Below are 55,918 nucleotides of genomic sequence, written 5' to 3'. Positions count from 1 at the left end.
ACAGCTCATTTAAGTAAAGTGTGTAGGACTCTATCTCTTAACTAGTGTGATTATCATACTTGCATAATTAAAGAATTTGAAAAAAGTTCAACGACTAGTTCGATCCAGTATAATAATACAGATTAACACGTTAAAAATTAGATGTATCCAGTGCCAGTGCCGAGCCCAGATTTATGGAGGCTTAAAGCGAGATTGAAATTGAGAGTTTTTCAAAAACAAAATTTTAAATAAAATAAATGTATAAATCATTTTGAATCATATAAATTATTGAAAACAAAATAATAATCTAAAAAAAACTAAGGCATAGTTGTTCTTCTTATATTTAAATAAACGTTTTCACCAAATTTTCATAATGTTCTTACTTAGTTATTTTTTTATGTATATGATAGCAAACACTGACTGTGATTTCACAAACACACAAAAAAGAAGTATGAAAAAATGGAGGATATTTTGGGGGCTTGAGGCTAATACCTTTTTTTTTGCCCATAGGCACAGCTCAGGATGTATCTAACTAATCTAAGTATCTTGTATTCTTGTTACAAGAAATTAGCGCATTAAAATACACATTTGAGCTTAATTTATTACATTGCAATAGATGTATCCTGCAAATGCAATATGCCAACCTAAACCCTCATTAATACACATTTGAGCTTAATTTACTAGTCTAAAAACTCTAGATATAGTAATTTGCAATATTGTACGTATTGTTAAATCTCTTTATCTTTACGTTCGCCATTAACTTTGCGCCTAGTTGACCTGTAAATAGCAATACTGTACTTGTCGTTTTGTTTTGTTTTTGGAATAAAATTAGAAAGTTGCACATGCCAACTAACCTAGCCATTCGTTAATACTTACTCTTGAGCTTAATTTATTAGTATAGAAACTCTACGTACATGGCAAGCAATTTGCAATATTGTACTGTTAGAACTTTTATCTATACAAAAATCAATGACTTTGCGTCCGGACGACCTGTAATATTGCAATATTTATACTCGTATTGTTTTTCAATAAAATTTGAAAGTTTCACATGCCAACCCAATCCCTCATTAAATATACATGTTTAAGACTAAATTGTTAGTCTACGATAGAGTCTAGATTAGTTTGTAATATTGTAATGTTAGATTATTGACTTCACGTAATATATAAATAATGCGAGTGGAACACTCTCAATATTGACCATAATCTCTCACTTGAGAACCGCAAGCATATTGCATATATACAAATTGTCTTGAGCAGTAAGTTTCATATACTCTCTCATTACTTACAGAACCTCTCATACCACTCATTTACTCTCTTTCGGCAGCTCTATGGATTCAGATTCGGATTCTGAGTCAGAGCTCATGTTTGTCATTTCTCAATTGATGTATGTCTTATCACTTGAAAATGATACGAAGTGGGAGAAGAAGTCAAAGTTCGCACCATTCGTTATTCAACTATTCTCTCTGGTCACCTCAATGGATTTTGATTCACAGCCAAAGCCGGAGTCTCAATTCATGTCACTCATTAAACAAGCAATCTCTGTGGGCAACTCTAGCTCTGATTCTGATCCGCAGTGGTTGGTTCCACTAACGACTCAAATGATCTCTCTCATGAGTTCTGTAGCTGATTCGAAGCTGGAGTCGGAGCCGGAGTTCATGTTACTCATTGATGACATGTTATCTTATTACAATTTTCTGCATTCTGAAGATCCGGTCGATTCAGAGCTCAGGTCACTCATTACTCAAATAATCTCTCTCATCTCCGGAGCCGATGGAGTTGCAGCTCATATCACTCATCAAGGAAGTAATATCTCTCACCAACCCAACGTCACTCATCTGGCACCGGAGTGTAAAACTCGTATCAAACATTTTGGGTATAATCTATCTCGTCAACTTTGTGGACTTGGATTCGTTGCCGAAGCCAGAGTCGAAGCTGATGTCAGTCCTTACTCAAACAATCTCTGTCTTCAACTCAATAGATTTGGATTCCCAGCCGAAGCCGCTAAAGAAGCTCATATCACTTCTTTTCTCGATCATATACCTGTATCATCAACGACTCCGAATTTGATTCGGATTTGGATTCGGTTTTGGAAGGTCTGGACTTCATGTCACTCGCTAATGAAATATTGAGTTTGGACCCCGAGCCGGAGCTCATATCGCTCATCCTTCAAATAGCCTTCCTCGTCTTCTATATGGATACAAAGTGGGAGGAGCTAATTTCTATCTCCCCTCCAGTACAAGTTGAACTGAAACAAAGAAAATTTTGTGTGAGTACCAAATACAAGCGGGATGGGAAGCTGGAGTGTCTCCCTTCGAACTGGAAGAAGATCAGTTTAACAAAACGAGACGCTACCCATTTCCTCTGCCGTGGCTGCAAAGGCAAGAACCACAAAGAATATAAGCAGGCTCCTGTTGAGATCAAACACCCTCTTCATCCAAAACATTCTCTACATCTCGTCTCTTTGGAACTGTTTGGTCGAACGAGGAAATGCTATTGTTGTTATAAAGATCTCGACGAGGTATTTTATCATTGCTCGGCTTGCGATTTTGGTATTAGGTTTTCTTGTGTGCAGAAACAACCAGACTTGTCTGTTGACCATCCGAAGTGGCATAAGCATACTCTTGCTCTGTTTCCAACACAAACTCCTTTCACTTGCAGCGTTTGTGCCTTGATACATTTGAAAGGACCCCTCTACATATGTCCCCCTTGTGACTTTGCGGTCCATCAAAGGTGTTTCAACTTACCACAGGTGATAAGGATATCTCGTCATCCCCATCGTATCTCGTTTACAACTTCTTTTGGACAGGGAGATTGGTATTGTGGTGTTTGTCGTCGAAGGATAAACAATGATTATGGGGGCTATTCTTGCATCAAGGATGGTTGTTTGTATGCGACTCATTCAAAATGCGGTACACAAAGAAATGTGTGGGATGGTAAAGAACTTGAGGGAGAACCAGAAGAAGTTGAAGAAGAAGTTGAGCCGTTTGTGAGGATAAGCGATGGGGTCATACAACATTTCAGTCACGAACATCATCATTTGAGGCTTGATGAGAACACGGACAGAGATTACGACGAGAATAAGTTGTGTCAAGCATGCATCACACCGATCTATTTTGGTAACTTCTACTCTTGTATGCAGTGTGATTATATTCTCCACCAAACGTGTGCGAATTTTTCTCGCAAAATGCATCACCCAATACATCCACATCTGCTTACTTTAGTGAACTATGACGGTGTTGTGAAGGATACCGAAAGAGCATGTTCAGCTTGTCCTTGGTTTTGCACAGCTGGTTTTGTCTATGAGTGTAGTGAAGAAGGGTGTTATTTCCAACTACATGTGCAGTGTACCGCAATTACTGAGCCATTAGTCCGTGAAAATCATATGCATCCTTTATTCCTAACATCTAAACCAGGAGAGGACCGAGGATGTTACGTTTGCAGAGGTTCAAGACATTCGATCACAAGAGAAACGTTCAATTGTATTGAGGAGTGCCGCTTTTCTTTGTGCTTTGGATGTGCTACGTTACCTCAAACCGTGAGGTATAAGCATGATAAGCATATGCTCACTCTATCTTATGGAAATGAAACAAGTTTCTTGGCGTATTGGTGTGAAGCTTGCGAGGGAAAAATAAATCCGAAAGAAGGGTTTTATATGTGTGATGAGAATTGTTGTGTCACCCTACACATTACATGTATGCTTGGGAAGGACTTATACCTTAAGCCTGGTTCATCGATGATCTATGACGGTAAGGAGGTACATGTTTTGAGCAACAATCATCATATGTCTCGACCTATTTGCTCTAGGTGTAAGAAGCGTTGTCCACAAAAAATAGTTTTCAAGTACTCCGATTTAATAGCTTGTTCCATATCATGTATTCCTTGTAAGATCAAGAACCCACAAGTCCCTATTCCATTCTAAAATGGTGTAACTCTATTTTGATTTTTTTTTCTTTCTCAACTCATTATTCTGTTTTCCATTCCACAATTAAAAAGGGTCACATTTTACAAAGACTTCTGCTTCGAGAAAACTACTAAAACATCCATCATAGAGATGGACGAAAGGCTTTCTTTTTGACACGTCAGATTGAGCATATTTGTAGTCACACGAGTAAAATTTGGGTCTAGAAAGATGAGAGTCGATTATAGGTTTGATATGTTTCAAAAAAATTAAACACAAAACCAAGATTCAGATCAAACACAAAACCAACTTGACTAATGAACAGGACTTGACTAAACTTCAGTTGAATGCAATCTGACATGTAGGTGAACGCCTCGAAAACAATGACAACACCTTGAGCATCTCAAATTATTCGTCGCGGTCAATGGATTCAGAGGAGATAGTTACCTTCTTTAAACAGCGCCCATTTCTCAAGATGAATGCCGCTAGTTCTTTCTCTTCTTCTGTTCCTTCATATTTTACCCATTCGAGAGTTTCAAGACTTGTCAACAGACATTTATGAACTGCACTCGGTTCATTCCAGCACGGCCGTGGTTCAGAAGGACGAAGGGGATGGTCCTGAGATAGAAGTAAAAGTATCATCATACTGCTATCGTACTGAAAGAATATATGCGGATTAAAGAAACTGAAATAAATTCATGTTCAGATCTGCAGACCTGAATAAGTTTTAGAGCTCCTAGTTTAGGGGAATCTCTGAGCATACACATAAGTAGATTTAGCCACTCTGTCTCACATGTGCATATAGTTAAACGTACAAGAGAGTGGAAGACACTACCAACAGGATATGAATTCTGCATAAGTAAGATCACAAGAGAACCCGCCATTCACAGCAGACAAGTGATGATTGATTCAATTATTGTCGTTCATTAATTTGTTCTAAGAGAAGCCTGTAATTTATTTATATATGCAGATAGCAGAACTATAGAGGAATAAGTAGTTCAAGAACATATTACCTTTGAGGAGGATGATAGACATAAAAAGAGACGCTTGACTGAATAAAGTGAAATTATGAGCTTCTTAGTATGGGCATAAGAAAAGCAAACATTTGCCTTCAGAATCTTAGTCATATTATTCTTAACGAGACAAAGCACACCCATATTATCAAAAATTTCCAAGCACTCCAAAGAAGGAGTATCTATCACAAACCCGACATCTACACCGGCTTCTTCTTTATTGTGCAAGACTAAACACTTTAGAGACGGCACTCTAACAGGGAAAATAAACAAATTGTCATCTAGGCATCGTTTCACAACCAAGTCTTCAAGAACAGGACAACTTGATAGAAACGTCTCGATCAGCTCATGACCTGGATACTTCATGGATACTAGACTCAACTTCTTGAGGGATGGAAACGAAAACGAGGATGTAACATCCACAAGAACCGCGTTCTTTAGCTTCAAAGTAACAAGCATTCTAAAACAGGTATACCACTGAAGACTTATTACTATCAATCTTAATGATCAGCTCGCGCAAACAACGCTTATGTGCTGTTTTAAGCCACACTCGAATGTCTCCAGTACCACATGAGGTTTTACCGAGTTTTAAATGCAAAGTATCTAGAACTGGTGCCTCGTGCAGAGTCAATGACCTGTCTACAAACCGTGAAAATCTTCCATACTCAATATCTTGATAGCTATCATCATCATACACAAGCTTTGGCACCAACATCCAAAGAAACTGCCACTGTTTCGACAAAACCATTGTCGCCACAACATCTTTCGCAGGCAGTAAAGACAAAATTGTCAAGAGTAACGCTTCAGGCAACTGACTTAACCTATCCATTCAAGCTATATATATAACACTTTCTATTCCCAAACTTCAGCTTCTACAGATTTAGCTGTCAAAGAACAGAACACAAAACCAAAACAGGAAAGCCTGCGCAATAGCCAAGAAAAACTACAGCAATAAGTCGTGTGTGTTGTACTGAAGAAGTATATCACAAGAAACGATGCAAGGTCAGAGCAAACCCTAATGAAATACACAAACCATAAATAGAAAGAGAAGAAGCAAACGAAATCGCTTCTTCCAAATCAAATAAGTAAAAGGGAATCAGGAAAAAAATTCACATTAAAAGTAAAAGTATTACCTCAAACGTCACCGGAATTTCTCATCACCGGAGAAGATGAACGTCTTCTTTGTTACTGACACGAATTCGTCTTAAAATCGGAACCCTAATTGAAATGTGAAATGTGACCATTGCTCTTATACCCCTCAAGAATTCTTATTTTAAAAATAACACTTTAAAAAATAATCATTATAAATTAATAATATATCATGGTACCAACATAACAACCTACCAAATTCTATGTTTTCTTTCTTACTTAATTACACTGAAAATAATATTAATAAAAAAATAAAATGGCGTCTCTCTTTGAGGGCGATCCTGAGGGCGATCCTGAGGGCGATCCTGAGGGCGATCCCTCTGGAATTTGCTTCCGTTTCTTTTCTTCGATTTGGAGTTTGTTTCCGACCGATAAACTCTGTTTTTTTCATCTTTGGGGTTTTGTCGGCGGTTTAAGTCTGTCAGTTTCTTATGACAGTTATCTGTCTCCTTCTTTTATGGGAGATAACCGTTTCCTAAAACCGCCATGGATCAAAACCTATAAATGTAACCTTCTCCCCCGCCTTTTTCAGATCTCTTTACCCGTTTCTGTTACAGTGTTCTCTTCTAAGCGACTCACAATGAGTGATTTCCTGAGAAAATCTGTCCAAGATTTGGATCTGGGAATTGATGATGCTCCGATTTCCTTCCCCACTGAATTCAGTTCTCGTGCCGCTTCGGTGAATCGATTCTCGATAGTCGTTACTCCGGTGAACCCCCGCAAGCAAAACCTTCGGGCTTTAATTGGCCAAATGCCTCGAATTTGGGGCTTTCCCGATGCCTGCGTTGGACGGTTAATTGACGGTGGTAGAGTATTGTTTCGCTTTCAATCGGAGGAATCCATGGACTTGGTTTTGCGACGCGGTCCTTGGTCCTTCAATGACTGGATGATCACGACACATCGCTGGTACCCTAACATTGGCGAGAACGATATGAAGATCATTCCCTTCTGGGTACAAATCCAAGGTATTCCCACTCTCTATTTAACGAATGTTACGGCTAGGTGGGTTGGCTATAGAATTGGATATGTTACGGATGTAGATTATGATGAGAATGTCAACCAAGTGGGGGCGGTAAGGGTTAGGATAGCCTGGAATATTGATGATCCTTTACGTTTTCAGAAGAACATAAACTTTGTTCTTGATGAAAACACTGTGATCAAGTATAGATATGAGCGCCTTATGAATTTCTGTACTAAGTGTGGATCACTTAAACACGATGCAAAAGAATGTACTTTAACCTTCGATAACAATGACCCACCGGGGTCTGATGATGAGGATGATGATGATCATCAATTCGACATACAAGACAACATGTCTGAATCTGATACTCTGCCATCAGTGGACCCTGCGACCCTTATCCCTGGCCTCCAAATGCCACCACCAAAAACTGTTGGTCATGGACAAGTTACACACACCATGTCTTCATCTTCCATTCCAAGCGTTTTTGAAGATACAGAACTCACAGCAGAGAGGATTCGCTATCTCCATGCTAAGTACTTGAGGAAGACTGAGGGTACAACCGCAGCGGGAGGGCTTCTAGACAAGACTTCCAGTGATGCTCAATCGGAGTTTGCATTCTTGAAGCGCAAGAGGGTCAGGTTTGAAACAGCTTTTAACAGAGCCGAGGCTGCAGATGAGTTGACGGTCCTGTGTCAACTCAGGAAGAAAGGAAAACGGGAGGTTTCTGTGGACTCGTGTTCAGTTAACAAGGGATTCGACGGAGGCGCGGGGGGCCCGGTACCCCCAGATCCAATATGAGAGTCGTCTCCTGGAACTGTCAGGGCTTGGCTCAGTCGCTGACTTCTTCTCGTTTATCTAAACTATGTTTTTCTTCTAAGTGTGATATTCTCTTTCTTTCTGAAACTCTTAATAACTCTGGATTTGTAACTAAAGTAAAGGATGATCTAGGATTTGATGATGTTTTAATTCAGCCCCCTCAAGGAAGGAGTGGTGGCTTAGCGTTAATGTGGAAGAAGAATGTGTCTTTGTCCTTGGTTTCTAAGGATGAACGACTCATTGATGTTGTTGTAACTATTAATAATACTCTTTTCCACTTGTCTTGTGTGTATGGCCATCCTACACAAAGTGAGAGACATTTCCTTTGGGAAAGATTTGAACAGATAGCTCTAGATCGTAATGCACCATGGATCTTAATTGGTGATTTTAATGAAATTACATCAAATGCGGAAAAACTAGGTGGACCTGAAAGAGCTGAATGGACTTTTCGAGATTTTCGCCATATGATATCTATGTGTGACCTACAAGATATCAGATCTAGGGGGAATAGATTTTCTTGGGTAGGAGAAAGGTATTCTCACACTGTGCAATGCTGTATAGACAGAGCGATGATGAACACTGCGGGAGCAGCTTCTTTTCGAAATGCGGAAGCACATTTTTTGGAGTATGCGGGTTCAGATCACAAACCGATACTATTACATTTGAACAACAACAATAATCAACGAAGAAGAACTTTTTATTTTGATAAGAGACTATGTAATGTTCCTGAGTTTCAAGAGGTTGTTCATCAAGGTTGGTCTGGCGGGAATGAAAATGAAGACATATCTATCAACACCAGGATTTCTAACTGCAGAAAGGCAATGGCTGATCTAAAAAAACGCTCCCAGCTTAATGCTGATGAAAGGATTAAATCTTTACAGTCACAACTGAATAAAGCTATGGAAAGTGGTTTACGTGTGGATCGTATACGCATTCCTCAGTTACATGTGGATTTGACTAAGGCCTACAAAGACGAGGAGATACATTGGAAACAAAAAAGTCGTAACCAGTGGATGCATGAAGGGGACAGAAACACGAGTTTTTTCCATGCCTGTGCCCAAACGAGAGCTGCAAAAAACAATCTCATGTCGATTTTTGATGAGGGAGGAAATATAATCCGGGGTGATAAGAACATTGGCGACCATGCCCAAAAGTTCTTTTCGAATCTATACTCAACAAATGGAAATTTTGTTTCACCTCGGGAATTTGCAGATTTTGAATCACAGGTAACAGCAGAGATTAATGACGATCTGACTAGAGAGTTTAGTGATGAAGAGATATACAAAGCGGTTAGTCTTATTGGGGATGACAAAGCTCCAGGACCCGACGGCTTAACCGCACGTTTCTATAAAACATGTTGGGATAAGGTCGGCAAGGATGTTATACAAGAAGTGAAAAACTTCTTTGATACCTCTGTAATGAAACAGAGTATCAACCAGACGAATATTTACATGATTCCGAAGATAGACAACCCTATTACTCTTTCAGATTTTCGACCAATCGCACTATGTAACGTTTTATATAAGATAGTCTCGAAGTGTTTAGTTCACAGGCTCAAACCTCACCTTGATAATATTGTTTCCGAGGCCCAGGCAGCCTTTATTCCAGGCCGTTTAATACAAGACAACGTGATGATAGCACATGAACTAATGCATAGTTTAAAGGTTCGTAAGCGTGTTTCTCAGTCCTATATGGCAGTGAAAACAGATGTGAGCAAAGCTTACGACAGGGTAGAGTGGAACTCGAAACAACACTAAGACTTTTTGGTTTCTGTGATAAATGGATTGGCTGGATCATGGCTACCGTAAGATCTGTTAACTATTCAGTACTGATTAATGGAGCTCCGTATGGAAACATCATACCTCAGCGTGGAATCAGACAAGGGGATCCTTTATCCCCGTATCTCTTTATTCTCTGTTCAGATATTCTAAGTCATTTGATAAAATCTAAAGTATCTGATAAGGAAATCAAAGGGATTCAAATCGGACTTGGGGTTCCTCGAATCACACATTTACAGTTTGCAGACGATTCACTCTTTTTCTGCCAAGCAAACAGAAAGAACTGCCAGGCTCTACGAGATGTTTTTGACGTTTATGAGTATTACTCGGGTCAGAAGATAAATACGTCAAAATCAATGATCACATTTGGATCCCGGGTCTATGGCTCAACACAAGATCGACTTAAACAAATTTTAAACATTGCTAACCATGGAGGAGGCGGTAAATATTTGGGATTACCAGAGCAATTTGGACGCAAGAAAGGAGAAATGTTCAACTTCATTATAGATAGAGTCAAGAAACGAACATCTAGTTGGACAGCAAAACGATTATCCCCTGCAGGAAAAGAGATTATGTTAAAATCAGTAGCTGTATCCATGCCAGTGTATGCGATGTCGTGTTTTAAACTACCAAAAGGCATCACTACTGAGATAGAGTCTCTTCTTATGAACTTCTGGTGGGAAAAGAATTCAAATAAAAGAGGTATACCATGGATTGCATGGAACAAGCTCAAACTATCAAAAAAAGAAGGAGGATTAGGTTTTCGAGATTTGGAAATGTTCAATAATGCTCTACTAGCCAAACAGGCATGGCGGCTAATTCAACATCCAGATTCCCTATTTGCAAAGGTGATGAAAGCTCGTTATTTAAAGATGACACGGTACTGGATGCAAAAGCTTGTAAGAATCAATCATATGGTTGGTCTTCATTATTAGTAGGGCTCAATCTCATCAAGAAAGGCACACGTTACATTGTTGGTAATGGAAAATCTATTCGGATTGGTGTTGACAATGTACTACCATCTCACCCACCGAGTCCTGTAACGCCTTTGTCACCAGTTCAAAATCTCACTTTAGATCATCTTATTGGTGAACTGCACCAACCTCGGGACTGGAATACCACAAAAATTGCATCAATGCTCAATCAAGAGGATGGTCAGCTTCTACAAAAACTCCATCTCTCTATTGTGGAGAAAGAGGATAAACTAATATGGAACTATTCTCCCTCCGGTGAATACACAGTGAAGTCGGGATACTGGTTATCAAGACATGATCCTCACGCAGTTGATATGAATCCATTACATATCCATGGTTCTAAGGATCTCAAACACAAGATATGGCGACTTCGTTTAATGCCAAAAATTAAGCATTTTCTATGGCGTGTACTCTCTCGGGCGCTTCCAACAACTACTCGTTTGAGAACAAGAGGTATGATAATAGAAGCTATCTGTCCTAGATGTCGACAAGAGGATGAAACAATACTTCATGCTCTCTTCACATGTCCTTTTGCGAAAATGGTGTGGCGTACATCCAATACACCTTTATTAGACATCCATAATCTAGAGCAAGATGCAGAGGAAAATCTATCAAACATCATCAATCAATCGCTTCAACAAAACTCAAACATTTTCGAGTCTTTGCTCCCCTTCTGGCTGCTTTGGAGGATTTGGAAGGCTAGAAATAACTCTATCTTTAACAATTATCGTGAAGGGGCTTCTAAAACAGTTTTGCTCTCGGTTGCTGAAACAAAGGAGTGGATAAACATTACAACAGACTCGGAACATCAACAAAACAGAAATTTGTCTGGTCAAAATTCAACAGCCTGGATCCCGCCAGTTTTTCCATTAAAGAAGTGTAATTTTGATGCAGGATTTGATATTGTAAATCATACGGTCATTGGAGGTTGGATCATTAGAGATCATCGGGGTCAGGAATTAGTTTGGGGCGCAAAGAAACTAACTGATGCAGAAAATTCACTGGAAGCGGAAGCAAAAGCTTTAGTTTTGGCTCTCGAACAAACATGGCACCAAGGATATGATGCAGTTATTTTTGAGGGTGATAATGAATCTCTGTACAAGCTAATTAGTGGCACTTTAAAGAATGCAGCTCTTTCAAATCTACTGCAGGACATACAATTGTGGGCATCAAAGTTTAATTTCTGTGATTTTAATTTTACTAAAAGGGAACACAACAATGTTGCTCATACATTAGCAAAGTTCGGTTGTAGAGATTCTGAATTCTATATTGAGTCTGTAATGGTCCCAAATTGGTTACGACCTCATTTTTGTAATGACATTTCCTAAAGCAATATAAATTCATTTGAGTAAAAAAAATAAAAAAAATAAATAGAAATTGTAATGGGCCGGCCAGTTGTGGCCCAATGGTTGACAAAAAAAAAATAATAAATAGAATGGGGTCATCATACATATTACTCTAAAACATGTCCATCGTCAGTTACATTTTATTTCAAATTGAATATAAAAATTACAATAAGAAAAATGCTCTAATTAGTAATGTATTCCTTAAAATAAAAACTAGGTTCGTATTCGTGCTACATCACAAAAATGGTATTTATAAAATAATTAATGTGATATTTGATCTTAAAAGTAGCTTGTTGTAACTTTAAGTGGTCAACGAAGTTGAGTAAAATATTTCATATTTAAATGCAATGTTAGAAATGGATGCATAAAAAGTCCACAAAATTAAATACTTTTCCACAAAATTACTTTTATTTTTAAAAAATTAACCTTAAAAAGATCCATTAAATGTAATTTCATGTTTAAGATAGTGTAACGTATTGTGTATAATCTACATATGTGTACGATTTGGAACTTGATTATGTAATATTTTTTATGTTAGACATCTTTTGCTCTTGAACGTACTCATCTAGAATTTGATATCCTTTTAATGTTATTGGTTAAAATAATTTCATGTTTAAAATAGTTTAGTTTCTTTTAACGAGTGAAATGTTGGATCGAAAATGAGACAGGGTACATGAATTATCCACAATATTTTATGTTTTGAACATAAGACATACGTTTATATAAAAATCTTACTATTTGTTGTTTTTATTTTGTTAACTGTAAAAGTTATAAATTAGTTGATATTAATTAGTATATTTACTTATTTTAAAATTAATATATTTACTATTATATTTTAGTTTTCGTGTTGAGTTTGTTGAATATTCTAAGTTCGACATGCAATGACCCATTAGACCAATAGGAGTAGATTAGATATATTTAGTATGTCATTGCAAACTAAACAAAAAACCAAACAAACTAAATTAGATAATGTTAAAGATTAACAAGAAACCAAACAAACTAAATTATGCCTTTGTAAATCATAATTTACTAAACAAAAAACCAAACAAACTAAATTAGATTAACAAATTCTTTAAGAGAAGATGAAAAATAATTGTACGTTTAAGATTTTTCGTAATGAAGTTTGCTAAGACATACTAAATATATTTGCAAATCTCAGTTTGATAAAATTAACTATACATATATATATATATATATAATTACTTATTACTATAGGCGATTATTTACATAAACTCAGAATTGTTGATGAAGTCTACAATTAATAGTGCTATATATATATATATATATATATAATTTAGTTGTTATAGTGCTGACTTTATAAATTAAGGTGCTATACATATAGATATATTTTTATATACATTTTTTTTGAATTTACTATGTGTATCTTCATTCATTTTTTAAAATTCAGAATTTAAGTTGTGTTGCTACGTACATAGTTTTAATGTTTTTTTTTTATAAATATTTAGATTGAACTATAATAAATAATAAAATTTGTTTTTATTGAATCTATGTAACATCCACAAACCGAATTCTCGGTTTAGGGGTGCATCGGTCGATGCAATAGATGCATCGGTCGATGAAAGTTCGGTTTTCTCGGTCGAGTTTTAAGTTAAACGCTGCGTTTTGGGTTTAGGAAAAACCCTTAAACTCGAGTTTTGTCTCTTTCAACGAGGTTGGTCGTTTTTGAGAGAAAACAAAAGAGAGAAAAGGTACTTGAGTGTTCTTGAGGATTTTTGGTGATTTGAGACTGTTCCTGTAGAGATCTGTAGCTGAGATCGTTGTAGGAGCTTTCTAGGAGCGTTGTTTTGCTTGTTTAAGGTTCATAATCTTCTTGGCAAAGGTAACTGCATGACCATGGCTTATCTAATCTAGAGATCTCTCTGATTTGCTTGTTATGTGTTGTTAGGCTTGTTAGATTGTTATTTGGGACATTAGGAAGCTTTGTTGTGGCTTGGGATCGAGTTTTGTGGTTGTAGGAACGAAGATCCAGCGAGAAGCTTTGGGGAAAACACGATGCTCGGCATTGCATCGATCGATACATTTTGTGTGTCGGTCGATGCAAGTGCGAGGACGGCTAAAACCTAGGGTTTTTGTGTTATGTTGAGCATGCGTCGGTCGATGTAGTGCGAGTGTCGATCGATGCAAGTGCATCTAGCATCGGTCGATGCAACCTTGTGTCGGTCGATGCATCCCCATCTGGTGTCGGTCGATACATGTTGGTGTCGGTCGATGCAGAGTCCTGGTTTGTTATTGTTGATTGTTGGTTGATGGTTAGAGATGTCTCTATTGCTTGTGTGTATAGCCCAGTAGATGGTAGGATTGCCTTATTGAGTGTTTATAAAATACTCATGCATTGCAATTTGTGTTTGTGGTGCAGGTAAAGGCAAAGTGTGATCGTGGAATCAAGGCAATGAAGAGGAGGATGGACTCGATTGGTTGTTGTCTGGCATTGCTAGGTTGCTAGAGTTGAGTCATTAGAAACATTGTTAGGTTTCTGGTTCTATGATTTGTGATGTTTAGTATTTGGATATTGATTATGTTATAATACTGGTTATTATTCTATTGGTTATTGGATTATTGGATATTTATTGGTATTGTTATTTTCGCTGTTGTTTGTGATTGTGGTTAGGTGGCTAGTGGGTATGAGACCACTAGTTGTAGTTTATTATTATTATTATTATTATTATTATTTTTTATTATGCAAAAAAAAACGAGTCGGGTCGTTTCAATCTAAATATATATATATTTAAAATTTTGTCCCCCATGTTGGTCGGGGATCTCTCGAAGCTTATCTTCAACATACAAGACATCAAAAGATCTTCAACCCTTTGCAAGCCTCTCAAAGTTGTGCATCTTGTTGGAAGACTCATGTAGTCTATTTTACCTTTTATGTTTCCGTGTGCTTTTAAGTTGTATGAACATTCCTATTTTGAGGCTCTAGTTATCATATACATAAAAATAAGGTTTCACTCTCTTCTTATTGGTCTATTTAGTATTTATTTTTTAAAAAATATTAATTATTTACAATTAAATAAAAATATAGTAATGTACATTAATCTATACTTTAAATCTACACTTTACTACTAAATCGTAACTGAAATTATATTAATTATGAATTGACTATTTTTCCATTTATTTCCATTCAGACACACTATAAATCATAATTATAAATCCTATAATTAATTTATTTTAGAAATATAATTTTCATCTCTTGAAATTATATAAATAACCATTCTCATATCATCATCCACCTCATTTACCTGGTTATAAAAATATTGAAAAATATATGAGCTTTTATATATGTCATGTGGTTGGGGTTTTTACCAAAACATGCAGCCTACGTTCGAACACATGGATATGTCATATGTCTTGACACGTTCACGTACAACTCGAAGTTAATTCTACATAAATTTGTTGGTTCTATTGTCACTTTCCTAGTTTCTGATAACTTATTACATACCTCAAAGATAAGTATGCATATCAATCAATCCACACACTTTTTAGATATACATCATATCGGTATCCCTATTTTTATTTTATTTTTGTCATTATGTTTATTGATATCGATCTTATACATTATTTTTTTTTTGTCAGGTGGATATCTACATAATTATACGGTACAAATATGTATATTATATATATACATGCATGTGTGCTACAAAATAATGCAAAAATGTATGTTTCTATATACAAATACTGTATTAAGACATAATAGTGATACGAATCCATTAAATATATGGGGACCGGCCCTGAATATACCTATGTAAGGATGCCATGCGTTTGCATGTGGTATCTTTGAGAAAAGGACATGCAGAACCAAAAAATATATATGAAAATATAGATTCTATATTTTAAGGTATCACTCATCGGATGAAATTTGGTTGATAAAACTAATTATCTTTTTTTCTTTCTTAGTTTAATAAAAGAAAAATGAAACTGATGTATTTGGTATCTATCTAGCTTAATATATTGTAAATTTTTGAATAGGGAAGAGAGAAACATACGAAGAATGACGATGGCAGCAACCCATTGGCCTGAGTTAGAACGAATAGAGGGACGACCATAGAAATCCACAGTCCCATCTCTTGTTTCTTCATCTCCTTCTTTCTTCTTCATCGTCTGCATTCTCATTTACATTTGATTTGATTAATTTCTACACACATGTCAACTGTTATACCTGTTTAATAATATTCTCTATTTGTATCTACCAACTTTTGTCCCTCTTGATACAAAGAGATTCTTACGTTCAATAGTTTTTGTGTTTGGAACTTGACTAAAAACGTTTTTCTTTTCTTCTCTTTTTCGAACTTGTTTGTGCATTGCCACGTATTCGTTTTGTAGACACAATTTTCAAGATTATTTGGATTTATTCTCGACTTTAAATTTGCAGTACAACCAAATATATATACTTATAAGAGTTAGAAAATAATATTCTTTTCTTTTCTTTTCCTAGAACTTAACTAAAAGCTAATATATTAGACCACCATATCTTAAATTTTAAATATTTTATTTATTTTGTCTATGTTCTTGTATGGGTTCAAAACTTATGGTATGAGTGTGCTTATATATTTTGTTAAATTTATCTTATATTTTGTTCAGTTTTTTAGTTTTTTAGTTTTTTTTTTTTTAGTTTTTTTTAATGCATTTCTTCCTTCCTTCTTTGTCTTCTTATTATTTTTAATTTTTAATTACATATGTATAATAAAAGTTTGGTGACTGTAAAAAACAATTATCGATGCAGATTCAATAATACTAATTTTTATCAAAGTCTAATGAAGGAATCAAGATAAAGAAATTATCTTCATTCATGTATGTTTATTTTATTTTATTTTAAAAGTATGCAATGTTTTAACAAAATAAATTATTATAATAGAATTATTAAATCACAATTTTTAACTCTCTCTTACCTCCAAAAAATTTGTAATACATTATTTTTGTATACTCATCATTATATTTAGTTCTTGTGATCCAAAATATAATTACATAAAGGTTATTATAATGTTTATTTAATTCAAAATTTGTAATTTAATGATTTTCTATATAAAAAAAAAAATTTGATATTCCATTTCCAAAATTTTACTACAAAGAGGACTTTATTAGAATTTAACCAAGCAATATAGCTTAAATTAAGGTGAATATAAAAGAGATTAAAAATTAAATTAATCTTTGAGATTTTTATTGTATTTCATATGTTTATAAGGTTCTCTCTTTATTGGTCCATTTAACATTTAATTTCTAAAAAAATAATATTCACTTTTAATTAAATAAAAATATAATAATATACATTAATCTATACTTTAAATCTACACTTTACTACTAAATTGTGATTGAAATTACATTAATTATGAATGAACTATTTTTTTCATTCATTTTCATTCAAACACACTATAAATTATAATTGTAACTCTTCTAATAAAATTATTTTAGAAATGTAACTTCCATCCCTGGAAATCCTATAAATAACCATTCTCACATCATCATCCATCATATATCAAATTTTAAATATTTTCTTTGTTTTGTTTATGTTTTTACATTGGTTCAAAACTCATGGTAAGAGCGTGATTATATATTTTGTTAGGGCATCCTTAATGGGAGAACTTTTTTTTTGTGTTCTTAGATTAAATATATAGTGAAAATAATCTAAGATCAGTTGTTAAGATCATAGGTAAAAAAAAATGGGAGAACTAATTTTAGTGTTCTTAGAATAAAAATATAGTGAAAAAACATTGTAAATAAAATGTAAAAAAAAAAACAAACATACAACTCAGTCAAAAACAAACACAAACGTTCAGGCCACAACTCAAAATCCCAAACCTTGGCGAAGTGAAAAAATCAAGATTTTTGCTCTTGTTGTTGTTGTTGTTGAGCCTTGAGTTTCTCGAGCTATTGGAGCCATGTAAAGGAGGAGATTCATGGAGTTCAGCTTTTCCCTTCAATACAAAATAGAATCGTTTCAGCAACACTCGCTAAGATATTCAAAACTATTGCTACATAGACCTTTTAACAATCACACTGGGACAATGTTACCCGTATCTTACCCTTCAGAAGAAAGTAAAATTCCTTGAAGCACTGATTTAAGTGCTCTCGCAGCTGTGGCTGCAATGCACATAAGGAATCCAAACAGGTGAAAGCTTGGCTCACCCTGAGACAACCAGAAATTAAGAAATGTCAAACAGAGAAAATCATACACCTATATAAATAAAAGGAAGCACTCAGAGAAATAAAGAAGATATCAGAGGACGCAAACACACCACACAGAGAAAGAACAAAACTTTCCGCTAATCAAACATTATGAGTAACAAATGATCATAAGGTGAAGAGAGGATGAGTGAAACACAGAATTCAACTAATCCAAGCATAAAACAATCCAAACAAATTCTAATGTAAAACGTAATTCAACAATGTCAGAGCTTAAGAGCTCTTATCATTGGCCATAAAATGAAACTGAACCAACCATATTAAGCTCATAATGATATCTAAGCTTCTTCCACCAAAATTACACCTATGATGGCAACATATGAATTGAATCAACAAGAGCAATTCAAACTCTAATTCATACTTCTACTTCACAAATATAACAACCTCTCTAAGAATCCATCAAAACCATCTCAATTCCATCAAAATGCAAATACTTTAAAAAGGATTCAACTTGAAGAGTGTTAGAGAGAATTACCTCACTAGCAATAACAACACCAGTGACAACAGGGACAAGAGTGAAGTAAGTCAACCAAGCCTCCCTCATTAGAGCCATGACCAAGCTCAGTTTGTGCATAACACCCAATAATCTGCATCTTATTCGCCAGCGACAACCACTTCTGCTGCTGCTCCTCAGTGCCCTGCCCTTTAATAACAGGCACAAACATTCCCTACAGAACAAAAAATTAAAAACATGAATCAAATAATCGATTGAGATTTGGTTTCGATTTGCCAAAAGCCGGACAAAGGAAACGACGGAGACAACGACGGAGAGAAGGATGGAATAGGATGAAACTAACTTCTCTCCTTTCGATTTTGGTGTTTCAATTGCCGGAAAACAAAGCTTCGGCGGCGACTATGGCGACAACGAAGCTGTCGCCGTTTTCGCAAGAGAAACAAACCCTACACGATTTCGTGCGAATGAAAGAAATGAAAAAATTTGCCTTCTCATTTTTTTTTCGACCAATCAGAAGAGAGGAAGAATATTAGAACAGCCTTTGGATCAGTTCTGAACCAAGATCAATATTTTTGATCTAAGCCCACTGTTACATTTTTTTTATTATTTAGTTGGGCTTAGAACAGGGGAAAAGTTATCCCGTTAAGGATGGCCTTAGATACTCCTCAGATATCAAATAGTGATCCAGCATCAATTTCTCAACCTCCAAGAATGGATACTCCTCCTCTTAATCCAGAGGAAATAGCGGCTGCTTCTCCTTACTTTCCAGATTTCAAAGCTGAAAATGTTCAATACTTTGCAATACCAATACCAAAACGGGCGTCAAATCTCAGAATACAATCCTCAAACTGCTCTAATGTGACTCCATCCGATGATCATTAAAGCACTTCAAAAAAAAGAGAGAGAATTTCGTGTTTTTTGGGTTTAAGAAACAAGTTTTTAGAGTTGACCATGTCCTCTCCCACTTATTAAACCTCGAGCCCAACACTTTCTCTTCTTTCACTTTTTTGTTTGGTGATGATTATTAAAATTAAATGACACCACTTAAAATCACTCTCACACGTTTAAAATTTTTAAAATTTTAAGTTTCTGACAGACGTAATACGTTGAAGCGACGTATTTGAAGCGTCATATTTTGTTTGATTTGTGTGAGGCAGTTTGTGGTCAAAAGCTGGCTCTTAAATGAGACTAAGGGTCTGAATGGTGACCACATATTTGGTTGTGCGGGGAAAACAGTTTTAGAGTACGGTACGGATCAACTGCAGTATATGCGGTTTGCGGTACAAGTGCGGTTTATACAAAATAAGCGGTACACAATAAAATTTGATTGGTGAAAAAAACTATTTGCAGTTTACAATAGAATGTTTGAATGGTAAAAATGCAAGAAACAATACAAATTACAAATTATAGATAAAATTATCAAAGTACATGGTGAAACCCTTTTTTTTTTTTTTGTAAAAATGGTGATATATTACATATTATATGTTTATATAGATAATTTTTTATAATAAATAACTATATATAGTTATATAATAAGTATATTTATCTATTTACAAATGAAATATATAACACAAATAACGCAAATTACGTAGTTGTTTTCTGAATGGTGTAAAATTCAGTTTTTCGAAAACCACACTTCCAATTACGCACTTGATATGTCACCATTCATGACCTAAGATTACCACATCCACGAAGACATTAAGAACGGTTGGATTATCAGAATGCAAAACAGTTAGAATAGTTAGGTGTTTTACTCTCTCCTTATTGGTCCAATTAGCTTTTAGTTTTTTTTAAAAATATTATTTATTTATAATTAAATAAAAATATAATAATGTACATTAATCTATACTTTAAATCTACACTTTATTACGAAATCGTAACTGAAATTATATTAATTATGAATTGACTATTTTCTATTTATTTTTACTCAAACACACTATAAATCATAATTGTAACTCCTCTAGCTAATTTATTTTAGAAATGTAAATTTCATCTCTTGAAATAATATAAATAACTATTCTCACATCATCATCCACCATATCTCAAATTTTAAATATTTTCTTTGTTTTGTTTATGTTCTTGCATGGGTTTAAAACTCATGGTAAGAGTGTGCTTATATATTTTGTTAGATTTATCTTATATTTTTTTCAATTTTTTTTAATGTATTTCTTCCTTCCTTCTTTGTCTACTTATTATTTTCTATTTTCAGTTTTGTATAATAAAATATTCTAGAAATGTAACTTTCATCCCTTGAAATCCTATAAATAATCATTCTCACATCATCATCCACCATATCTCAAATTCTAAATAATTTATTTGTTTTGTTTATGTTTTTGTATGGGTTCAAAACTCATGGTAAGAGTGTGATTATATATTTTATTAAATTTATCTTATATTTTGTTCAGTTTTTTTTTTTTTTTTTTTTTTTTTTTTTTTTTTTTTTTATATGCATTTCTTCATTCCTTTTTTGTCTTCTTATTATTTTTAATTTTCAATTACATATGTATAATAAAATATTGGTGACTGTAAAAAACAATTATCGATGCAGATTCAACAATACTAATTTCTATCAAAGCCTAATGAGGGAATCAAGATAAAGAAATCATCTTTATTCATGTATATTTATTATTATTATTTTTTTAAATATGCAATGTTTTAACAAAATATACTAATATAATAGAATTATTAAATCAAATTTTTTAACTCTCTCTTACCTCCAAAAAATTTGTAATACATATTTTTTGTATACTCATCATTATATTTAGTTCTTGTGATCCAAAATATAATTACATAAAGATTATTATAATGTTTATTAAATTCAAAATTTATAATTTAATGATTTTCTATATATATAAAAAACAATTTGATATTCCATTTCCAAAATTTTACTACAAAGAGGAATTCCTTAGAATTTAACCTAGCAATATAGTTTAAATTAAGGTGAATATAAAAGAGATTAAAAATTAAATTAATCTTTGGGATTTTTATTGCATTTCATATGATTATAAGGTTCTCTCTTTATTTGTCCATTTAGCATTAAATTTCTAAAAAAATAATATTTATTTTTAATTAAATAAAAATATAATAATGTACATTAATCTGTACTTTAAATCTACAGTTTACTATTATATTGTGACTGAAATTACATTAATTATGAATGGACTATTTTTTCCATTCATTTTCATTCAAACACACTATAAATTATAATTGTAACTCTTCTAATAAAATTATTTTAGAAATGTAACTTCCATCCCTTGAAATCCTATAAATAACCATTCTCACATCATCATTCATCATATTTCAAATTTAAAATATTTTCTTTGTTTTGTTTATGTTTTTACATTGGTTCAAAACTCATCATGGTAAGAGTGTGATTATATATTTTGTTAGATATTCCTCAGATATCAGATAGTGATCTAGCACCAATTTTTCAACCTCCAAGAGTGGATACTCCTCCTCTTAATCCAGAGGAAATAGCGGCTGCTTCTCCTTACTTTCCAGATTTCAAAGCTGAAAATGTTCAACACTTTGCAGTACCAATATGAAACGACCGACCTTTTTTTTTTTTTTTAATAAATAATAATAATAAATATAACTACAACTAGTGGTCCCATACCCACTAGCCACCTAACCACCACCACAAACATCAGCGGAAAATAACAACACCAACATAATATCCAATAATACTCCAATAAAAACCAATAACCATAATCATCAACAATAATCAATCCAAGCAACAAGAAACAAGGAACCAGCAACCTAGCAATGTCTCTAATGACCCAACTCTAGCAACCTAGCAATGCCAGACAACATCCAATCGAGTCCCTAGAACATCCTCCTCTTCATTGCCTTGATTCCACGATCACACTTTGCCTTTACCTGCACCACAAACACAAATTGAGATGCATGAGTATTTGATAAACACTCAGTGAGGCAATCCTCCCATCTACTGGGCTATACACACAAGCAATAAGATCTCTACATGCCACAAACAACAACCAATAAAAAAAACCAGGCAATATACAAAGCATGCGACGTCCATCGTAACTGAACAAGGGGTGTCGACCGACACCAGATGGTGTCGATCGATGCTGAACATCTGGTGTCGACCGACACCAAACTGGTGTCGACCGACACCCTGCCCGACACTCCCGGAAACCCTAGTTTGCATCGACCGACACCTCCACATGGCATCGTTCGACACTCGCTAAAGTCCCGAGCCGTCCTCGCGTTGGTGTCGACCGACACCCCAACTGGTGTCGACCGACACCGATGCCGAGCAGCGATTTCCCCTCGATCAGAAACTCCGAATCTCGCCTCCAAGCTTCTCCAATCCGCTCCTTGCACTCCCAGAAGCCAAACCCAGCCCAGACAGCAACAAAATATCATAGAGAACTCAAAGAAACAACCACATAAGCACCAAATCACATAGAATCTAGAGATCTTAGCTTAGATAAGCCATGGTCATGCACTCACCTCTTTGCAGGAAGTTTCTGACCAATAAGGACGAATTCCGTCACTCCTAGCAAGCTTTTAACACCTTCCCAGCCTTAGATCTCCCAAGAACAGCAAGAAAATCTCACAAAAACTCCCAGGAACTCAAGAACAAAGCTTTCCTCCTCTTTCTCTCTGTTTTTGACAAAAGCGGCCAAGAGAGGAGAAAAACTCGAGCTCCCTCCTTAAAAACCCGAGCTAGGGTTTCCCCTAAACCAACTCCGCAAACCGGACAATTAAAATTGAACCGACCAAACCGGGCACAACTGGTGTCGATCGATGCCTCACTAGAAGGTGTCGATCGACACCCTTACCAAAATACCAAAAATTGGTTTGCGGGTGTTACAATTCTCCCCCACCAAACTAGATTCGTCCTCGAATCTCAAACAACCATCAGTCAAGGACTCCCGTGCAACCGTCTCCACGGCCCGCACTCCTCCGACTGATCTACAGAAGGTCACCTCTAGGCGATAGACTCACGCTCCAGGCGTCATTTGCTCTTGACTTTTTGGACTTTCCTTACTCATAGGCCTAGACCTTGAGTTTCATCGGCTCATCATCAGACCTAAGTCTGCATGCCACTGTTGGCTCCTCATCAGGCCTAAGCCCGCATGCCATAATATATAAGGAAAAGCCCAAACTCGTCTCTCGGGTTGCCACCCTACAACGCGCCCCCGGATCGTCATCCGAAGTCGATATACCAACCATACTCCCGAGCCACAAAGTCTCTGAATATAGCAGTACTAGGAGAACCTAAGTCCCCCAAGAGTCGCGAGCAAACGATTCTGAACACGTCTGAGTCCTATCCCTACCCAGGTTTCCTTCCCGTGGCTCGCGTAGAAACATCTCAATGTCCTACCAACCACATATCCCCTCACCGGGATACCTCATGACCACACAAGGATCATACACACGCCACAAGGGCCGCCACAAAGGCCATCAAAATGTCCTAACGAGGACCGCCACCAAGGCCAAAACAAATGTCCTAAAGAGGACCGCCACCAAGGCCACTCGTCCCGAAGGACCGTCACAAAGACCATCTGTCCCGAAGGACCGTCACAAAGACCGTCTGTCCCGAAGGACCGTCACAAAGACCATCTGTCCCGAAGGACCGTCACAAAGACCATCTGTCCCGAAGGACCGTCACAAAGACCATCTGTCCCGAAGGACCGTCACAAAGACCATCTGTCCCGAAGGACCGTCACAAAGACCATCTGTCCCGAAGGACCGTCACAAAGACACTCTGGCTAAACAGCCCGCCACAAAGGCCAACAATTGGCTAAAAGCCCGCCACAAAGGCCACACAATTGGCTAAAAGCCCGCCACTAAGGCCACACACACTGTCTAAAAAGACCGCCACACACATGCACCCTGACTCGAAAGTCCGCCACAAAGGCCACAAAGCCCCTCCGAGGCTTCCCACCGCTAAAATGGACAAATTCTAACTCCCGTAAAACTTTCCATATTTAGCACTTTCCACTTTTGGAAACTCTTTTTCCAGGAAACTTAACTTTGCAACCCCGCCTCACGGAAACTTTGTACCCCAACACCACCTCATCTTGTTACTGAGTCGCACAACCAACCACCCCAAGCGACCGAGTAACAAGAGAGATGGGCTGGAATACTCCATTCCCGCTCCAGCCACGGATTACAGATGGGACCAGGCTAAACAAGCTCAAGTCGCGGCTTGCTTCTCATACCACTTCTTGAACCTTGCCTTCATCCTTGCCTCAGGCTCCCAAGTCTGCTCCTCAACACCATCACAGTCCCACAGGACTCTCATCAAAGGAATCTTCTTCTTCCGAAGTTCCTTGATCCTCCTCTCGAGAACCCTCACTGGTCTCGCCTCCAAAGTCATGTTAGGCTGAAGATCCTCAGGGATCTTAGCCAACACCTCCTCTCCCTCACGGAGACACTTCCGCAACATAGACACATGGAAAACCTTATGGAATGCACGCATCACCTCAGGTAACTCCAATCTATATGCCACTGGTCCAACCCGCTCAATCACTCTGAATGGACCCATATACCTCGGACTCAACTTAGTCTCTGACAATGACCTGTTCGGACCCCGCAACATGGCCATCTTGAGGTACACTCTGTCTCCTACCTGAAACTCAAGATCTCTCCTCCTCTTATCAGCATAACTCCTCTGCATATCCTGAGCCTCCTTCATGTTCAGCTTGAGAACTCGAATCTTCTCTGAGGTCTCCTGAACAAAACTAGCACCAAACATGCTCCTCTCCCCCACCTGAGTCCAGCATAATGGTGTACGACATGGTCTCCCATACAAAGCCTCATAAGGAGCCATCTTAATACTCCCCTGGTAACTGTTGTTGTAAGCAAACTCTACCAGGTTCAGGTGATCTGCCCAATGGCCACCCCAATCCAACACACACATCCTCAGCAAATCCTCCAGCGTCTGGATCGTCCTCTCAGACTGTCCATCTGTCTGGGGATGATAAGCTGTACTCATATGCATCTTAGTGCCCATCTCTGCCTGAAATGCCTTCCAGAACACCGAAGTGAACTTAGAATCCCTATCAGACACAATGCTCGCTGGCACCCCATGCAACCTGACAATCTCCCTCACATACTTCTTAGCCAAGACCGCTGCTCCATCAGTCTTCTTAATGGCCAGAAAATGTGCTGACTTAGTCAACCAGTCCACAATGACCCAAATAGCATCAAAGGTCCGTGACACTGGCAAACCCACCACAAAATCCATGGTGATCATATCCCACTTCCACTCAGGAATGGGTAAACTCTTCAGTAACCCGCCAGGAACCTGATGCTCAGCCTTCACTAGCTGACACACATCACACCTCGAAACCCAACTAGCCACATCCTTCTTCATCCCGACCCAATGATAGTACCTCTTGAGGTCACGGTACATCTTGGTCGCTCCTGGATGAATGGATAACTTGCTCGTATGAGCCTCTCTCAGAATCTCCTGTCTCAACTCCTCATCCTTGGGCACACACACACGACCGTGCACCAAGATAGTACCATTATCTGAGACCTGATACTCTGAATCCACATCCTTAGAGGCATTCACCAGCCCCAAATCCTTCTCCTGAGCCAACCGCACTCTACTCAGAAGATCTGCTCTATCTACTGCTTCCAAACCCAACGGTTCCTGTGAAACAGCACACAAGCTCAAAGCACTGATCTCCCCTACCAGTGACTCCATCTCCTGCTCCTGAGCCGAAGCTACCCTCTTCCGACTCAGAGCATCTGCAACCGTGTTAGCCTTACCAGGATGATAGGCTATCTCCAAATCATAATCCGCCACAAGCTCCATCCACCGCCTCTGCCTCAAATTCAACTCAGGCTGAGTGAATATATACTTCAGGCTCTTATGATCTGTGAACACCTGCACCTTTGCACCATAAAGATAAGATCTCCAAATCTTCAAGGCAAAAACTACAGCACCCATCTCCAAATCATGAGTAGGATAGTTGTCTTCATGCACCCGCAACTGCCGCGAAGCATAGGCAATCACCTTCCCATGCTGCATCAGAACACAACCCAACCCAACTCTAGATGCATCTGTATAAACCACATAGGGTTCTCCCTGCTTAGGCAAAGCCAACACTGGCGCAGTAGTCAACATCTCCTTCAGGCTTGCAAAGCCTTCCTCACACTCTTCTGACCAGACAAAAGGAACATCCTTCCCTGTCAACTTAGTCATAGGACGTGCTCTGCTTGCAAACCCCTGCACAAATCTCCTGTAATAACCTGCCAACCCAAGAAAACTTCTGATCTCTGTGGCATTCTGCGGTCTAGGCCAATCTCTGATAGCCTGAATCTTCTCTGGATCTACAGAAACCCCCTCTGCAGAAACAATGTGACCCAGAAAGCCCATCTCACGCTGCCAGAAACTACACTTGCTCAACTTGGCAAACAACTTCTGCTCCCGCAGCTTCTCCATAACCGCCCTCAAATGCACTGCATGCTCTTCAGGACTCTTAGAATAAACCAGGATATCGTCGATGAAAATGATGACAGATACATCCAGAAACTCCTGAAACACACTGTTCATCAATCTCATAAACGCTGCTGGCGCGTTAGTCAATCCAAAAGGCATCACCACAAACTCATAGTGCCCATATCTCGTCCTGAAAGCAGTCTTCCTCACATCTGCCTCATCTATCGGTATCTGATGATAACCCGACGCCAGATCTACCTTGGAGAACCAAGTAGCACCCCTCAACTGATCCAACAACTCATCGATCCTAGGAAGAGGATACTTGTTCTTCACAGTGACCCGGTTCAAACCCCGATAATCAATACACAACCTGAAACCCCCATCCTTCTTCTTCACAAACAACACCGGCGCTCCCCACGGTGATACACTAGGACGGATGAATCCCTTACTCAACAAATCTTCTAGCTGCTTCTTCAGCTCTGCCATCTCTGCTGGAGCCATTCTGTAAGGAGCCTTGGATAACGGTGTCGTCCCCGGTTCCAGTTCAATGGTAAAAGGATCTGACCGAGATGGTGGTAATCCCTGCAAAGACTGAAACACATCCTCAAACTCTTCCACTACTGGAATACCGCTAACCGTAGACTTCCCCACTGACTCTGGCATAGATATAGTAACCAGATAAGCCTCACGGCCCTTCTCGATCATCTTCCCAGCCTGAATGGCTGAGATCACGAGACTCCCTGAAGTCGGTCTAATACCCTGAAAAACCAACTTCCCTCCTGGACGCTCAAACTCCACTCTACCCCGATAGCAATCCAAATGCACCATATGCCGATGCAACCAATCCATCCCGAGAATAACATCATACAGCTCCACTGGACTGATAAGCAAATCCGCTGGCCACGACTCTCCTGCGATCTGAATATCAATTCCTCTAGCTCGACCAATCACTCTCAGGAACTCGCCTCCCGCAACTCTGACAACTCCTGCACGCTCACCAGGATCCCCGCTGATCCCCGCACACTCTGCACACTCTGGAGTAATGAAGCTATGCGAAGCTCCAGAATCAAACATAACGTGGGACTTAAACCCGCCCACCAACAAGGTCCCTACACAAACCTCATGTGTTGAGAACCTAACAATTTATCACAGGAACATAAAATCTGACCCTACAAAAATTCACAAAGATTAAGTACCAGAAATTATACCTGTGATCGCCCCGGCACTGGTTCCACCAGTCTCTACTGTCGAGTAAACACGTGGCGCCTGCTCAATCCGTGCCACCTGCTGACCTCCAGGCTGCACCTGCTGCAACGCTGCCACTGCTGCCGGCTGTAGCTTGGGACAAAAAGGCCTAATGTGCCCTGTCTCCCTACAGTGATAACATACCCGAGGCCCCGCAGTCGGAACACTCCTCTTGGGACAACTAGCAACCCTGTGATCCTTGCTCCCACACCCGAAGCAACCCGCACCACTCGGCTTCTGCGTAGCCTCCCACTTCCTCTTGGTTCCCTGAGCATGCCTACCGCCCCTGCTAGAACCACCCTGCTGCTGAGCCTTACTAGGCTGAACTGCTGGAGCAACCGGCACTGACTGTGCCCGGATATCCTCCTCAATCTCTGCTGCAGTCTCCACCAACTCTGCACGCGTAGCATAAAACCTCCCTCTACAGTGAACTCTCAACTCATCACGTAGAGCTCTCATAAACCTCCTAACCTGAGCCTCCTCAGGCTCCATAGCTCGACCCCCATAACACAGAAGCCGACTGAACTCCAAGTCTAGCTCCCGCACTGACCGTGTCCCCTGAGACAACTGAAGGAACTGCACCTCCAACCGATCCAATGCCTCTCTCGGAAAATACTTGCGGTTGAACTCCAAAACGAAGTCAGCCCAAGTCATCTCCCGCTGCACTCTCCTAGCAGCCACAGATCTCCACCACAACTCAGCATCTCCAGTCAAAAAGTAGACCCCTATGTCCACCCAGAACTCCTCAGGACATCTCAAGGTATGGAAGTTGCGTTCCACCCTCGTCCTCCACGCATCCGCAGCAGTAGGATCCACACCTCCCGGAAACTGCTCGGTACGTAACTTACCCATCTCTGACAACATGCTGAGATAACGAGCATGAACTCCCACATCCGCAGCCACTGGCTGCCGCTCCTCCGCCACCACTGGTGGCACTACCTGAGCCTGAGCCGGCACCACAGGTGGTAACCGCTCCAACAACTGTGCTAGCATAGCCACAACGTCAGTACCAAGGACTCCACCCGCTGGGACTCCCACACCCGGGACCCTAGCATCACCGGCCACTGGAGCATCAACACCGCCCCCTCCTGCCACACTCACGGAATCCCCTGGAACATCCTGTGACTCGCCAACACCCTCAGCTGTCACGCTCTGGTCTTCGGTCTCACTAACCACTGGGGCTCTACCCCTACCACGACCACGTCCGCGACCACGTCCGCGTCCACGACCTCGACCAGTCACAGCATCCTCTCTAACCATCTGCACTACCATGAACAGAAGGCTAAGCAAACAATTTCTAATATAACACAGAAACATAAACTCACCGTGGAATCACACACTCGGCTCGAAGAGGATGTTCTAGGACTCCATGCCACACACAATTGACTAACTCACATAATCAATCAAGACATGCAATCCCAAACATCTACAACAGAAACCTAGTGAACCCAAACCTAGAACCGTAAGGGCTCTGATACCAAAATGAAACGACCGACCTTTTTTTTTTTTTTTTTTTTTTAATAAATAATAATAATAAATATAACTACAACTAGTGGTCCCATACCCACTAGCCACTTAACCACCACCACAAACATCAGCGGAAAATAACAACACCAACATAATATCCAATAATACTCCAATAAAAACCAATAACCATAATCATCAACAATAATCAATCCAAGCAACAAGAAACAAGGAACCAGCAACCTAGCAATGTCTCTAATGACCCAACTCTAGCAACCTAGCAATGCCAGACAACATCCAATCGAGTCCCTAGAACATCCTCCTCTTCATTGCCTTGATTCCACGATCACACTTTGCCTTTACCTGCACCACAAACACAAATTGAGATGCATGAGTATTTGATAAACACTCAGTGAGGCAATCCTCCCATCTACTGGGCTATACACACAAGCAATAAGATCTCTACATGCCACAAACAACAACCAATAAAACAAACCAGGCAATATACAAAGCATGCGACGTCCATCGTAACTGAACAAGGGGTGTCGACCGACACCAGATGGTGTCGATCGATGCTGAACATCTGGTGTCGACCGACACCAAACTGGTGTCGACCGACACCCTGCCCGACACTCCCGGAAACCCTAGTTTGCATCGACCGACACCTCCACATGGCATCGTTCGACACTCGCTAAAGTCCCGAGCCGTCCTCGCGTTGGTGTCAACCGACACCCCAACTGGTGTCGACCGACACCGATGCTGAGCAACGATTTCCCCTCGATCAGAAACTCCGAATCTCGCCTCCAAGCTTCTCCAATCCGCTCCTTGCACTCCCAGAAGCCAAACCCAGCCCAGACAGCAACGAAATATCATAGAGAACTCAAAGAAACAACCACATAAGCACCAAATCACATAGAATCTAGAGATCTTAGCTTAGATAAGCCATGGTCATGCACTCACCTCTTTGCAGGAAGTTTCTGACCAATAAGGACGAATTCCCTCACTCCTAGCAAGCTTTTAACACCTTCCCAGCCTTAGATCTCCCAAGAACAGCAAGAAAATCTCACAAAAACTCCCAGGAACTCAAGAACAAAGCTTTCATCCTCTTTCTCTCTGTTTTTGACAAAAGCGGCCAAGAGAGGAGAAAAACTCGAGCTCCCTCCTTAAAAACCCGAGCTAGGGTTTCCCCTAAACCAACTCCACAAACCGGACAATTAAAATTGAACCGACCAAACCGGCCACAACTGGTGTCGATCGATGCCTCACTAGAAGGTGTCGATCGACACCCTTACCAAAATACCAAAAATTGGTTTGCGGGTATTACACAATACCATAACGGGTGTCAAGTCTCAGAATACAATCCTCAAACTGCTCTAATATGACTCCATCCGATGATCATGAAAGCACTTCAAAAAAAAAAAAAGAATTTTGAGTTTTTAGGTTTAACAAACAAGTTTTAGAGTTGACAATGTCCTCTCCCATTTATTAAACCTCAAGCCTAACACTTTCTCTTCTTTCATTTTTTTGTTCGGTGATGATTATTAAAATTAAATGACAGCACTTAACACCACTCTCACACGTTTAAATTTTTTAAAATTTTAAATTTTTGACAGACGTAATACGTTGAAGCGACGTATTAGAAGCGTCATATTTTGTTTGATTTGTGTGAGGCAGTTTGTGGTCACAAGCTGGCTCTTGAATAAGACTAAGGGTATGAATGGTGACCACGTATTTGGTTGTGCGGAGAAAGCGGTATTAGAGTGTGGTACAGACTGCGGTATATGCGGTTTGCGGTACAAGTGCGGTTTATACAAAATAAGTGGTACACAATAAAATTTGATTGGTGAAAAAAACTATTTACGGTTTATAATATAATTTTTGAATGGTAAAAATGCAAGAAACAATACAAATTACAAATTATAGATAAAATTATCAAAGTACATGGTGAAACCCGTTCTTTTTTTTTGTTGTAAAAATGGTGATATATTACATATTATATGTTTATATAGATAATTTTTATTATAATAAAATAACTATACATAGTTATATACTAAGTATATTTATCTATTGACAAATGAAATATATACCCTATTATTGTAAGAAAATCTTGAATTAAGAAAATATAAATTAATTCAACTATTAGTACATAAGAAAATAGTATAAGAAGATTTTTATGATCTCATTGTGTATGTGATTTCTTTTGAAAGATAAGTACAATATATATAGCAAATATTAGTGTATTAAAAAATAAAATGAAAGTTCAGTTGACTAACTTTTTTTTCTTTTCTTTAAACCTGTTTTTCATAAAAACTCATTATTTTATAACTTATGAAAAATTAATTGTAACATCCGCGAACCAATTTTTGTGGTTTTGGTGTGGGTGTCGATCGACACCCTTGGTGTATTGATCGACACCATGTGTTTCCGGTTTGGTCGGGATTATTTTAGTTGCTGTTTGGTTTGGTTTGGTTCAATTAAAATCCCTAATCTTGTTTATAAGTGTCTAAGACGAATTAAGGGTTTTGGAAAGTCTCTTTTGGTCACCGTTAAGTGAGAAAAAGAGAGAAAGGAGAGAAAACGTTCTGTGATTTTTTTTCTGGGCTTGTTCTTGGTGATTTGGGAGAGATCTGAGGCTGTAGGAGTGTTAGCTGTTGCTGGGAACGAAGGAGAAGCTTCTGGAGGTGTTGATTCCATCGTTTCTCAATCCAATCTTCCTGTTTTTGAGGTGAGTGCTTGACCATGGTTGATCTAAGCATGAGATCTCTCTTGTTGGGTGTTTTCTTTGTTGTTTGTGTTGTTTTGTTTCTTGGGTTCATTGTTTTCTTGATTCACAGAGGTTTCCGAGGTAATTGAGTGAGTTTGAGACGGTTTCGAGATGAATTGGAAGGAGAGATCGACGTTCGTGTTTGCGCAGATCGTGTCTGCAGAAGAGGCATCGATCGACACTATGAAGCATCGGTCGACACCATTTCGCGAGGCATCGGTCGACACTGTATAGCATCGGTCGACACCCGTGTTTGTAGCATCGATCGGCACCTCCCTTGTAGCATCGGTCGACACCAGTCTCATCCGAGACTTGTTTTTCCTGGTTTGATGTATTGCTTGTGTTTTGTTTGCTTGCTTAAACTTGAGGGTCTCATATGCTTGTGTGTATAACCTAGTAGATGGGAGGACGGCCTCACTAAGTATTTGTGATAGTACTTACGCATCTCAATTGTTGTTTGTGGAGTGCAGGTAAAGGAAAAGTGTGATCGTGGAATCAAAGGCGATGAGGAGGAGGATGTTCTAGAGGCTTGATTGATTGTGGTCTGGCTATTGTTAGGTTGCTAGTATTGAGATGATAGAGCATTGTAGGATGTTGGATCTCTGTTATTGCATTATTTGTTATTGGATTATTGTTGTTGGAATTCTTATTGGTTTAATAGAAATTGTTTTTCTTGGTTATCCGCGGTTATTGATTGTTGTTAGGATGTTAGTGGGTATGGGACCACTAGTAAATTATAGTATTAAAAAAAAAAAAACGGGAAGGGTTGTTTCATTTTGGTATCAGAGCCCTTACGGTTCTAGGTCTAGGGTTCATTGTGCTTTTGCTGTTGATGTTTAGGATTCCATGTTATGATTGATTGTGTGAGTTGGTCAATTGTGTGTGGCATGAAGTCCTAGAACATCCTCTTCGAGCCTGTTTTGTGATTCCACGGTAAGTTGTGTTCTTGTGTTATTAGAACTATTGTTTTCTTAGCCTTCTGTTCTCGGATGACACAGATGGTTAGAGGTGAGGATGCTGTTGGTCGCGGGCGTGGTCGTGGTCGGGGTCGTGGACGTGGTCGTGGACGTGGTCGTGGTTGTGGTTGTGGTCGGGGACGAGGTCAGGTTCCTGAGGCCAGTGAGAGTGTCACCCAGAGCATGGCCAGTTAGGAGGTAGCGGAGTCATAGGCTAATCCTAGTGTGTCTGGACACCAGGCTGGTTTGGGTGACGGTGTTGGTCACGGTGTTGCCCCGGGTGTGGGGGTTGCAGCAGTAGGTGCTCCAGGCAGGGAGGATGTCTTGATGGACTTGCTAGCTCAGGTTTTGCAGCGAGTTCCAGCAGTAGTGCCGCCAGTAGTTGGTGGGCAGGTTCCAGTAGTGCCGCCAGTGGTTGGTGGGCAGGTTCCAGTAGTGCCACCAGTGGTTGGTGGGCAGGTTCCAGCGGTGCAGCCTGGGGCGGGTTTGCAGGCAGGTGTGCAGCCGGGGGCCGAGGTAGTGGACGCTCAGTATGTGCAGATGATGGAGCAGCTGCGGCGAGTGGGAGCGGGGTATTTCTCAGGAGGTACCGATCCGAGTGTAGCGGATGAGTGGAGAGAGAGGATGGAGGATCTTTTCCTTTCGCTTAGGTGTCAAGACCAGTTCAGGGTGGATCTGGCAGTGTTTTACTTGTCAGGAGATGCACGTGTGTGGTGGAGGTCGGTGACAGCACGGAGGGTGCAGCGGGGTATGTCTTGGGGAGATTTTGCGAGGGAGTTTAACTCCAAGTATTTTTCTGAGGAGGCTATTGATCGTATGGAGGCACGGTTCTTGGGGTTGACTCAGGGGGACCGTACAGTGCGAGAGCTGGATGCAGAGTTCAGTCGGCTTGTGGGGTATGCAGGTCGGGCATGGGAGCCAGAGTTGGCTCAGGTGCGGAGGTTCTTGTCGGCTCTGCGGGATGATCTGAGGACTCGGTGCAGAGTGAGGAGCTATGCTACGAGAGCGGTGCTGGTTGAGGTTGCAGCTGGGATAGAGGATGACTTGAGGTCACATGTGGTTGTGGTCAATTCTTCGGTGCAGCCACAGCGGTCTCAGCCGCATTCTGTTCCTAGCAAGGGCGGCAAGCCTACGCAGGGGCAGAAGCGGAAGTTTGATGATATGCAGAGATCGAGGCACGGGGGTGCGAGATGCTTTGGGTGTGGTAGCAGGGACCACAAGGTGACTAACTGTCCATAGAGAGGTGAGCAGCGTGTAGTGACAGAGCAGCGGGCGGTGACGGAGCCGCGGACAGATACTCGAGTGTGTTACTACTGCAGAGACACGGGGCATATCAAGCCTCGTTGTCCCAAGTTGCATCAGATGGCAGTAGCAGCGGTGCAGGCTGGTGGTCAGGCAGGAGTGCAGCAGGGTATGCAGCACGGTGTGCAGCCGGTGGGTTGGATCGAGCCGACGTCTCAGGTGTACTCGACTAGGGAGACCGGTGGCACTAGTGCAGGAGCGATCATAGGGACCTTGTTGGTGGGCGGGTTTAAGTCCCATGTTATGTTTGATTCTGGAGCTTCTCATAGCTTCATTACTCCGGAGTGTGCCAGCGGATTTGCTTATCAGTCCAGTGGAGTTGTATGATGTTATTCTTGGGATGGATTGGTTGCATCGGCATAAGGTGCATTTGGATTGCTATCGGGGTAGAGTGGAGTTTGAGCGTCCAGAAGGGAAGTTGGTTTTTAGGGTATTAGACCGACTTCGGGGAGTCTCGTGATCTCAGCCGTTCAGGCTGGGATGATGATCGAGAAGGGCCGTGAGGCTTATCTGGTTACTATATCTATGCAAGAGTCAGTGGGGAAGTCTACGGTTAGCGGTATTCCGATAGTGGAGGACTTTGAGGATGTGTTTCAGTCATTGCAGGGATTACCACCATCTCGGTCGGATCCTTTTACAATTGAGCTGGAACCGGGGACGATGCCGTTATCCAAGGCTCCTTACAAGATGGCTCCAGCAGAGATGGCAGAGCTGAAGAAGCAGATGGAGGATTTGTTGAGTAAGGGTTTTATCCGTCCTAGTTGTTCACCGTGGGGAGCTCCGGTGCTGTTTGTTAAGAAGAAGGACGGGAGTTTTCGGTTGTGTATCGACTATCGGGGTTTGAACCGAGTTACTGTGAAGAACAAGTACCCTCTCCCGAGGATTGATGAGTTGTTGGATCAGTTGAGGGGTGCTACTTGGTTCTCCAAGATCGACTTGGCTTCAGGTTATCATCAGATTCCGATACATGAGGAAGAAGTGAGGAAGACGGCTTTTAGGACGAGGTATGGGCATTATGAGTTTGTGGTGATGCCTTTCGGGTTGACTAACGCGCCAGCTGCGTTTATAAGATTGATGAACAGCGTGTTCCAGGAGTTTCTGGACGAGTCAGTCATCATCTTCATCGACGACATTCTGGTATTTTCTAAGAGTTCTGAGGAGCATGCAGTACATCTGAGAGCAGTTCTGGGGAAGCTGCAGGAGCAGAAGTTGTTTGCTAAGCTGAGTAAGTGCAGTTTCTGGCAGCGTGAGATGGGGTTCTTGGGTCACATTGTTACAGCTGAGGGAGTTTCAGTGGATCCAGAGAAGATTCAGTCCATTAGGGAGTGGCCGAGGCTGCAGAGTGCCACTGAGATTCAGAGTTTCCTGGGGTTAGCAGGTTACTACAGGAGGTTTGTTTGGGGTTTTGCAAGTATGGCACAGCCGATGACTAGGTTTACAGGGAAGGAGGTTCCATTTGTGTGGTCACCGGAGTGTGAGGCGAGCTTTGCAAGCCTCAAGCAGATGTTGACTACCACGCCGGTGTTAGCACTGCCTGAGCAGAATGAGCCTTATGTTGTGTATACAGATGCTTCTGGAGTGGGGTTGGGTTGTGTGCTTACGCAGCAGGGGAAGGTTATAGCCTATAGTTCGCGGCAGTTGCGGAAACATGAAGCTAACTATCCTACTCATGATTTGGAGATGGAAGCAGTGATTTTTGCTCTGAAGATTTGGAGATCTTATCTGTATGGTGGGAAGGTACAGGTATTTACAGATCACAAGAGTCTGAAGTACATTTTTACTCAGCCTGAGCTAAATTTGAGGCAGAGGCGTTGGATGGAGTTAGTAGCGGATTATGATTTGGACATAGCTTACCATCCTGGTAAAGCTAACCTGGTTGCAGATGCCTTGAGTCGGAAGCAGGCGGCTTCGGCTCAGGAGCAAGATATGGAGGCGTTGGTAGGTGAGATTAGTGCATTGAGTTTGTGTGCTATCTCACAGGAGCCTTTGGGTTTGGAGGCAGCTGATCAAGCAGATTTGTTGAGCAGAGTACGGTTAGCTCAGGAGAGCGATGAGGGGCTAGTGAATGCCTCTAAGGCTACGGGTTTAGAGTATCAGGTTTCTGCTAATGGTACTATCCTTGTGCATGGTCGAGTTTGTGTGCCCAAGGGTGAGGAGTTGAGGCAGGAGATACTGAGAGAGGCTCATTCGAGCAAGTTCTCTATTCATCCAGGGGCGACCAAGATGTACCGTGACCTCAAGCGGTATTATCACTGGGTCGGGATGAAGAAGGACGTAGCTGACTGGGTGGCGAAGTGTGACACTTGCCAACTAGTGAAGGCGGAGCATCAGGTTCCTGGTGGATTATTACAGTGTTTGCCCATCCCAGAGTGGAAGTGGGATTTTATCACGATGGACTTCGTGGTGGGTTTGCCTATGTCGAGGACGTATGATTCGGTTTGGGTCATTGTGGACCATTTGACTAAGTCTGCGCATTTTCTGGCCATCAAGAAAACTGATGGAGCAGCGGTTTTGGCCAAGAAGTACGTGAGGGAGATAGTCAGATCGCATGGTGTGCCTGCTAGTATTGTGTCTGATAGAGATTCCAAGTTCACCTTGGTGTTCTGGAGAGAGTTTTAGGCAGAGATGGGCAGAGATAGAGATTCCATCCTCAGACGGACGGTCAGTCAGAGAGGACGATCCAGATTCTGGAGGATTTACTGAGGATGTGCGTGTTGGACTGGGGTGGTCATTGGACAGATCATTTGAGCTTGGTGGAGTTTGCTTACAACAACATCTATCAGGCTAGTATTGGGATGGCTCCTTATGAGGATTTGTATGGGAGGCCGTGTCATACACCATTATGTTGGACTCAGGTGGGGGAGAGGAGCATATATGGTGCGGATTTTGTTCACGAGACCTCGGAGAAGATTCGGGTTCTGAGGCTGAACATGAAGGAGGCTCAGGATCGGCAGAAGAGTTATGCTAATAGGAGGAGAAAGGATCTTGAGTTTCAGGTTGGTGATAGAGTGTATCTTAAGATGGCCATGTTGCAGGGTCCGAACAGGTCATTAACAGAGACTAAGTTGAGTCTGAGGTACATGGGTCCGTTCAGAGTGGTAGAGCGGGTGGGGCCAGTGGCATACCAGCTGGAGTTGCCTGAGGTTATGCGTGCGTTCCACAAGGTATTTCATGTGTCGATGCTGAGGAAGTGTCTTCACGAGGGTGATCAGTTGTTACCTAAGATTCCTGAGGATCTTCAACCCAACATGCCGTTGGAGGCGAGACCGTTGAGGGTACTAGGGAGGAGAGACAAGGAACTTCGGAAGAAGAAGATTCCTTTGATGAGAGTCATGTGGGACTGTGATGGAGTAGAGGAGCAGACTTGGGAGCCCGAGGCGAGGAAGAAGGCAAGGTTTAAGAAGTAGTTTGAGAAGCAGGTCGCGACTTGAGCTTGTCTAGCCGGGTCCGAGTTGTAGTCCGTGGCTGGAGCAGGTAAGGAGTATTGCAGCCCATCTCTCTTGATACTTGGTCGCTTAGGGGTGGTTGGTTGTGCGACTAAGTACCAAGATGAGGTGGTGCTCGGGATGCGGGTTGATGAATTGGATTATTGTATCTTATTTTTCTGTTGTATTTTCGTTAAGGTTGTAACGATTATGAAATTTTTGAGATTAATAAGATGAGTATTTTTTCTTTATGTTGACTGTTGTTGTCATGGGAAAAAGAGAAATAGCTCGGGTTACTATTTTTGGAAGTTTCCATAAATAGAAAGTTTCCACAAAAGGAAGGTTTCCAGAATTAGAAAGTTTCTAAAAGGGGAAAATTTTGTGGACAATGTTGAGGTAGATTTAGCCGGGAGATACTCGTTGGCATCAGATTTGTTTTGCTCAAGGCCGTGTGGGCCCAACTCATGTGATACCGATAGCTCGATGGACTTTGTGACTAGAGAGTTGGAGTGGTATGATGCTTCGGATTACGATCCGAGAGCGCGCTCGATGGTGACGACCCAAGAGCGAGATATTTAGGACTCCCTGGATACCGTAGCTGTGAGCCGAGGCTCGGCAGTGAGCCGGTATGTCTCGAGGGTTGCGACCCGAGAGCGGGGGGAGTGTGTGTGAGTGACTTCCTGGATGCCGTAGCTTAACGCGGTTGGCCTGATAGCGAGCCGGCATGATTCGTTGGTTGCGACCACGGACGGAGGAAGCACCGAGTTGTGAGCAAATAGTGTCTTTGATGCGAGTATATTGGCTAGAGGGAGACCTCATGGTTCAGTCGGAGGTGTGCGGGCTGTTGCGACAGGGCACGGGAAACCTTGGCTGACGGTGATTAGTCCGGTCGGAGGACGTGCAGGCCATGTTGACGGTGGCACGGAGGTCCTTGACGGATGGACGGTGTTGCGGGATTCGAGGACGAATCCTTATTGGTGGGGGAGAATTGTAACATCCGCGAACCAATTTTTGTGGTTTTGGTGTGGGTGTCGATCGACACCCTTGGTGTATCGATCGACACCATGTGTTTCCGGTTTGGTCGGGATTATTTTAATTGCTGTTTGGTTCGGTTTGGTTCAATTAAAATCCTTAATCGTGTTTATAAGTGTCTAAGACGAATTAAGGGTTTTGGAAAGTCTCTTTTGGTCGCCTTTAAGTGAGAAAAAGAGAGAAAGGAGAAAAAACGTTCTATGATTTTTGTTCTGGGCTTGTTCTTGGTGATTTGGGAGAGGTCTGAGGCTGTAGGAGTGTTAGCTGTTGCTGGGAACGAAGGAGAAGCTTCTGGAGGTGTTGATTCCATCGTTTCTCAATCCAATCTTCTTGTTTTCGAGGTGAGTGCTTGACCATGGTTGATCTAAGCATGAGATCTCTCTTGTTGGGTGTTTTCTTTGTTGTTTGTGTTGTTTTGTTGCTTGGGTTTGTTGTTTTCTTGATTCCCAGAGGTTTCCGAGGTAATTGGGTGAGTTTGAGACGGTTTCGAGATGAATTGGAAGGAGAGATCGACGTTCGTGTTCGCGCAGATCGTGTCTGCAGAAGAGGCATCAATCGACACTATGAAGCATCGGTCGAAACCATTTCGCAAGGCATCGGTCGACACTGTATAGCATCGATCGACACCCGTGTTTGTAGCATCGATCGGCACCTCCCTTGTAGCATCGGTCGACACCAATCTCATCCGAGACTTGTTTTTCCTGGTTTGATGTATTGCTTGTGTTTTGTTTGCTTGCTTAAACTTGAGGGTCTCATATGCTTGTGTGTATAACCTAGTAGATGGGTGGATGGCCTCACTAAGTATTTGTGATAATACTTACGCATCTCAATTGTTGTTTGTGGTGTGCAGGTAAAGAAAAAGTGTGATCGTGGAATCAAAGGCGATGAGGAGGAGTATGTTCTAGAGGCTTGATTGATTGTGGTCTGGCTATTGTTAGGTTGCTAGTATTGAGATGATAGAGCATTGTAGGATGTTGGATCTCTGTTATTGCATTATTGGTTATTGGATTATTGTTGTTGGAATTCTTATTGGTTTAATGGAAATTGTTTTTCTTGGTTATCCGCGGTTATTGATTGTTGTTAGGATGTTAGTGGGTATGGGACCACTAGTAAATTATAGTATTAAAAAAAAAAAAAAACGGGAAGGGTTGTTTCATTAATGAAGTAATTATACTAATCTATATATAATAGAAATCCGAATAAATGCCACCAAAGGTTGTTTTTTTCAATCGTACCTTTTGGATAATTTTTCAAAAAAATCTGTAGAAAATTTAAATTGCTACAAACAGTTGCGATTGTTCATTGTAACAGTTTTTTGTAAAGTTGCAACTGTTCATTGTACAGTTGTTTCTATTTGAATATTCGTATCTTTTGAAATCTATATATATTTGTCTGTTTGAACTGTTTTCATTTTTTTGCCATGACACAAAATAATATAAAATTTCAATCTCAGCGGTTTCTACAGCTCTCTAAATTATTCTCTAGCATTCATTCTTTTAAAAGTAAAAAAATTCTTCCAATTCTTGATTTAACAAAAGATTTTTGGAATGATGAATCTAATTTAAAACTTTAAGTTAATTTTATATATAAAAGTAATGAAAAATACCTAGAGTTAGATGGATTATATAGTGAGCTTTTGGATTTGACTTTTGAATATGGTAATATAGATGTCTTCTATTTAAAAACAGTTTATATGAGTTTGTAGGTATAATCAATAGCAGACACAACAGTTGCGATTTTTCGTAGTACCTTTTCGTAAAAAAATATTTTTATTTGTTTGTTTTAATTCAGAAGGTTGTATCTGTTCATTAAGAGTTGTGTCTTTTAAATATATTTTATTTATATTTTTTCATCACAACTTTTCGTTTTAATAGGTCTGTCTATTTAAATAATCATGCTTTTTGAACTCTCTTTATATTTGTCTCTTCATCACTAACTAACAAGTTCATTGAAACAAATTTTTCATTTTATGTTGAATCTAAATAATTAAATATTAATATCTAATATTCAAAGTTATTATATAATCTAACTACAATTTTAGAAATGATTATCTCAATAAAGAAATTTAACACAACTTAATATAGAATTTACAGTTGCGTCTATTTATCGTAACTTTTCGTTAATTTTTTTTAATATTTAAAACAATAATAACAATCTGAATAAATGAGAACAACAATTGCGACTTTTCGTAGTACTTTATTGTAAAAAATTGGTTTTTTTTTTTAAATTCAAACAGTTGTATTTGTTCATTGTAGAGTTATGTCAGTTGCGTCTATTTATCGTAACTTTTCGTTAATTTTTTTTAATATTTAAAACAATAATAACAATCTGAATAAATGAGAACAACAATTGCGACTTTTCGTAGTACTTTATTGTAAAAAATTGGTTTTTTTTTTTAAATTCAAACAGTTGTATTTGTTCATTGTAGAGTTATGTCTTTTCACTATATTTTATTCAGATTTTTTCATCACAAATTTTCGTTCTAATAGGTGTGTCTATTTAAATTATCATAACTTTTGAACTCTCTATATATTTGTCTCTTCATCAATAACTAATAAATCATTGTTCATTGAAACAAATTTTCTATTTTATGTTGAATCTAAATAATTTGAATATTAATATCTAATATTCAATATTATTCTATAATTTAACTAAAATTTTAAAAATGATTATAGTAATATAGAAATTTAATAAAACTTAATATAGAAGTTACAGTTGCGTCTATTTATCATAACTTTTTGTTAAAAACTATTTTAATATTAAAAATTATTTTTATTTTGTTTTTAAGAGTTGTGTATTTTAATTTTAATTTTTCGTTGATACAATTTTACTCATTATTAAATTTATTTTTAGTTATAGTTACTTAATAAAATTACATTTACTCGTTATAACCATTAGTTTAATATTCTCAGTTAGGATCACTTTGTCATAATGATTTTTTAATTGTACCTCTTTACCATAATTCTTCGTATAAATATTTCATAAATATATTTATAATATTTTAAACAATATATTTTTTAGAAAAAAAACATACTTCCCCCGCGACATCACAGGGGCTCTGAGTCCTAGTATTCTTATAACAGTTAAAAACAAAACTTTTGTTTTACATTTGGAAGTTTACAAAGATTTTTTTTTTCTTTAAAAGATTCTAAATAATTTTTTTTTCTATTTTACTTTTATATAGAACCTTTTTGTGGTAAGTGTTGAATTTTTACTTTTTTTTTTTTTGAGTAACTTTGACATCAAGCTGTATATAATAAGATATCTTTTTTTTTTGTCTTGTATTTATCTTTAGTTGAACTTGAAACTTATTGCTTATTCTGTAGTAATTTTTAATTCTTGTAACGAAGAGTAAAAAAAATAGCAGAGGACGTTATAAGGTTTGGTTATTGAATGCTTATGACTAAAGAAACAACAAGATAGCCATAATTAAGAGAGCATAGCACTTTGAAGGAAAAACAGAGAAACACTGAGAGAGGGATTAAAAAAGAGCAGCGAAGAGTTAAAAGGAGCCAAGAGAGTTAGAGTCTTTACCTTTGTGTTCTTTGTGTGAGATTATACTCTCCTTGAAGTTCCAATAACTCGGTGATCAAGTTCCTGTGAGTTCCAGCTAAATCAATCAATCGATCATAAATACAGTGAAGGAGAAGTAGCGCAAGGGTCTAGGCATTCCACTTTAATTTCCTTTATTATTTTTTGTTTTATTCTTTTGGATTTGAAAGTACAATAGCAATAGGTTAACAAAATTCATCGAACTCTGTTTGAAACTAAACGTATGTGTACGAATCGACTTTTGCTAATGTTCTTTCACAGTGACTTCTATTGTGGATTTATGTTTTCGATAATAGGGTTTGGGGATTTTGAGGAAGTATCTTCAAAAAGGAGCACCAAACCATTTTCTTCAAAAATTTATTTGTTATATATGTATTTTTAGGGAGAATTTCAAAAATGCATCTTTTTCAATTCCACTTTTCAGAAATACCATTTTAAAAAACTTTATTAAAAAAATTACAGAAACTAAAATAAATTAACATATTAATACAATAATTCGCGCATGCATGGAATATTACCTAGTTTTAATGAAATGTGTTTGACAAAATATATATATATATATATATATATATATATATATATATATATATATTGATTTATTAGCTGGATTGTTGTTCGCTTTAAGCAAGTCCACTCCCCAATGCTAACGATTTGGCCATCTAGAAAGAAAATAAAAAAAATTATTTATTATAGTTGCTAATAATCAGAAACAATGACTCACCTACAAAAACAATTAAGACATGGACTTATGTAAAATACAAAGCAACAATCAATAAACAAACATAAAGTAGCTCGCTTGAGATTGTGCATTTTCGTTGAAATATAACCATGGTATTTATAGAGTTTACTGTGATGATTAGTTGTGATATCAAATCGCAAAAAATATTGGTGAACAAGGAAAATATTTTTGCGACAAATTCACAATCAATTAGTTAATTTATGTTAATTTTACTCAATTATATTTTACTCAATTTATATCTTGGTGACCCATTATATTTTACTCAATTTATGTTAATTTTCTCCATTGTATGTGAATTAGTCACTGAAAATTTAGATTTAATTCTATTTTATTGTGAGAATGTTAGCATTTGATTTAGTTACTGTATAAAACATAAAGTTGAATTTGATTTTTAAAAACATAAAAGACATATTGCCATAAATGGTAATATTTTATCAAAAATTTCTTCACCACGTTCAAATTTGTTTTTACATTCAAATATTCCACGGGTAAAATGTATTTTTACATGACATAAACACAAATTTGAAAGAAAACAAAAAATATCTTTAGTTTGTTCTACTTAAACAAGTCCTGGATCTCAAATAATAATTTTACTCATAATAATTTACTGAAATAAATTTATCATGCACATAGTGAAGGTTGTTACATAGTTATTATGAAACGACCGACCTTTTTTTTTAATAAATAATAAATAATATATATACATAAATAACTACAACTAGTGGTCCCATACCCACTAGCCACCTAACCACATTCACAATCAACAGCGGAATAACAAACCAATAAATATTCAATAAAATAACAACCAGTATTAATTCCAATCACAAACTAATGATCCAAACAACATCAATCAAATAACCAGCAATCCTAAACAATGTTCTAGGACTCAACTCTAGCAACCTAACAGAAGCCAGACAACCAAGCGAACCACTAGAACATCCTCCTCTTCATCGCCTTGATTCCACGATCACACTTTGCCTCTAGAGTATAGGATTCTTCAATGATGAAGAAGAAGTGACGAAGATTTAAGGTATTTAACTGCACGTTTTTGACTAGTTGGTATAACATAAAATCATAAAACCACAAAACCGCTAGCTAATTGGTGAGTCATAACAAAGTGCGGTCCTTGAGTTGAATTACTTCCTTAAAAAACGCAAACAGATGTTTTTCTCTTTCTTAAATAACGCAAATTACGTTGTTGTTTTCTGAATAGTGTAAAATTCAGTTTTTTGAAAACCACACTTCCAATTAGACACTTGATATGTCACCATTCATGGCCTAAGTTTACCACATCCACGAATACAGTAAGAACGGTTGGATTATCAGAATGCAAAACAGATAGAATAGTTCGGTGTTTCACTCTCTTTTTATTGGTCCATTTAGCATTTAATTTTTTTAAAATATTATTTATTTATAATTAAATAAAAATGTAATCTTTTTTTTTTTTTTTTTTTTTTTGAAACACAACAGAGCTTACTTCCATTTAACCAATCAAAGTAGCAAAGTTACAAGGGTTTAGAGGGTTCAACGACCAAACTTGAAAACAACTAAAAGCATAAAAGGTACAGATAGATAGCTCGGCAATCATAAACCAGAGATATTGAAGGCTTGAGCAAAGGAGCACCAAACCACAAGCTAGCTCAGGATGATCCGAGGACACATTCGCAGAAACAGCGGTAATGTGATGAATGGTCCTTATCACAAAGACATTGGGACGTTGAAGAGGTTTCCATAGCCGGGAGACAAGATGGTTTGATCTGCTCAGGGGCAAGGAGAGTGATTGGGGGATTAGGTTTGGTAATGTCATGCTTGGAGAGGATTCGGTAACCACACTCCTTGAAGCAATGGTCATAATGCCGAGGTTCTCAAGACAGTGACAAAGGGGAACAAACTTCCGGACGTTGGTACATTGAAGTTGACAAGATTCATGGCTCACGGAAGATACATAGAGGAGGATGGGGACGATTCGGTAATCTCCTCTCCATGGAGAGAAGATCATAATGCCGATGGTCCCAGAACTTCTAGTTTCAGAGCATATACAGCAGCTTGGTACTTGATGTAATTCAGAGAACAGCTGAAACAGAGAGGGTAGTTTCAAGAGGTACCGGTAACCATGGCTCCATCGGGCCAAGATCATAATGCCAGACCTACTTAAAATCATGTAGTAATATGTAGTGACCCTAACCAAATCTAAGGGCAAGGTTCTCAAAGGCTCTTTGCAACAACATAGTATCCATGTTCGATTATGTTGCAGTTGCAGTCTTCGGACAACTGACTTCATTAATCGATCCAAGAATAAACTACGCGAATACAAACAAGGATTTGAAATAGACCTGAACTCATGAGGCGCAGAGGTTGGGTCTCGGGGTCTTGTCGAGGTCTTGTACGGTTTCGGCGTCAACACAGAGCTCCTGTCCAGCTGCGACCAAACAACCAGCTTGGTGAGGGGATCTAGATCCGAGGAGCAGAGAGATGATGAGGTTGACTTCAATGGGGCAGGACAAGGACGGACGACAAGAATACAAGGGCTTTGAGAAGTCTCAGATCTGACTTTGAAAGGCTGGAAGCTCGTGAGAATCACCTCGCTAAGAGCAACCACCGGAAGAGACGGGGGAAAGGTGGGCGATTGAAGCTGTCGCATGACCGGAGTCACAGAGAAGAGAATCGATGAACCTCCGGCGCGTTCACCATAGAACCAGACAGAGAACAGGCTTAGAAGAAAGAGGAGAGCATGGAGAAGACGGATCGATGTCCCAGCGGCGCCGATCGGGATCGACGCCGCCGGAGAAAGCAACCTTGGGGAATGTGCCAGAGAGGAGCGGCTAGGGCGAACGAGAAACTCTAAACCTTGGTTAATAATAAATAATAAAAAAAAAAAAAAAAAAAAAAAAAATGTAATCTATAATAAAAATGTAATCTATGTATACATTTTTGGAGACATTTATAAAATAAATCCTGAAGTTCATACCTATTTACAAGCATGCCATTGGTATTAATTATTAATTTGTTTTTCATTTAATTAATTAATATTAAGTTTCTGTTTTTGAAAACAAGATTTCTCATCCTAAATAAATTTCCAAAACAATCAGAACCACTCCCTTTAACATTAAGTATTAAGTTTATAACTAATTTAATTAATATTAATTTTCTAATTTTACAAAACAATATTTTCTTCATACACAAATTTCCTACTCAATCGGAAATTACAGAAATTTGATTAATTAAAGAAAACAAATTTAATTTGAGAAGAGAATTCTAATAAACTTTCCATACAATTTAGATTGTTTGTAGAAACTAAGTGTTTTACATAAATTCGGTTAATTGTTATAGGAGCAAATGCTATTAATTTTGGTGTAATTGTTCTACATAAATTCTGAATTTAAACAATCATTTAAAAAAAAATTTATGATTTTAAAAGGTAACAAACGTATTTACCATTCAATTTGATATCTTATTCGAGAAATAATAATAAAATATAAAAGATATTGCTTGCTCACAGATTTTTACTTTTATTTTTATTACATATTTAAAACTAATTTTTACTTTCACAGGTTTCGTATGATGAGTTTTTGCGGATTAAAAATCTTTGAACATATTGTCTGACCCGCCTAGCATGGCGGGTTTGGACTATACAACCAACAATAAAACTATTAGTTTATCTCATATATACTATAGATTTGTAATCATAGTTTTAAAAATTAACTTATAAATTATTTAGTATATAATCTACAAAATATTACACATACTATAACATATTCTTAATATTCCAAAAAAAAATATATACACATAAAAATATACACTAACATACTATATAGTATATACCCCTCTTTAATTCTAGAGAACAAAACAAATTTAAAATTTTATATTCTATCTAATAACAAATTTAATGTAATTAAGTTATAAACTTTCTAAAACGTAAGAAGAAGAAAAACAATTCTAAACAAAATTCTAAATTAATTAGACAAAAAGTTAATTAATTGAGAATTTAAAAATTAAATAAATTAAAAATTATTATTTAAAATACAATAATTTATAATTCAGTCTCGCGGTGTACCGTGGGTGAAATCCTAGTAATGTATATTAATCTATACTTTAAATCTACATTTTACTACTAAATTGTAACTGAAATTATATAAATTATGAATTGACTATTTTCCATTTATTTTCATTCAAACACACTATAAATCATAATTGTAACTCCTCTAATTAATTTATTTTAGAAATGTAAAAAATCATATAAATAACCATTATCACATCATCATCCACCATATCTCAAATTTTAAATATTTTGTTTTTTTTTTGTTTTTACATTGGTTCAAAACTCATGGTAAGAGGGTGCTTATATATTTTGTTAGATTTATCTTATATTTCATATGATTTTATAGAAAATATATTTAATTGATACTTAAAAAATAATTTTGGAATTTAATTATTAAATGTTTTAGGTAAATTTTGAATATCATAATAAATTTTTATTTTTATCATTAACAATATTTTTAAATAAGTGGTATGTTTTGATACTATAAGATTTGAATAAATAAAGTGTATCATTGACATTTAAAAAATTTATTTGTTATATATGTATTTTTAGGGAGAATTTCAAAAATGCATCTTTTTCAATTCCACTTTTCAGAAATACCATTTTAAAAAACTTTATTAAAAAAATTACAGAAACTAAAATAAATTAACATATTAATACAATAATTCGCGCATGCATGGAATATTACCTAGTTTTAATGAAATGTGTTTGACAAAATATATATATATATATATATATATATATTGATTTATTAGCTGGATTGTTGTTCGCTTTAAGCAAGTCCACTCCCCAATGCTAACGATTTGGCCATCTAGAAAGAAAATAAAAAAAATTATTTATTATAGTTGCTAATAATCAGAAACAATGACTCACCTACAAAAACAATTAAGACATGGACTTATGTAAAATACAAAGCAACAATCAATAAACAAACATAAAGTAGCTCGCTTGAGATTGTGCATTTTCGTTGAAATATAACCATGGTATTTATAGAGTTTACTGTGATGATTAGTTGTGATATCAAATCGCAAAAAATATTGGTGAACAAGGAAAATATCTTTGCGACAAATTCACAATCAATTAGTTAATTTATGTTAATTTTACTCAATTATATTTTACTCAATTTATATCTTGGTGACCCATTATATTTTACTCAATTTATGTTAATTTTCTCCATTGTATGTGAATTAGTCACTGAAAATTTAGATTTAATTCTATTTTATTGTGAGAATGTTAGCATTTGATTTAGTTACTGTATAAAACATAAAGTTGAATTTGATTTTTAAAAACATAAAAGACATATTGCCATAAATGGTAATATTTTATCAAAAATTTCTTCACCACGTTCAAATTTGTTTTTACATTCAAATATTCCACGGGTAAAATGTATTTTTACATGACATAAACACAAATTTGAAAGAAAACAAAAAATATCTTTAGTTTGTTCTACTTAAACAAGTCCTGGATCTCAAATAATAATTTTACTCATAATAATTTACTGAAATAAATTTATCATGCACATAGTGAAGGTTGTTACATAGTTATTATGAAACGACCGACCTTTTTTTTTAATAAATAATAAATAATATATATACATAAATAACTACAACTAGTGGTCCCATACCCACTAGCCACCTAACCACATTCACAATCAACAGCGGAATAACAAACCAATAAATATTCAATAAAATAACAACCAATATTAATTCCAATCACAAACTAATGATCCAAACAGCATCAATCAAATAACCAGCAATCCTAAACAATGTTCTAGGACTCAACTCTAGCAACCTAACAGAAGCCAGACAACCAAGCGAACCACTAGAACATCCTCCTCTTCATCGCCTTGATTCCACGATCACACTTTGCCTCTAGAGTATAGGATTCTTCAATGATGAAGAAGAAGTGACGAAGATTTAAGGTATTTAACTGCACGTTTTTGACTAGTTGGTATAACATAAAATCATAAAACCACAAAACCGCTAGCTAATTGGTGAGTCATAACAAAGTGCGGTCCTTGAGTTGAATTACTTCCTTAAAAAACGCAAACAGATGTTTTTCTCTTTCTTAAATAACGCAAATTACGTTGTTGTTTTCTGAATAGTGTAAAATTCAGTTTTTTGAAAACCACACTTCCAATTAGACACTTGATATGTCACCATTCATGGCCTAAGTTTACCACATCCACGAATACAGTAAGAACGGTTGGATTATCAGAATGCAAAACAGATAGAATAGTTCGGTGTTTCACTCTCTTTTTATTGGTCCATTTAGCATTTAATTTTTTTAAAATATTATTTATTTATAATTAAATAAAAATGTAATCTATGTATACATTTTTGGAGACATTTATAAAATAAATCCTGAAGTTCATACCTATTTACAAGCATGCCATTGGTATTAATTATTAATTTGTTTTTCATTTAATTAATTAATATTAAGTTTCTGTTTTTGAAAACAAGATTTCTCATCCTAAATAAATTTCCAAAACAATCAGAACCACTCCCTTTAACATTAAGTATTAAGTTTATAACTAATTTAATTAATATTAATTTTCTAATTTTACAAAACAATATTTTCTTCATACACAAATTTCCTACACAATCGGAAATTACAGAAATTTGATTAATTAAAGAAAACAAATTTAATTTGAGAAGAGAATTCTAATAAACTTTCCATACAATTTAGATTGTTTGTAGAAACTAAGTGTTTTACATAAATTCGGTTAATTGTTATAGGAGCAAATGCTATTAATTTTGGTGTAATTGTTCTACATAAATTCTGAATTTAAACAATCATTTAAAAAAAATTTATGATTTTAAAAGGTAACAAACGTATTTACCATTCAATTTGATATCTTATTCGAGAAATAATAATAAAATATAAAAGATATTGCTTGCTCACAGATTTTTACTTTTATTTTTATTACATATTTAAAACTAATTTTTACTTTCACAGGTTTCGTATGATGAGTTTTTGCGGATTAAAAATCTTTGAACATATTGTCTGACCCGCCTAGCATGGCGGGTTTGGACTATACAACCAACAATAAAACTATTAGTTTATCTCATATATACTATAGATTTGTAATCATAGTTTTAAAAATTAACTTATAAATTATTTAGTATATAATCTACAAAATATTACACATACTATAACATATTCTTAATATTCCAAAAAAAAATATATACACATAAAAATATACACTAACATACTATATAGTATATACCCCTCTTTAATTCTAGAGAACAAAACAAATTTAAAATTTTATATTCTATCTAATAACAAATTTAATGTAATTAAGTTATAAACTTTCTAAAACGTAAGAAGAAGAAAAACAATTCTAAACAAAATTCTAAATTAATTAGACAAAAAGTTAATTAATTGAGAATTTAAAAATTAAATAAATTAAAAATTATTATTTAAAATACAATAATTTATAATTCAGTCTCGCGGTGTACCGCGGGTGAAATCCTAGTAATGTATATTAATCTATACTTTAAATCTACATTTTACTACTAAATTGTAACTGAAATTATATAAATTATGAATTGACTATTTTCCATTTATTTTCATTCAAACACACTATAAATCATAATTGTAACTCCTCTAATTAATTTATTTTAGAAATGTAAAAAATCATATAAATAACCATTATCACATCATCATCCACCATATCTCAAATTTTAAATATTTTGTTTTGTTTTTGTTTTTACATTGGTTCAAAACTCATGGTAAGAGGGTGCTTATATATTTTGTTAGATTTATCTTATATTTCATATGATTTTATAGAAAATATATTTAATTGATACTTAAAAAATAATTTTGGAATTTAATTATTAAATGTTTTAGGTAAATTTTGAATATCATAATAAATTTTTATTTTTATCATTAACAATATTTTTAAATAAGTGGTATGTTTTGATACTATAAGATTTGAATAAATAAAGTGTATCATTGACATTTAAAAAATTTATTTGTTATATATGTATTTTTAGGGAGAATTTCAAAAATGCATCTTTTTCAATTCCACTTTTCAGAAATACCATTTTAAAAAACTTTATTAAAAAAATTACAGAAACTAAAATAAATTAACATATTAATACAATAATTCGCGCATGCATGGAATATTACCTAGTTTTAATGAAATGTGTTTGACAAAATATATATATATATATATATATATTGATTTATTAGCTGGATTGTTGTTCGCTTTAAGCAAGTCCACTCCCCAATGCTAACGATTTGGCCATCTAGAAAGAAAATAAAAAAAATTATTTATTATAGTTGCTAATAATCAGAAACAATGACTCACCTACAAAAACAATTAAGACATGGACTTATGTAAAATACAAAGCAACAATCAATAAACAAACATAAAGTAGCTCGCTTGAGATTGTGCATTTTCATTGAAATATAACCATGGTATTTATAGAGTTTACTGTGATGATTAGTTGTGATATCAAATCGCAAAAAATATTGGTGAACAAGGAAAATATCTTTGCGACAAATTCACAATCAATTAGTTAATTTATGTTAATTTTACTCAATTATATTTTACTCAATTTATATCTTGGTGACCCATTATATTTTACTCAATTTATGTTAATTTTCTCCATTGTATGTGAATTAGTCACTGAAAATTTAGATTTAATTCTATTTTATTGTGAGAATGTTAGCATTTGATTTAGTTACTGTATAAAACATAAAGTTGAATTTGATTTTTAAAAACATAAAAGACATATTGCCATAAATGGTAATATTTTATCAAAAATTTCTTCACCACGTTCAAATTTGTTTTTACATTCAAATATTCCACGGGTAAAATATATTTTTACATGACATAAACACAAATTTGAAAGAAAACAAAAAATATCTTTAGTTTGTTCTACTTAAACAAGTCCTGGATCTCAAATAATAATTTTACTCATAATAATTTACTGAAATAAATTTATCATGCACATAGTGAAGGTTGTTACATAGTTATTATGAAACGACCGACCTTTTTTTTTAATAAATAATAAATAATATATATACATAAATAACTACAACTAGTGGTCCCATACCCACTAGCCACCTAACCACATTCACAATCAACAGCGGAATAACAAACCAATAAATATTCAATAAAATAACAACCAGTATTAATTCCAATCACAAACTAATGATCCAAACAGCATCAATCAAATAACCAGCAATCCTAAACAATGTTCTAGGACTCAACTCTAGCAACCTAACAGAAGCCAGACAACCAAGCGAACCACTAGAACATCCTCCTCTTCATCGCCTTGATTCCACGATCACACTTTGCCTTTACCTGCACCACAAACACATATTGAGATGCATGAGTATTTGATAAACACTCAGTGAGGAAATCCTCCCATCTACTGGGCTATACACACAAGCAACAATGATTCCAAAGTTCCAAACAAGCAACAAACAAAACACACAAACCAGGAAATCAAACATCGTCTCGCTGGAAGGGAGGTGTCGACCGACACCAGCCGAGTGTCGACCGACACTGGCCTTGGTGTCGACCGACACTACCCCACAGTGTCGATCGATGCCCAATTTGCTGGTGTCGACCGACACCAAGTGGTATCGATCGACACTCCCTCTGCAACCGTGATCCGCACGAAGTCGAGAGTCGAATCTCGCTCCCAAATCTCCTCCAAATCGTCCAATACTCAAAACCCAAGCCTTATACCTCCGTAGGAACCTGTATCAACCAATCCCAGCAAGAGAAACACACAAACAAGCAACAAACAAGCAAGAACAAGGGAATCAAAGGCTTACATTAGCCATGGTCATGCACTCACCTCTCTGTAGGAAGATTCTGACCAATAAAAACGAATCCCTCACTCCTAGCAAGCTTCTAGCACCTTCCCAGCCTTAGATCTCTCAAGAACAGCAAGGAATCTCACCAGTCTCACCAAAATCTCAAGAACTCTCTTTCTCTTCCTTTTTCTCTCAAAAACGTTAAACGGCGACAAGAGAAAACTTCCCAAAACCCTTCTGGTCGACCACACACTTAAATATCTCGGTTTAATGGTTTTTCCTAAACCAACCCGGTCCAAATCGATAATTAAATCGAACTGGTCGAACTAGAAAATTAGTGGTGTTGACCGACACCCCCTTGGTGTCGATCGACACCCATCCCCAAAAACCAATTTTTGGTTCGCGGAGTTTACAATTCTCCCCCACCAATCACCTTCAGACTGAGTGAATATATACTTCAGGCTCTTATGATATGTAAACACCTGTACCTTTGCACCATAAAGTTAAGATCTCCAAATCTTCAGGGCAAAAACTACAGCACCCATCTCCAAATCATGAGTAGGATAGTTGCCTTCATGCACCTGCAACTGCCGCGAAGCATAGGCAATCACCTTCCCACGCTGCATCAGAACACACCCCAAACCAATTATAGATGCATCTGTATAAACCACATAGGGTTCTCCCTGCTCAGGCAAAGCCAACACTGGCGCAGTAGTCAACATCTCCTTCAGGCTTGCAAAGCCTTCCTCACACTCTTCTGACCAGAAAAAAGGAACATCCTTCCCTGTCAACTTAGTCATAAGACGTGCTCTGCTTGCAAACCCCTGCACAAATCTCCTGTAATAACCTGCCAATCCAAGGAAACTCCTAATCTCTGTGGCATTCTGCGGTCTAGGCCAATCTCTGATAGCCTGAATCTTCTCTGGATCCACAGAAACCCCCTCTGCAGAAACAATGTGACCCAGAAAGCCCATCTCACTCTGCCAAAAACTACACTTCCTCAACTTGGCAAACAACTTCTGCTCCCGCAGCTTCTCCATAACTGCCCTCAAATGCACTGCATGCTCCTCAGGACTCTTAGAATAAACCAGGATATCGTCGATGAAAATGATGACAGACACATCCAGAAACTTCTGAAACACGCTGTTCATCAATCTCATAAACGCTGCTGGCGCGTTAGTCAACCCGAAAGGCATCACCACAAACTCATAGTGCCCATACCTCATCCTGAAAGCAGTCTTCCTCACATCTGCCTCATCTATCGGTATCTGATGATAACCCGACGCCAGATCTACCTTAGAGAACCAAGTAGCACCCCTCAACTGATCCAACAACTCATCGATCCTAGGAAGAGGATACTTGTTCTTCACAGTGACCCGGTTCAAACCCCGATAATCAATGCACAACCTGAAACTCCCATCCTTCTTTTTCACAAACAACACCGGCGCTCCCCACGGTGATACACTAGGACGGATGAATCCTTTACTCAATAAATCCTCTAGCTGCTTCTCCAGCTCTGCCATCTCTGCTGGAGTCATTCTGCAAGGAGCCTTGGATAATGGCATCGTCCCCGGTTCCAGTTCAATGGTAAAAGGATCCGACCGAGATGGTGGTAATCCCTGCAAAGACTGAAACACATCCTCAAACTCCTCCACTACTGGAATACCGCTAACCATAGACTTCCCCACTGACTCTGGCATAGATATAGTAACCAGATAAGCCTCACTGCCCTTCTCGATCATCTTCCCAGCCTGAATGGCTGAGATCACGAGACTCCCCCAAGTCGGTCTAATACCCTGAAAAACCAACTTCCCTCATGAACCCTCAAACTCTACTCTACCCCGATGGCAATCCAAATGCACCCTTTGCCGATGCAACCAATCCATCCCGAGAATAACATCATACAACTCCACTGGGCTGATAAGCAAATCCGCTAGCCACAACTCTCCTGCGATCTGAATATCAATTCCTCTAGCTCGTCCAATCACTCTCAGGAACTCTCCTCCCGCAACTCTGACAACTCCTGCACGCTCTCCAGGATCTCCGCTGATCCCCGCACACTCTGCACACTCTGGAGTAATGAAGCTATGTGAAGCTCCAGAATCAAACATAACATGGGACTTAAACCAGCCCACCAAAAAAGTCCCTACACAAACCTCATGTGTTGAGAACCTAACACTTTATCACAGGAAACATATAGAATATGAACCTATTGAAATTCACAAAGTTTAAGTACCAGAAAATATACCTGTGATCACCCCAGCACTGGTTCCACCAGTCTCTACTGTTGTGTAAACCCGTGGCACTTGCTCAATCTGTGCCACCTGCTGACCTCCAGGCTGCACCTGCTGCAACGCTGCCACTGCTGCCGGCTGCAACTTGGGACAAAAAGGCCTGATGTGCCCAGTCTCCCTACAATGATAACATACCCGAGGCCCTGTCGTCGGAGCACTCCTCTTGGGACAACTAGCAACCCTGTGATCCTTGCTCCCACAACCGAAGCAACTCGCACCACTCGGCTTCTGCGTAGCCTCCCACCTCCTCTTGGTTCCCTGTGCAGACCTACCGCCCCTGCTGGAACCACCCTGCTGCTAAGCCTTACCAGGCTGAACTGATGGAGCTACCGCCACT

General features: G+C 37.9%; 1 long non-coding RNA gene and 3 pseudogenes across 2 annotated transcripts; 2 read left to right on the top strand and 2 right to left on the bottom strand.

Annotated features, from left to right (window-relative positions):
• The first annotated feature begins 1,272 nt into the window (after window positions 1-1,272).
• On the top strand, window positions 1,273-3,812 carry LOC104757607 (uncharacterized; annotated as a pseudogene).
• Window positions 3,813-4,097: 285 nt separating this feature from the next.
• LOC104759620 (putative FBD-associated F-box protein At1g32375) lies at window positions 4,098-5,808 on the bottom strand (annotated as a pseudogene). The gene is made up of 2 exons (XR_015587665.1): window positions 4,594-5,808; window positions 4,098-4,495 (listed from the first exon to the last, which is right to left on the bottom strand). The product of XR_015587665.1 is annotated as a putative FBD-associated F-box protein At1g32375 (transcript).
• Window positions 5,809-6,619: 811 nt separating this feature from the next.
• Window positions 6,620-11,896, top strand: LOC147924244 (uncharacterized; annotated as a pseudogene).
• Window positions 11,897-17,588: 5,692 nt separating this feature from the next.
• On the bottom strand, window positions 17,589-18,057 carry LOC147924243 (uncharacterized). The gene is made up of 2 exons (XR_015585978.1): window positions 17,953-18,057; window positions 17,589-17,844 (listed from the first exon to the last, which is right to left on the bottom strand). It is a non-coding gene; the product is annotated as an uncharacterized LOC147924243 (long non-coding RNA).
• Between the last annotated feature and the right edge of the window lie 37,861 nt (window positions 18,058-55,918).

This window comes from Camelina sativa, chromosome 17 (assembly GCF_030686135.1).
Source record: "Camelina sativa cultivar CO46 ecotype springtype chromosome 17, ASM3068613v1".
In the NCBI taxonomy this organism is placed as follows: domain Eukaryota; kingdom Viridiplantae; phylum Streptophyta; class Magnoliopsida; order Brassicales; family Brassicaceae; genus Camelina; species Camelina sativa.
The sequence above is the reverse complement of the archived record's forward strand: the minus strand, read 5'-3'. Positions and strand labels throughout refer to the sequence as shown.